The sequence below is a fragment of the Trifolium pratense genome, linkage group LG3, assembly GCF_020283565.1.
Source record: "Trifolium pratense cultivar HEN17-A07 linkage group LG3, ARS_RC_1.1, whole genome shotgun sequence".
Taxonomy (NCBI): Eukaryota; Viridiplantae; Streptophyta; class Magnoliopsida; order Fabales; family Fabaceae; genus Trifolium; species Trifolium pratense.
The window spans coordinates 23,702,657-23,756,804 of NC_060061.1; the positions used below are offsets into that span (position 1 = coordinate 23,702,657).

The following is a 54,148-nucleotide window of genomic DNA, read 5'->3' on the forward strand; positions in this document are numbered from 1 at the left end:
CATCCTAACAAACTATCACGTCCGCAAGCACCAACCCCAATCTAAAAAATAGTGAATAAAATGACCGTGTCAACACAGACCAAATCACGTACTCACAGTCCCTTACGATAAATCAAATCAAGCATTCAATACTCTTTTGATCAAAACAGTCCTACGACAAATCGAGAATGTGACGGGGATATTAATAAGCATCACCTAGATCATTAACTCCCTACAACAAAACGCGGCAACAAGCAAAACCTTTAATCCTGAGACAAATATAGTCCTCCAATCTTGAGACAAAACCAAATTTTGAAACAAGAGCAATGTAACCCGATTTTGAGAAAGGCCAATGCACTCGTCCGCCAACACGGAACGGTTCCACGAATCAACAACAGATTAAAGAATGACGCTCAATCAATCAACCTCCCGGTGAAGGGTTCAAGTATATCTATTTCATCACTTTAAACATTTCACTTTTACGTTTATACTTACTCAGACGTCGGAGTTTCTTATAGACATTATCATCTCAAATAACCGTATGGATGTGGCGTTTTTATCACTGGACACCTTTTTTTTAATCGGATAAGATAAAAAAACTCTTTTTCTCTTTAAAAAAAAAGCCAAAGTTAATAATTAATTGTTAATGTTAATATTTTCTCCTTCATCAGAACTTAGACCCGGGATCTTTTATTTATACTTGAACTTTTTAAACTTTTAGCTCAAACCAATTGAGCAATCCCTTGCATCCCTAAAGAATGAAATTCTTAATAGAGAGAAAATGAAATGCTAGCTAAATATTTCTAAAAATAATGAAGACTTTTTTTTCATTTAATTTTCTTTTTTAAATACTCAATTGTTTTAACTTTTATGGTCCGTTTGGTACAACGGAAAGAAAGTGGGAGGAAAGAAAACTACGCAAATCAATGCATGAACTTGGACTAAAATTTTATTTAAGTTCATGCATTAGTTTGCATAATTTTCTTTCCTTTCATTTTTTTTTTCGTAGTACCAAACAGAGCCAAGGAACAACGTACATATTTAAACTGGTGAAGGACCACATTTTTAGTTGTCTTTTTCATGCTTTTACATATTACATTGCTGTACAGGTATGCAAGCAATATGCCGTAATAATCGCAAACAAAAGCTTGTTGCTTTGAATATGCTCGATTAGATCTAGAAGCATATTCTCTTAAGAAACCTCTTTGTCACATTTTCTATATTCATTCAATTTGAAATTATCATAATATATGTCCGCATGTTTGGGATTTTGTTGACGTAATAATATATATATATATATGATGCTTACTTAATTTGATCAATTTAAACAGACATATAATTTGTGTGTTGTTGATGTTATTATCTATAAATAGAAGAATACATTCATATATTACGTATCATGGTATGGTATTTTAATTTCTTCCAAGGAATTGCAATTGCAACTTGCAAATATAAAAGTCAAGCTACTACAAGTTGGCAAGTTAGCAAGCAAACAAATTTGTCGCAACTTGAGCAGCGCATGAAAGAAGATGCTAATCGCGTCAACCTACACGCTGTTTTAGAAAGAGAAGTATAATAGGGCTGCTACTAATAAAGTGTGTAATGACAACACTTTACAGTTTACACTATAAAATTAGTTTAAATATAATTACGTACTACGATTTTAAAAGTAATAATAAACTCTCTACCAAGAACCGAGACATGTTTCTTGTCCAATTTTATAAGAACTAATTTGATTAAATGACACTATTTATTTATTTTGTTTTGATCATATTTTTTTAATAATATATAGATATAAATATTAGCATATAAGATTTTGTTTGATTCATTTTGATGAGTATTTTCAAAATATCAAGTTAGCTGATATTAACGATTAAAATTGTGCATTGGCATACGTGCATTAGTCAAATTAGCTTTTTAGGACGGAGGAAGTAGTTTACTATAATACTGAATTTCGGCCGTTCATCTCCAATACGGCAGTTTCGAATTGAATACTGTATACAATTTTGGTTTTTTAAAATTAAAGAAAATTATAGAATAAGCTCCTCTCTTCTTGAGCTGCCGCCAAACACTTTTTTCTCTTTAACCTTTTCTTCTTTCTTTCGCGGCCATCGATCTCCACAATCTCCACGACATTATTAGAGTTGAAGTAGTTTTTAAACGGTGTTGCGCACAGTTTCAGTTAGTGTTGCTTGGTTGTTGGCGGGCTGAGTCTTGCTGTCGGGCTCGTGTTACGCCATCAGATGGTTTGTTCTGCTATTGCAAAATGCTCTGTTTAGTTGTTATGCCATCAATAGATTTTGAGTTTGTCATCAGTGTTGTTTAACATTTGTATCATCTTTGATTTGGATTATTTTTTATTATCCTCGTCATTCTCTAGTTGACACTAGATTGACTGGCTCGAAGGAGTCATTACATGTTGTTGCTGCAGGGAATTGTTGGTTCTTGGACTCTTTTCGTGTTGACGGTAGTCGGTAGGTTCATTAAGTTATTATACCTCTGATTAATATTAGGTTTAAATTTTAAGTTCCAACTTGGCAACTTCATCAATATTATGACTATGAATCAATTTTTATTTGAAGTTAAATGAATATGTTTTATACAATTGAAGTCCTAGAAATGTGTCACAATTTTGTTGAATTGTATTACAAGTTTTTTAGAATTTTTTAAAAAAATGTAACTTTTTTAATCAAAAAATTATTTTTAATTTTATGAACAACCCGTGAAACCAACCCAACCCGTTAATAAACGAGTTGGTTCGGGTTTAATAGTAAAAATGTGGGTTTGATGATGAACGAAACCCACTGAATATTGAATGGGTTGGGTAACAAGTTAGGTCAAATCCGGCCCAACTCAACCCGTATACATACATGTTGTATTAGTAATAATCTTATATATCGTTTATTGTTTAACTGAATTAATTATCAGGATGAAAAAATTTGTTTCAATGGTGCTTAATACTTTAACTTTATTGGTAATTTATCTCTGAGTCTGATAAAGTACAAAAGCAAGTATTTTGTATATATCGTATCCACAAGGACTAGTGTGATATTAATTGTCGTTCAACAATAACCATGATTTTAAGTAAGGGTTTTGACATGATTTGTTTAATTTTGAACATAAAAAGTGTGATGGAATGTTGATTAAAGTTCAGAGAGAAGACATTGCTGGGATTAGACTTCACAAATTCATTCATATATATTATCTCAACCAATAATATATATATATATATATATATATATATATATATATATATATATATATATATATATATATATATATATATATATATATATATATATATATATATATATATATATATATATATCAATTATCAACCATTATTATCACGTATCGCTCGTCGAACGTATATGTGTCCAGATTACGTCGAGATATCTATTAGGACAAAACTTATATAAAATTCCTTATATGCAGTTTTTGCTGTTCTCAAATTAAAACACGACACCTGGACAAGTTTGTCCACTTCATTCAATAAACTAAACGGCGTGAAATATTCCCCTCAATTCGCTTGAACAGTTAAATCGCTCACAGACCTTTCTTTTGACGAGCACCACACCATCACCGCAGCCAAGATTTTCTAACCCATCAGAAGCATTATAAAAGACCCACCATGACTAGAATCTCCATAGTTATATCCACACATATAAATCCAATTTGTCGATTACACATAGAAGTAAAACAACCCATTACAGGTCCAACATAGATTTCATGAAAAGAAGCCATAAATCAAACTAAAAATTTCATCCCATAAAAATTCCCAATTAACACGTTTCCTTTGCACTGCAAATAAACACAAGAACACTCAAAACCTGAATTACAAACTATGAATCCAATTGATATGAATCACACAAGAATCAAAATGATTGAGAAAATTTTAAATAAATAAAATAAATCTAAATAAAGCTAATGATTGCGTGTGAGAAAATGAGTTAGAGATTGAAAATTAAAGAGGTAGTTCATAACATGTAATCATGGTTGAGAAAGCAGAAAGATGAGAAGGGAAGAAGACAGTGATTAAGAAGAAAGGAACAATGGGGTTACGAAGATGTTAATGCATTTAGACGACCGTTAAAAAATAAAGAAGAAGCATTTAGAAAAATCCAGGTGTCATATTTTGATTTGAAAACAGCAAAAAATGTAGGTAAGGAACAATATATAAGTTTTGTCCTATCTATTATACCTATTAACCTTCGATGTCTCGAATCGTCAATCGATGTAATGACATTAAGCTTTGATACTTTAAGTGAATGTTAAACCTAAATCTATGTCTAGAATTTAGAGTTTAACAAGTGATTATCCTAGATCTTTGATTAAAATAATATATGTCTATATTCATTCAAATCTTGAAATAAACATGTAAAGCAAGGATAACACTAATATTGATTGATAATCTAAAACATATATAGCATAGTCAAGATGAATACATAATCATAAATAAGCTACATCTAATCCCAACAAAAAGAGATTTAGTTACCCATTGTCATAGGGATCTTACAAAGATGAAGAGAAAAGAGATGAGCGAACATCAACACTTGATGTCTCAAGTTGTGTGAATCCAACTTCCAAATCTCCTAGCAAACCATAATCTGAAGTTTCTCTATGTTTTTGATATGTAAGAAGTCAAGTTTGTTAGAGAACAAGATCCCTAGTATTGTGTTATTGACATTCAATACCATATCATAAGAATAACAGTCATTCAATTGTAATTGATTTGCTCATTATTTCCTTTCCATACTTGTATAGTAGTTACCAAATACTAGGATCAATATTGATCACAAATTGTATATTTATACAAATATTGCTAATGTGAAATATAACCTTGATCATATAGTTTTCTTACTTTTCTAACTTGGCATCAGAGCGCTTAAGCCCTGAAGGCTCTCGATCCAAAAACCACCAATGGCAAACGTTGCAAACCAAAAAAATGACCTCCCATCCTCACTATATGTCAAGTTGGACAGAGACAACTTTCCTCTATGGAAATCTCTAGCCCTACCAATCGTTAGAGGCTGTAAACTCGATGGCTACATGCTTGGAACCAAGGTGTGCCCTGCTGAATATCTCACCGCTTCAGACTCAAGCAAAACTATCAATCCAGCCTTTGGAGAATGGGTGTCACATGATCAAAGGCTCCTTGGGTGGTTGTTAAACTGCATGACCACAAACATTGCAACACAGTTGTTACACTGTGAAACCTCCAAACAACTTTGGGATGAGGCTCAAAGCTTGCCAGATGCACACACAAAATCTCAAATCATTTACCTGAAGTCAGAATTCCATGGCACTAGAAAAGGAAGCATGAAAATGGAAGAATATCTGACCAAAATGAAGAAACTTTCTGACAAACTCAAGCTGGCAGGTAACCCTATCTCAATGTCGGATCTGAAAATTCAAACCTTAAATGGTCTAGATGCTGACTATAATCTTATAGTAGTCAAATTATCATATCAAGACTCTCTGACTTGGGTGGATCTACAAGCACAACTACTAGCCTTTGAAAGTAGGCTTGAGCAACTCAACAACATCACAAATCTCACTATGAATGCCTCAGCCAATGTGGTCAACAAGGCAGAATACAAAGGAAACAAGTTCAACACAAATTCCTGGAGAGGATCTAACTTTAGAGGCTCAAGAAGAGGCAAAGGCAGAGGTAGAAATTACAAGCCAACTTGTCAAGTCTGCAACAAAGTTGGTCACATAGCCTTGGGTTACGATCACAGGTTTGACAAATTTTATTCAAGATCTAATTTCTATGCTGATGGTAACAAACACAATGCATTTCTTGCATCTCCTCACTTCACACAAGATTATGATTGGTACTTTGACAGTGGTGCAAGCAATTATGTAGCACATCACACCAACAAATTTCAAGGCCTAACTGAGCACAATGGTAAGAATTGCTTAATGGTTGGTAATGGTGCAAAATTAGAAATTATTGGTACAGGCTCATCTAAATTGGATTCACTAAAACTGCATGATGTGTTATATGTACCAGACATTACCAAAAATCTTCTAAGTATATCAAAATTGACTGCTGACAACAATATATTTGTTGAGTTTGATGCTGATTGTTGTTTTGTGAAGGACAATCCGACAGGGAAGGTCCTTCTAAGAGGGAAACTTAAATATGGATTATACCAGCTCTTAGAGTCGAGTCCTCAGTCCAAGGACCTTTGTGCCTACATTTCCATCAAAGAGAGTTGGCATAGAAAACTTGGACACCCCAACAATAAAGTCGTAGACAGAGTCTTGAAGAGCTGCAACATCAAGACCTTCTAGTGATCAAATTAACCATCTTTTGTGAAGCATACCAATATGGCAAAATGCACCTTTTATCTTTTAAATCATCTTCCTCTCATGCTCAAGAATTATTAGAATTAGTACACATTGATGTATGGGGCCCTACTCCAAGAAATTCCAATTATGGATTCAAATATTATGTTCACTTTATTGATGATTGCAGTAGATTTACCTGGATTTTTCCTTTGAAACACAAATCTGAAACTGTTCATGCATTCACCCAATTCAAAACCATGGCTGAAAATCAACTTAATAAAAAGATTAAAATAATTCAGTGTGATGGTGGTGGTGAATTTAAACCAGTTCAAAAATGTGCACTAGAAGCAGGCATACAATTTAGGATGTCTTGTCCTTACACCTCACAACAAAATGGGAGAGCAGAGAGGAAACATAGACACGTCGCTGAACTGGGTCTAACCTTGTTAGCTCAAGCTAACATGCCTTTATCCTTTTGGTGGGAAGCATTCTCAACAGCTGTGTATTTGGTCAATCGGTTACCCTCAACAATCAATCAAAAGGAGTGTCCATATACACTACTATATAAGAAAGAACCTGATTACAATGCATTGAAACCCTTTGGTTGTGCTTGATATCCCTGTCTCAGATCCTATAATAAACACAAGTTGTAGTTTCACACAACAAAATGTGTTTTTCTTGGTTATAGCAACTCTTACAAAGGGTACAAATGTCTCAACTCTTACGGGAAAACTTTCATTTCAAGACACGTGCTCTTCAATGAAAACCATTTTCCATTTCATGATGGCTTTCTCAACACCAGGAAACCTCTGCAAGAAGTAACTGAAATACCATCTAGTTCCTTTCCTCTTTTTCCTGCAGGTTCTCCAAACACTAATATAACATCAACAAATGAGGCCATAATCAACTCTAATCATGAAGTGCCTCCACTGCCTACAGTGCAGATTGAAAGAAGCAACAGTCCTTCTAGCGCTGCAGAAGAAAATTCAACTGAAAATGAGGCACCACTTGATCAAATGTTTCCTGAAAACATCACCATAACTGAAAGAAATGGAGGCACTGACTCAGTAGAAACAAGAGCAGAAGTTGGAAGTGTTCCTGATGCAACTAAGACAAAGCAGTCATCAAATATAGATTAGAAGCAAAGCTAGCATTCATAAACCTAAGTTACCCTTCATTGGTGTAACTGAAACTACTTTGGAAGAAATGGAACCAAGAAACACTAGGGAAGCCCTAGCAAGACCACAGTGGAAGACAACCATGAACACTGAATTTGAAACTCTCATATCCAACCACACATGGACATTAATGCCCTTTACAGGTCAAGAGAACATCATTGACTCAAAGTGGGTCTTCAAAACTAAATACAAGGCAGATGGGTCAATTGAAAGGAAAAAGGCACAATTGGTGGCAAAGAGGTTTCAACAAACAGCTAGGTTGGACTATGAAGAAACTTTCAGTCCAGTGGTCAAAGCAAGCACGATGAGAATCATTTTGTCAATAGTTGTGCATCTCAATTGGGACATTAGATAATTAGACATCAATAATGCTTTTCTCAACGGTCACCTTAAAGAAACTATATTCATGCACCAACCAGAAGGTTTCTTAGATCCGGCCAAGCCTCATCATATATGCAAATTGTCCAAGGCAATTTATGGCCTGAAGCAAGCACCAAGGGCTTGGTTTGATAGGCTTAGAACTGCATTACTAAATTAGGGTTTTCAGAACACTAAGAGTGATTCATCACTCTTCTTTCTTAGAGATGCTGACCACACTACATTCTTGCTCATTTACATAGACGACATAATCATCACAGGTATCAATAACAAGTTATTGGAAGCTTTCATCAAGCAACTCAATATAGTGTTCTCTCTTAAAGACCTGGGACAACTTCACTACTTTTTGGGAATTAAGGTCCAAAGAGATGCCAATGGTTTATACATGAAACAATCCAAGTACATAAGAGACTTGTTGAGAAAGTTAAAGAAGGAAAATGTGACGGCATGTCCAACTCCAATGGTTACTGGCAGACAGTTCACCATTGAGGGGGAGCCTATGACAGACCCTACAATGTTCAGACAAGCAATGAGAGCTCTACAATATTTGATCAACACAAGACCAGACATTGCCTTCTCAGTTAACAAATTAAGTCAATACATGTGTTCCTCGATGCTAGAACATTAGCAAGGCATCAAAAGAATTTTTAGATATCTTCAAGGAACCATTGATCATTGCCTGCACATTAAGCCATCAACTGATCTAGACATCATAGGGTACTCAGATGCTACCTGGGTCACAAGTATCGATGACAGAAAATCCGTGGCTGGGCAATGTGTGTTCCTTGGAGAAACTTTAGTGTCGTGGTCCTCAAGAAAGTAGAAAGTGGTATTCAGGTATAGCACTGAATCATAATATCGAGCATTAGCAGACTTAGCAGCTGAAATAACCTGGGTAAGCTCCCTACTGCAGGAATTAAAACTGCCTCAACTAAGGAAACCAGTCTTGTGGTGTGACAATTTAAGCGCTAAAGCTCTAGCCTCAAACCCTGTGATGCATGCTCGATCAAAGCATATTGAAATTGATGTGCATTATATCAGAGATAAAGTGCTACAAAATGAAATCACCATAGCATATGTTCCATCTGCTGATAAAATTGCTGATTATTTAACCAAGGCTCTCACTCACTAAAGGTTCAATCGATTACGTGACAAACTTGGAGTGATCACCTCACCCACAAGTTTGAGGGGGAGTGTTAGAGAACAAGATCCCTAGTATTGTGCTATTGACATTCAATACCATATCATAAGAATAACAGTCATTCAATTGTAATTGATTTGCTCGTTATTTCCTTTCCATACTTGTATAGCAGTTACCAAATACTAAGATCAGTATTGATCACCAATTGTATATTTATATAGATATTGCTAATGTGAAATATAACCTTGATCATATAGTTTTCTTACTTTTCTAACTAAGTTGCCCTGTTTTTCTACATCTGATGGCTTTTTATAGTGGAACTGCATTTTTAAGTTGGCCCATCTGGCTACCTTACTTCACAGTTGGGTTTGTTGACACGTGTCCCACTAGTCCTCTGAGTCACCTCTGAGCTCTTCTCGCTTTCTCTAACTTAAGCCATAAACTCTCTGCCAATTCAATAGAGTCTGTAGCTTTCTCTGGTTTAAGCTAGAAACTCTCTGCCACTTCTTGCTTGTTTCTAGCTTTCTCTGGCTTTCTCTAGCCCAGCGAGCATCTTCAAGTTCAAACATTAATTCTTCATCAAAAAATTCAACTTTAATTACAAAAACTTTTTAAAATGATTGGGATTTATGATATACTAACCAAATTTGGATCAAAACATATATGTACAATTCTTTGGGACTTATATACATAAATCTTGCAAAACAAGTTAATAATTGTGTTAATTCAAAATGTAATTCAACTACTTTTTGACACTTATAAGAGTCCGTCCATGTGAGCATGTAATCTTTGGTGCCTTGTCAGTATCAAAGAAATTATTTACAACTTTCAATGTTAAATTTTTATACATAAGAAATATACTCAATTGTCTTTCGTTCAAAATGTTTTTAGAACATTTCATTTCAATAAATATAAATAATTTGATCCGAATAAAAATCAAATTCAACAAAATTCCCTTAAACATAACATTGTTACAAAGACGTCAAAAACATCGTGCTATAACGAGTCAAATTATTACTATTATTTTTCTTTTCATCAAAACACCAATCAATTTAAAATATCCAAGCTTCTTATAAAATAGTAATCTCTTCCACATTTGTTGCACTTGTGTAGTTCCTTTCAATCTCCCAAAAGCCAATTAAAGTAGAAGTAGATGGATGGCAGCGGCTTCCGTGGACCGTACATTTTTTTAATACCTAAAAATAAATAAATCATCCACACATGATAAACGATATTGGCCAATAATATCATGGAGATAAACATACTGACCAATCAATATCATGGATCTTGGATGCGGCAAATGACAATATCATATTTTTTTTTGACAACTAGTACATTAAATTCTTAAAACTATCAACATGTGCCTATTTTGCAATATTATTATGAGAGTAAAAAAAATAATAATAGTGTTTTTGGAGTATTTTTTAAAGATTAAATAGTAAAATTTTAAGAAAATACTAGCTGGACACCCGTGCGTCCGCACGGGAGTCGCGGCGTTGCCGCTCCTCACTTGCTAACATGAAATAATAATTTACTGGAAAGTAATTCAAAAGATAAAAAAATAAATAAGAAAGGATATAATTTTTGGTAAAAAAAAATAGAAAAGGAACAATGGTAAAACCATCACAAAAAAACCTCAGATATCCGTATTAGTATAATATGAATTTTGTTCAATAAAAATATATAAATATAGATAATGGAGAAATCATGAAAAAATAGGCTACCTTATTAATATATTAGTAAAAACATCGTCTTGTAAAAATAACCAAAAACTTATGTCTGTGTATTCAATATATGAGTATAAATATAGTCCCATAAAAATTATTAGAAAATAGGCAACCTTATTAATATGTTAGTGAAAATATAGGTCTCACAAAAATCATCAAAATAATTAGGTCACCGTATTAAATATTAAATATGAGTATAACCCGTAAAATTGTAAAAAAAAAATAGACAACATAAAAAATAAGTTTCCATGTTAATATATGAGTATAAATATAGGTTTCGCATATATTATAATAGAACATGCAAGCTTATTAATATGAGTAAAAAACATAGGTCCCACAAACATTACACAAAACATTAGGTCATTGTATTAACATATGAGTATAAATATAGATCTCACAAAAAATTGTAAAAAATTGGAAACTTTATTAATAAGAGTAAAAGCATATAGCCCTGCAGAAATCAGACAAAAGATTATATCCTTGTGTTAATATTTGAGTATAAATATATGTCATGTAGAAATTATGAAAGAATTGACAACCTTATTAATATATTAATAAAAAACATAGGTCTCGTAAAAATCAACAAAATAATTAGGTCCCTGTATTAATATATGATCTATTATAACCCATAAAATTATAAAAAATTAATTTTTTTTATTAAATTATGATTAAAAATATAAATCTTGTAGAAATTAAAAACAAAAAAGATTCTGGTATTAATATATGAGTATAAATATACGTGCTACATAAATTATTAAAGAACGAGAAACCTTATTAATAAGAAGAAAAATATAGGTCCCTCAGAATTCACACAAAAGATGATGTCATCGTATTAATATATGAGTATAACTCGTAAAATTAATAAAAATATATACAACTTTATTAATATATGAGTAAAAATATAAGGCCCGTAGATATAACCAAAAAAATTATGTTCCCATATTAATATGAATATAACCTATAAATTATTAAAAAAAATAGACAACATAATATATTAGTAAAACACAAGTTCCGTGAGACTAAATATAAATTCTGCATAATGTATTGGTCAATCTATTTCAAAAGAATGACCAATGTATTGATGACAAGTGAATTTTTTGTTCCGGTAAAATAAAAGGTAATTTATTTCTCAAAAAATTAATTTGTCCTTATATCAACAACAAAATATCTTCCAAAACAAAACTTCTAAAAAAATGTCATTTATTTTTTAACTTTGTATTTAATTTTTTTTTTTTAAACTAAAAGTATCATCCGCACAACCCTGCAGAGACCAATCCCCTCGAGATGACTAAGAATTCTTATTATTTTAGTCTCAACATTTTTTCGGGAGTTTTTCAATTATATTAGTAAAACACAAGTTCCGTGAGACTAAATATAAATTCTGCATAATGTATTGGTCAATCTATTTCAAAAGAATGACCAATATTCTCATATTAAATTAATTAAATATAGGACAAAACTTATAAACAGTTCCATAGGTATTGTTGATACTGTTCACCAATTAAAATGCGACACCTGAATTAATTTATTCGTCATTAATAATTTATTAAACTCCGTCAGTTCACCATTATCTAAAAATCTAAAAGTGAAACTGGGTTTTTAATTTTCACAGTTGTTATCAACATTGATTGTATCATTGAAAGTGAAATCAACAATAACAACAGTATAAACATGCCAATAACCCCCAACCATGGAGAGGCTTTGATGAAAGGCCAACAAAGTTAAAAAATCGTTTGAGTCCTCCCATTGTTAAGCCATAAGTTGGGAAGGTGAAAAAGGAACGGATGAATTGAAGGAAAGAGTAGTGGTGATCTCCATCGCTTTACTCTTCTCTTCCACTTGCTCGACGAAATTCTAATTGACAACGTGAATTTTATTAAAATTGAAATTAGTGATATGGAATAAATTAATCCATGTGTCATGTTTCAATTGGTCACGGTAAAAACCATTTCTATGGTTGTACAAAAAAAAAAAACAGTTTCTATGGAACTGTTTATAAGTTTTGTTCTTAAATATATTTAGTTGAATTAAAAATTAACTTAATTAAATATTGGCTTGAAGTCCATAAATGAATTTGATATTAAAAAAAAAATTCAAAAATATATGTGTAGACAAATATAAAATAAACGGACAAATATAACATTAATATGTTATTCTTTTTAAGTAATTAGTATTGCCGGCTTATTGATGAAAACTTTTCATATAAAACTTTTCAAAAAATAAAAAAACGGAAACATAAAATAAAAGGACAACTATTTTTGTTTTAAGTAAGATTAAAAAAAATATGTGTAGACAAATATAGCATTAATATTTTATTTTTTTACGTAATTAAAAAAATGGATTTGTAGATAAAAAGAAAAAAAAAATATGGGAGAAGAGGTAATTTAGATTAAAAAATAAATAAAAATAAAGTGATGTAATTTAATTTGGGTTACATACAAAAAATTGGATTTGTAGGTAAAAAGAAAAAAAAGTGTAATCTACCTATATTAACAAAAACGTGGCAAGATGGTCGATGCCCATTTAATAAATATGTATAGGATATATCGATGCCCAGTTAATAATTGATTTTTATTTACTAAAAAATTGAATTTGTATAAAGTGAGGTATTTGAATTTGGGTTACATACAAAAAATTGAATTTTTAGATAAAAAGAAAAAAAGCGTGAAAGAAGTAACAAATAAAGTGGAGTTTGTGGTTATAATTGGCCATTTAACTCATATTGATTATATGTTGGTTCCAAAAATATAACAAATTAATTTATATGGCTTAGTGGTAAATGTAATAAGAAGTGTAACTAAAAGGTTAAGGGTTCGAATCCTACTGAGAAATTTTTTTAGCATTTTTCTACTAACTTTTTTTTATAAAGACAAAAATTAGCCCTGAATTGATTATGTGTCAAAAAATGAATAAGGGGCAAATTGGGAATTTCATTAGTATCTTCTTTTCTTATATAGTAGATGTAAAATTAATACATTAAAAATGTTTAACTTTTTAAATAAATATTTTTTTAAAATTTGAATCCATAAAGAGTACCAAAGACCCGAAAAAAAATATAGAGAGGGAAACTATTAGTATTAACAATAATTGTCGATTTTTTTATAACGGGGCATAGGTACATATTTCTATGGTATTTTGAGATAATTAATATTTGTCGAAGAACACGTGGGTATATAAGGTATTTTTTTTTCTCATTTTAATTGAATTTTTCTCTATATAAATGCTAGATATTGAAACTTTTGACCCCTTGCTTAAAGAACTCAATCCATTTACCACTTGAATCAATTTACTATTGATATATTAATGATTATTTTACAAGAGTCATACGTGAGATTTGAATCAAGTTTCCGATGTTTTTTTATAGCAAAAAACCAATAATAACTTTAAAATATTCAAGTTTCTTGATGTTCTTATTAGTGATATATGTTAGACATTTTTGCGATTAATTTTGATATATAGTGTCGGTGTAAAAATATTTAATTATTGAGAAATCATAATAACTCTTATGTATAACTTTAAAATAGTTTAGTAATAAAAACCAACTTTTGGTTGAGCATGTAGATGGCCTGGGTTCAACTCTCAGTTTCTCCCACCCTTTATTTTCTTATAAAAAAAAACTTCAAAAATAGTTATAGCTACAATAAAATATTCTTTATAATCAAATAATTGGATTCAGTGAATGTGTAAAAAAACATGCGCACTAATGTGTATAAACTTTTTTTTTTGACTAAACTGATGTGTATAAATTAAATCTTAACATATTTTTATAAAATGTAAGCTGAACTACATTTTAATGACAGTCATTTAATCTCTCAAATTTATAAAATGACAACTCTTTTGGTTATGAAAATAACAATTGTGCATATAAAATAATAAAATAATCAGAGTTCGATATTATATAAAAAGTTTCACATGAAAAAATAATTTATGTTTTCAACTACGCCAAACCCACTCCAACTAGAGAAACGAGTTAACACCAACAAAACAATCAATTACGAACTTTATGCTTTGAACCTGTCATAGAGGCACATTTAAGAAGGTCATAAACAAGGGGTAGAAATCCCCAACATATCCTCAATAAACGACTAAATTGACTCGGACAAATTTATCAGAAAAAATATATTTGGCTTCACAATAAGAGCGATGAACCACGACCTCCCACTCTAACTCAATTAGCCTCTTAATCTTCGTGACGAGTGATCACTACTAGAAATTTGCTTTTTTTTCCTGCGGAAAAAAATCCGTAGGTATCCCAAGGATTTACCTGCGATTTTGGTCACTAAGAAGAAGTACCTGCGGATTTTGGATTTTCAGGAAAATCCGCAGGTATTTCCAAGGATTTTCCTGTTGTTTTCGTTACTAAGAAAACTTTCCTGCAGATCTGCAGCTTTCAGAAAAATCCGCAGGTATTCTTTAGGATTTTCAAGCGGATTTTGGTTTTTTTTTCCCTTAAAAATTTAAAATTTAAATTCTAATATCTAAAAATCTAATAAATATAAAATATTAAAAAAAAAAAAAACTCACGTACGAACAAAAACTCAGATCCTTACCAAGAAAAACAAAAACTCAGATCACACTATATCACTTTCGTCGATTCTACCTCTTATGCTACCATTACCAGAGATAGTAAAAGCCTTCACCACCACTATGGAGGACCGAGATTACATAACTTTAACGCGGGAAAGGCAGACTGCCTTTGGGCCAAGCCTGTCCTTTGGATCAATCAAGAGAACGAAATTATGCCACATGTACTTGTATTTATTTTGCTGTAAAACAGAGAAAAAAACTAAACATTTAGCATGAACTGTTCATCATCTTCAAGCTATTGTCCACCAAGCCACCAGCAACCTACTGTCCACCAAACCACCACCTGCCGTTGACCTGTGACAGAGTAGTTGTCGGCGGAAGATCTCCTTCACCAACCCAATCACCTCTACCACATCTAACCACTATTCACCCACACCAAAATTTCACTAATTTCACCATGGAAGATGTAAAAATACTAATTTCCTACTATATTCACCAGAACAATCACTGGTTGCATAGTTCAAATCTCAAAAGGTGTGGAAGGAAGTGCGTTAACCGACCGAGACTTCTGCATATTCAGAAGACAGCGGCGGCGTATCTAAGCAGAGATCAGCGTTGAGGAAGCATAAATTGTTGTCGATGGGGAGAAACATAGTTGATGGCGGCGCAATGGCAATGGAAGGAGGGAGGCACGACGGCGGTGGAAAGAGGAGCGAAAGAGACTTTTGTTTGTTTCGTCCAGATTTGTTTTAAAATATATTAAATATAAAATAAAAACATGTGGCGTGCTTGGGCGCACCCGATTGATTGAACGGACACAATTAACTCAAAGTTACTCTAACTTTCCCGGGTTAAAGTCACACAATCCCGGTCCCCACTATGGAATCAATATGCAACTTTCCCTGACTCCGCCACAAACAAATTACCTTGACCAATAAATTTGGAAAAATCTCTCAACCATATTCCCCAAACGAATTCTAGTTCTCGAAATTCTTCTATGGGCACAATCACAAATTAATTTTATTTAGGCGCACACACACATAAATCTAACAAATTAAAAGAAAATTAATATAGTCACATCAATCAATATCATTTTATGTGAATGTGCCTAACAATGAGATGTTAGGTTTGTGCCTAAGTTAGACTTTCTCCTCTTTTATAAATACTAAATCATTGCTCAGTTTCATATGCACATTATCTAAATCATAAAATTTCATTCTTACGATATTTATGAACTTGATATGTTTGTTAATAGTTATAATATCTTGTCTAACATGAAATAGTGTTTCAAATATTGCATGATGCACAAGTCATGAATAAGAATAGAGTTTTACAAAATTCACTTTAAATTAAAAGTTTATATCATGCATCTAGATCATTCATAATTTTTTTAAAAAAAAATTAAAATCATTTCATATATTATTGACTTTAATAATTTAATACGTTTCAATTTACTTTTAATCAAAACAAAACTTATTTTGGTAAGACTGTAAGTCATGTAATGCATTTAGCCTTTGAAAAAGAAATCCTAACATAAGTCCCGTACGTTGAATGAAGTTTTATATGACTTATAGGCGCAACATCGTATCTTATCATCATAAATTAAAAAACCAATCATCATAAGATATTTGCCGCAGGATCCATTTCCCATGTATAAAAAGCAAAATTCAAGTTTCCTTCCTCATGCATACTTATCAAAAAATAAATAGAGAAAGTGTCTTCCTCAAACCATATAAGTTGTCAATAATATGACTGTGTGCTTATCGCTATATGGACCCACAATGTACAAAGTTTATCACGTGCCTGATCTGATATCAAGTAGGACAGTCACAATGTATGGCTGTCTTTTACGGCCCAAATATGGATAAATGACAGTTGTTTTTTGTTTTCTCAACCTGACACTTATAAATCGTTTCATATTATCTTAGCTTAGCATAATAATAGCATGGAGTCACAATTATTGTTTGCATTTGCTGGCAGTGGGGATATATACTGACTTAGACTTAGTTTTCGACCAAAAAAAAAAAAAAAGACTTAGCCTTTCCAAAAGAAAAAAAATTATGTTTAACGTTATTTTCAGACTGTTTAGGGGTAACTATGAAGCATGAATATTTATTAGAGATGAAGATCCAGATTGTATACGATCAAACGAAACTATTACATAGTTGAGTGAAATTTTGAAAGTTAGAATTAGATACAGTCTAAATACACTAGAGTAATATATAAAATTTTATATATTAACGCTGGTAAAGAATGAGTCTTTGATCTTTCTTTATTAGTGCTAGTATATAGCCGCAAGTTTCATTTTTAGAAAATGAAGGTGAAATGTTTTATAAGTGAAATAACTCAATACCTAAAATTTTTGGTAAATATAAAATGTTTAACTCACTTTTTTGTAGTTGCTCTTTATCCAATAAATAAATTGATTCCTCACCTCCTCTCACAACCCAACAATATAATTTTGGCCGAGAAGTACTACATTGCTTAGAAGTTTTTGGGCTTAATGACATTGAACATGTTGGGATTCTTGGGAAGTCTCATAGTCACACCACATCTTTGACAAAAACCTTAAAGTATTAGGTTCGTAGATCACTTCGCGTATAAATTCAACATTCTACTTATTCATATATAGTCGATAAAAAACTTAACCACTCACATTTGAAATCAAAATTGACCCAATGACAACCATTATTCTTTGATTCGGTGACCATTAATTTATCAGGATTCATCACTTGAGTGCCTTAATCAAACCTATATATAGAACTTTATTTGGTTTATCTGAAAACACCAATTATCAAGACTTAAGCTCATGAAAGAGTTCATTCCAAAATATTTGTCAAAAAAGATGGGAGAGTCCCATGTGTAACTACAATATTGAATACTTTTATCTATTCAATATATGGATATCTTGATATATATATATAGGATGAATACGAATTTACGAATAAAAAGATAATTGTAGGTAGATTTTTTTCTAAATTAATATGTAATAGTCAATAAGTCAAAAGCTAGCATTTCTAAAAGTGTATAATCTTTTAGAGATGTGGACTTGAAGTCGGATCCGAACCGAGTAATTATTACAATTTTTTTACAATAAATAATTAATGCAAATGAAAATTTAGTCCACATAAGCTCACATAATGGTGAATGATTGAGAGTTGAGACCTTTATACATGTTTTTCTTAAGGTTTCATGTTTAAATTCTAGACTAGTGTAACGATGGACCATCTTTAAGTGGTATACTGTAGACTAGTGTTTAAAAGTATTATAAATTCTAACGATTTTCGATAATATTTTTGAAGATAAAAAATTATTAACTTATACTTTCAAACAACAATGTATATTCACGCTGAAATTTTAAATATTTTTAAAAATTAGTCAACGATGGACCAATTGTATGAGTAGTCCATCCATATTAAAAAATTTCCTAAATCCTATTGGTGTTATTTCTTGTATTTAACTAGAAACCTTAAATAACTGTAAAAAAAAAAAAACTACCATAGCTGGTGGTCTAGTCCACTGTTGTGTCTGGGCCTTGTATGATTTTACTTTGATTTGTATCTCTCTGACTCTCTTGTATTTTTATAGTCTACCTCGGTACGTCTTGTGCTGGGGAGACGGTTTGTGTTAATATATATATCATTTTAGCTTCTTCAAAAAAAAAATTGTAAAAAAAAAATACTAGAAACTTTAAATAGAAACTTATTAATAAATAATGAAATCAATATGTTTTATATTAGTCGGTCTTTAAACAAAACACAAAATCTTAATCTTAAATAAAAAAATAATTGAAAACTTACAAATCTACTTAAGCATACAATTAACTTCAAGAAATTATCAAGTGGTAGTAGAGATGGAGTTTGTTGCCGCGACAAGCAGACCTACTAAACAATTAGTCAAATATCAACTTGTGAGAGACATACATACTACTACAAATTGGTACGGTCCGTCCACGATCCCATCTTACTCATGGGCCCACTCAAAAATACCGACAAAAATGACGACTCTTTTTTTCTCAAGGAGAATATTAACGTCTGCGCATGTGCCTTAAGGACACATGTTAAGGAAGCAAAAATAGAAATTTTTAAATCCTAATTTTTATATTTTAACTTTTGAAGCATTAAACTTTTTTGTATCATTAAATGTTGAGTTTTTTTATTGTGATATCTTAACATTATTCCCCTAAGGACACATGTTAACAATCCTTTTTTTATTTACTCCTTTTTCATTATTTTTGTACAAATAAAAAGAAATCTTTATTAAACTCATATATTCTCTTTATATATAGTAAGTATAGATTACTTCAAAATATAAAATATTGTCTATATAATTATAAATTTTAAAATAAATTTATTATATTTAATAATTTAAATAGTGTAGTATTAGTTATTTTGTTCAATTTTTTCTTTTTTAAAAAATCCTTAAAACCAGTCAAGAAAAATAAAAAGAATTCTTTAAAAAAAAAAGTGTACAATAAAATAAAATAAAATAAAAGTGTACAACACTATTTTTCTCCGCACGCGTTTCTTTCCTCTAATTATCTTATTTTATTATTATATTATTTTTATTTTTTTTGGTCGAGTCTTATTTTATTATCTTAACTTTTAAAAAAATCTCCACAGTACAGAAGAAGCAACACTGTTTTATTTTTCAATTGTCAAGTGGTTGAAGAAAACAAAAGATTATAAATATTAAACAGGTGCGTCTATCAAAATACACACCACATTAAAAATTCTGTTAACTAAAAATCAATGGGAATAATCTCCGATACCCCTTCAGTTTCCACCGCCACAAAATGGCTCGGTTTTATTGCCGCTATTTGGATTCAATCCATCTCCGGCAACAACTACACATTCTCAAACTACTCCGACGCTCTCAAATCTCTCATGCACCTCACCCAATTACAGCTCAACAATCTCTCCGTCGCTAAAGACGTCGGTAAAGCTTTCGGCATCCTCGCCGGTCTTGCCTCCGACCGTTTACCCACTTGGGCCATTCTCCTCATTGGTTCCTTTGAAGGTCTTGTCGGTTATGGTGTTCAATGGCTTGTAGTTGGTCAAATCATTCAACCCCTTCCTTACTGGCAGGTACTTTCCCAAACAAAACCCAACATTGCTCATTGATATTCGATGAATCTTAATTTCTTTATATTTAAGACCGGTGGAATATATTCAGATAGATATATCAGTTATTCAATGAACTTTAACCATGTTTTTTTTGCCAAAATTACTTCTGATTATGAATTTGTTTGTGGTGTTATAGATGTGTGTGTTTTTGTGTATGGGAGGGAACAGTACAACATGGATGAACACAGCGGTTTTAGTGACATGCATAAGAAACTTCCGGCGAAACAGAGGACCAGTTTCAGGGATTCTTAAAGGCTATGTTGGTTTAAGCACTGCAATTTTCACGAATCTTTGTTCTGCTTTAGTAGCAGATGACCCTGCTTTTTTTCTTCTAACACTTGCTGTTGCACCTTTCATCGTTTGTCTCACCGGAGTATTTTTCCTCCGTGAAGTTCCCGTTGCTAAAATTGCCACCGCCGCAGAAGATAACGAAGAAGGGAAGTATTTCGGTATCTGTAACGCCGTTGCCGTTGTTCTCGCCGTTTATCTTTTAGCTTATGGTTTTGTACCTAATGCTAATACATTAGTATCACGTGTTTTCGTTGCGGTTTTGTTAGTTCTATTGGCGTCACCGTTAGGGATTCCGGTATATGCATATTTCAAGGGAAGAAATTCGGGTCGGGTCGGAGGTGATGTTGAGGGTCAGCGGGTACGTGAACCTTTGATTCAAAATGGTGAAAAGGAAAGTGAGACGGTGGTGGATGCGGTGGTGGCGGAGACGGAAGTGGTTGTTGTTAAGGGACAACCGGTGATTGGAGAAGAACATACGATAATTGAAGTGATGAAGAGTTTGGATTTTTGGATCTTGTTTGTTTCGTTTCTATGTGGAGTTGGAACGGGTTTAGCAGTGATGAATAATATGGGTCAAATCGGGTTGGCTCTCGGGTATACGGATGTATCCTTATTTGTTTCGTTAACTAGTATTTGGGGATTTTTTGGAAGGATCGTATCTGGTTCCGTTTCAGAGCATTTCATCAAGTAAGTACTAGTATCCTTTATTCTTTTTTTGGCTTAACCTTTTAATTCTTGTTTTAGTATTTAATAATAATGATTAGCCTTTTATGTAAAGCGGTTAATAAATATATCCAACTAACTACTACGATAATTGAAAATGATTGAATTAATTATATATTTATGTTTCTTTACCATATTGAGTATAAAGATTGGTGACATTGTAACAACTCAATTTACTTATTGGATTGGTTAAGTGAAGTTTCGTGGAATTGACAACATATTTGTAGATCTCAATCTTATAACTTTCTGAGTAAGTTGGAATAGAATTGGGTGCATTGAATTAGGAATATACTAGTAGTTGAGTTGCGGTTGACTTTATTGGTTTGCCAATTATGGTCAAATTTGGTGTAAAGTAAAATATGTACTTTTAAGTTAGTTGGCTTGTTGCAACTTGCAATGCTAATTCCTAAATATACGTCCTCATGTTTTGTGTGATCCATTGTAGTAAGACAAAATAATGATTAGTTTTAAATTATGATGACTACTCTTGTTTGTTCATCAATTAGGAATTGTCTATGATGTTTTTTTACTTACAATTTTCTTGTTAACAGGAAATCTGCAACACCTAGACCTCTTTGGAATGCAATATCTCAAATTCTAATGGCTGTGGGCTACATACTTCTAGCCCTGGCTATGCCCGGTTCACTATACATCGGTTCTGTTATCGTTGGCATCTGTTATGGAGTGCGTCTTGCCGTCACAGTCCCAACAGCCTCCGAGTTATTTGGACTCAAATACTATGGTCTCATATACAATATTCTCATCCTCAATCTTCCACTTGGATCTTTCCTCTTTTCTGGGCTACTTGCCGGCATACTCTACGATATGGAAGCAACCACAACAGAAGGAGGCGGTAACACATGCGTTGGAGGTCATTGTTATAGGCTAGTGTTTATAGTCATGGCTGGAGCATGTGTTGTTGGATTCTTCTTAGACATTTTATTGGCAATTAGAACCAAGAGTCTCTACAACAAGATTTGCATGAGTAAGAAATCAAAGAAATCCTCAGTGACATCAAGTAGCTAGCCAATGATCCTCAATGGAGCTGTTCACGTATAGGACAATTCTGGGATTGATGACATTTTTGGTCAGTGATATCCCAAATTGCATCCCACTTTAGCACTCAAATAGTTCATTCAATTTTTGAAAATAAAGCCGGGTTGTTAGTTTATAATTCCATTATGAAATGTAAGCATTTACCGGTAAATTGCAAGGATTAGTATTAGTATGATATATAATTTTTTTCAATAGGCTATTCAATATTTGTGGTTCTTTTTTATTCTGTGGATTGATCTGGAAATGTAACTGTCAGTTGTAAGTTATTTTGTCAAATTCTTTAATGAGTGTTGTTTTGTTTGGTAAGTGACTATTGTCCCAAAATTTAATGATGTAAGCATTGAATTTATTTATTTTTATTTACAATGGATGATGGATCTGATGATCGAACTCAGAACCTCTAGCATACTACCTAAATTTCTTATCATAACCTCTAACATACTACATAAATCTCTCATCATTAAACAAAACCTAATGGCTTGTTTGTACTAGTATTTTTAGTACGGACTAATAAGTTTGATAAAAAGATGCAGCAGGAAAATTTAATGAATGAAAGAAAGAAATAAAGATATTAGAAAGCGATTTGTGGAGAAAAGTATGTGGGAACAGACTTGTCTTGTAGGATAAGAGAGCCAACAATTGGATATTTTCTCTCCCAACCCTCCTCAATTCTTTTCTACCCCCCAAAAATCCAAGTTTGCCCGTTGCGGTTTGAAACATTTTTGCCAAAAAACTTTGGTTCGTATTCACCGAATCCAAATATTAAACCATTTCGGTAACTGCAAACCGAACTTTAGCGTTTTCGGTACACAAAAAACAAACGTCAGCTTGTTCGGTATCTGCGAACCGAAATGTCATAGATTTCGGTACGTTGGTCGCCGGAATTAGGTCATTTTCGGTAGAATTTTACCAAAATAATTGTTTCGGTACCTGCGAACCGAAATGTCCCAGATTTCGGTAAGTTGTTACCGAAATTTATCAGCATGTCAGCTTATTTTGGTTCGTATAAACCGCAGTACCCCAGGGGCAAAAACGGAAATTCAGAGGGTAGAAAAGAATTGAGGGGGGTTGGGAGAGAAAACATCCAACAATTGTATTGTAGGATAAGAGAGCCAACAAGAATTTAATGATGTTAAACGAGCCACGTAACAGATAAATGTGTTGGTCTGCTAAAGTTTTCTTGATGTATTTATTTCACTATCCGTTAGTTTGAATTGGTGTCCATACTCAAAAAGCAAGGTCCTTGAATTGAAGGGTGGAGTCCCACTCTACAGTCAGCAATTTAACATTGTGCAGATCATGCTGCGGGGAAGTGGGAATCAATGATATTTAGGGAGTGGATTATCTCCGTTGAGATTTTTACTGGATTTGTGCATTTTGACTTTTGAAGTATTAAATTTTTTATATCATTAAATGTTGAATTTTATTTTGGTATATTTTAATATGTATTCTAAATGGCACATGTTAACAAGACCCTTTAAGAGAAGTATTAATCTCAATGGTTGAGATTCCATTGGACTGTTACGTCACTAAATAGGATCTTCTCCCTGATATTTATCATGTGGTCCTTAGGAAGAGAAGGTATGGAAGATGGAAAATAGTAAGATAGACATCACATATCCCATCTACAAACATCATCAAGGATGGACAAAAAGAAACGGCTAAGGATCGACAATATTTTCAAACCTTTTTTTGTTGGAAACCGGATATCCTCTACACGCAACTGTAGAGACTAATCTCTCGAGTCTTGTGGGACTTAAATGGATGGCAAATTCTCCCTAAGAGTTTTAACACTGCTGCATGCCCAAGCCAGGGATCGAACCTAGGATTTTGGTTAAGCTAGATTTTCAACCTTTAGATTTAACATAAAATACGTACTTAATTGTCATGATGACATATTGGGAACCCGTTACATACAAGTTAACTACTTTGGCAAAATGGGTATAACAAATTAAGTGAATCTAAGAGGACAATATGTTTGTATAAACAAATTAATTAAGAGTTTATAAGTTGTTTTTATAAACTATTTTGGAGAATTTATAACTCTCGCAAACAGTCATACAAGTGCTTATGTAAATAGATAAATTTAAATAAGTCAATACAAACATGCCATTCTCGAGATTGCTTTGCTAAAAGTACTTCTGCAAACCAACAACAAAAATGGTTAAATTACTTACCAGCTATTATCGGCTGTTAACTTCTATATCTGAACACTTTACACATCTCCCTCGCGCACACCATGTTGAACACATAATTTATAACAAGGAACACACTTTTAGTTTGCAGAATTAAAAACCATGAGACCAAGTCCACACAAAAACCTTATTTATACGAAGATAAAAGCAAGTAATGTAAAAAGTTTTTTCAGATAAATAAACCTCAATAGTGTTTAACTACAATCAACATAACAACAAATCTAATTGTGCATATGAATGTTCACAATACCAAGAATAACATAAATTATCCATATTAAAGTGCAACTGCACAACTGACCATCTAATTGTCGCAGCTTTTCTCCTTTGTATATTTTCCTTCAATGTTTTGATGACGTGCGAGAAGCACTCTAAGGCCTCATTAGTCTGATATTTCTAGGTGAAAAGGAAGATAAAGAGAAAAAATTGCATTTATTTGTTACCATTGAATCAGTTTTTTGCCTTCAGAGAGTTATTCTCCTTGATCCTAGCTCGATTATCCAGCTTAACATAGCGTTTTAGATCTCCAAAAACAAGCGTTTCGATATTCTTCCTACGTAATTCACTCAACGCAGGGCGTTTATCAATCAACTGAGACAACCAGTCAGGGTATTCTGCATTAGGCAGGATTTTTGGATCTGTTCCATCCTTGAGAATGTTGGCACCTACAACTGTACTTGCCTTGACTTCTTTGCTAAGAGTGGATCCTTTGGGCGAATCAGAAAGTCCGCCTCCTTTAGATCCTTTCTTTGCTTTAGCAGTCGCAAAAGTTCGCTGGCATGCAACAACTGCCTCTTTGGTGGTTAGAATGTATCTAACAGTCCTAGCACGGTTCATTAACATGACTTCTGCATAGAAAAACTCAGTATTAAGTCTTGTTTGAATAAACAACTTAATTAAGTGTTTATAACATAAGTATTTTGATAGTTATGGCAGGGTGTATAGGAGAAAACGTGGGAATAAGGCTGCAGAGAATAATTCACTCATAACTAACTTGGGTGGAAAGGGCATGACTAGTGACATGTGGCTTAGAAGAGAGAATGTGGATCTGAGGATTAAAGGCAGAAGTAATGTTCAGTATCTGTCAGGCATTGATTTCAGTAGTCATCACTACCAGGAGAGAGGAGAGATTTAGCCTCTCGAAGTGCTTAGCTATTTTCGGTCATTTTCTTTCCCATTTTTACCTATTGTACTTATCAGTTTGATCGCATTTGAACTCTAGCATGATTTTACAGTAATAAAACCTTCCAGTTTCCATCTGTTTCTACTGATTTATTGCTTTTCTAGTCATTCTACTAAATTGGATCCTGTCATATTTTATCATATAAGTACTTATATATATGTTTTTTCTATAACAAGATATAATAATTCAAAATATTTTCAGATAAGCAATAACTTGTTTGCATAAGCTATCCTGGAGAGCTTATGGAAATAAGCTCAAAACAGTTTATGGGCATGTCATAAACTGTTTCCATAAACTCTCTCAAACAATCTCACAAGTGCTTATGCCCTAAGTACAAGTACATAACTAAACAAATTAACCAATACGGCAAATGTATTTCTTCCAATATGTGTGGTGAACGGCGATTCTATAACAAATTTGAATGCAACACCATGACTGCTCGTGCTACCTATGATTAATCATAGTGGAACTTTGAAATTAAATAAGAGCTCACATCAGTAGTCCTAAATTTCTAGGATGTTATGGATCTTCAAACGGGTTTGCAGTTGCACCAACTAATATGACATAAAGAATCATACCCGAGGAACATCAGCAGCAATAACTTTGAAGCTTGGTCTATGTATAGATTTTAACTTGTAAATCTGAGATACTTCAATTTTTTCTTACAAACACCAAATCATTACATTAAAGAGGGTCATTGTTTATAATATACAATGCTACATTTTTAAAGTCAAATGAACGCACTAGTGGACCATCTTTACTCTAAAAATGGGATAAACTCAACACATGGTTCAGAAATCAGAAATAATTCATATTAAGCATAGAATATCAGAAATCTTGAGACAAGTTTCAATAATGTTGCGGAGGTTATGAATAGCAAAAATATCCACACAATAACAAAATGCTTCAACTTCCATGAATACCACAAAATGACACCCCATGAATCTTAAGTGTTATACATCCTAAGAAAATATGCAGTAAGGCGTCTAAGAAGAAAAAGAAATTATAGAGTGCAGTTATTTTTCTTCCCTTCTTTTGTGAAATTTAGCATAAAAATATTCAATAAAAGGTTGCCAAGGAGCATTGTAGAGCCTATTTACTTAGTGAAAACATTTTCTATTTTCATTTTCTAAAAAAAAAAGACTCTTGAAGTGAACAATTGTCTTAATTTCTGAAAAACAATATAAATGACGAAGAACTATTTTCATTATTTTCAGAAATGCATTATCCCTAACTAGCATTTTATCTTCTCCCCCATCACAATGAAACGTTTCACAAATCTCCCATCTTCTTATTAACAAGTTAATAAAACCAACACATATTCTAGGAATGAAAATAGAAAAGGTTTTGACAAAGTAAACAACCAACCCCTAAGTAAGTAAATTTGTTAACATGCAATGAGAAAAGGGTCCAAACAAATTAAAAAATCAAGACATAATTGATTGTTTGAGATGATGGTTTTAAATTGCTGATGCAGTAGCCTCTGCCACCGCATTGCACCGCAATTGCGGTGTGAATATCATTCAGATGTGTACCACTGCATCAGAAGCCGCATCAGACGATATCAACCATGTCCGTTCAAATTTTCTCACAAAAAAATAAACTTTATGAACCTCAAATCCTAATTTGCGTCAAATCTAATGAAAAAACTTACTTTTAACAATCTCTCAATAGTGTATTTCAAGCACCTTTGAACCGGTACTTGCGGAATAAACTGAGACTCTACAATGGAGGGTAAAAATTGTAGTGGCACAGTGGTGTCAATTTACATAGTTTATGAAAATCTAAAATGATTTCACCCTGCAACAACCGCATTTTGCGGCAACCGACCACAATGGCAACGACAACAATCACTATTGCATCCACAACCGCGATTTAAAACCATGTGAGATATGTTATAGTGACCAGTAAACAAATTATTATGAACTTGATAAAAAATAATTATAAAACTAACATCAAAATGAAAACTCAACATCTACTTATAATAATACAATACAACAAATGTATCACTATCATCTCACAGAAGAAAGACACAAACATCAGACAAATACTCAAAAAATTAGAACCAACAAAAAATAACATCAAAATTTGAAGGCGTAAGCTTTAGAAAGTGGGAAAATGAAGGAGTTTGTGGAAACTGTAAAGACAATTAGATGTGCTCATTTGTGGAGAGAAAGAGAACAAACCTAACCTTTTGTTTGAAAATTGAGAGAAAAGCCGAGAAAGCGAGAGAAGAGAAGAGAAGAATCCTGATGAGATGAAATGAACTGTGGAAGTAGGAAAAGAAAAGAAGCGAGAGATGGAGATAGAGATCCCTCACGAACTGTCGTAATGGGCTGAATCTAATTGAGCCCAATTCTTAAATGGGCTTTTCAAAATTCACCTTTAATTAAAAAAAATAAAAATATTCCGTTGCCGGGACTTGAACCCGGGTCTCTCGGGTGAGAGCCGAGTATCCTGACCAAGTAGACTACAACGGATTGGTTGTTATAATTTAGACTAAATATAAATTAATCATTAATAGTTATTTTTTTTGGCTTTCCAACGTGGGGAGTGCAATCATGATTTAGAATTTTAGGTGGACAAAGAAATCTCGAAGGGACTTTGGCATCAATTCTATTCCAATATCTTATTATTAAACAACAGCAAAGGAAGGACCTACATACCTTACACATATTCCTTTCGGTGGCACATAATTTCACTGTGAAAGTTAAAATATACTACTACAACTTATGAATGAATTCTCTCTCTAATGTGTGTAATTTTCTTATGGAAAAGTAAGAGTGTTATAATTTCCCATAAAAAAAAGTAGTGTTATCTCTTAATTTGATCTTATTGAATTTTGTCATATAAATGATGGTTGAACAATAAAATAAGATATCAATAAACCAAAAATAAAATAAAAAATACTTTGTTCTATTGTTTTCATGAAGTTTGTTTGAACAATAAAGACTTAATTAGTAAAATGGTCCCTTAAAGATATTTTTGGTTTCAGATTGGTCCCTTAAAGAAAAAAATGTCCAAATAGGTCCCTTAAAGAAAAAAAAGTCCGAATAGGTCCCTTAAAGACATCTCCGTTAATCAGTTTGGTCCTATTTAGACCTCTTTTTAGGGACCAAACTGATTAACGGAGATGTCTTTAAGGGACCTATTCGGACTTTTTTTTCTTTAAGGGACCTATTTGGACCTTTTTTTCTTTAAGGGACCAATCTAAAACCAAAAATATCTTTAAGGGACCATTTAACTAAGTATTTTTGAACGCACATGGTGTTGGTATAGTGGTGTTGGCTTGAATTATTGGAGTATATTTCTTTCAAGGTCTCAAGTTCAATGTTCCTTGGTGCCAATTTCGATAACTAAGTTTATACAGAGCAAAAAACTGTGTTTTTAAATGAGCCCCTCCCAAATGGGTGGTAGGATTGGTCCTCTTGAATTAGTCGGTCATACGACCGGATACCAAATTTTTTTTAAGAAAGAAAAAAAAAAAGTATTTTTGTAACTTACTACCAAATTGGTCACATTACTCTTAGGGTCTGTTTGGTTCAAAATAGGGGGAGGGGAGGTGAGGTATTTTTATAGAGGGGAGGGGAGGGAAGGGGAGTGAATTTTTTTAATTACATATGTGTTTGGTTCAAAAGAGGGGAGAGGAGGGGAGGTGAGGTATTTTAATTAAATATATGTTTGGTTCACAAGAGGAGGGGAGGTGAGGGGATTCTGCTTACCTCCCCTCCCCTCCTATCCCCTTCTAAAAATTGAACCAAACACAAAAATTAAAATATTACCTCCCCTCCCCTCCCCTCCAAAATCCCTTAAGCCTCTCTCTTGTCTCTTCCTCCCTTGCCAGTTGCCAATAAACCAAATCCAAATCTACTACTACAGCACACGTAATTGAAATTATAGTATCAATTTGAGTGTTATTATCATGGCATCCATGTGAAACCAACAAAGGTAGCCCGAAATTGAAGAAATATGTTGGCTTTTTTATATCCGGGAGAGATAAAATACTCCCAAGATTAATACTAGTAAAACAAAACACAAACAACTTTAACCAATGGAAGACGCAATAATTTTTCCAGCGAATCTTAAGTTGGGTGTGGTTTACAATAAGGAAGAATCTGCCAGCTTTAGTTTAGTGGGCACAACAAGAAGCCAAAATTCATAAACCCAAAAAACCCGAAAATCTAAATACCCAATTTACATTTAACAAACCAAAATACCATGAAATTAGTGCTACAATACAACTAGCTAAAAAGTACTAAAGCAAGAAGAGAATAAGCAAAAAGCCAGAAAAGTAGACAAACGAAGATGAAGCTGTTGTAGATGAGTCTCCCATGGCTAATCCAGCTAAATATGACCCATCTGCTAGCATGGTCTCTCCTCCGGATCCTGACCCTGAATTCACAGGAACTGAATACCCAATTGGTGTGTCGGTACCCGTGTATTCCACTGACCCCCCTTCGGACCCAGTTCCAATCACAGGATTCCCTGTTCCTGGTAACGCTGTTGAGGTCCCTGGTAACGTTGTTGAGGTCATTGGAGTTGTTGGATATTGTGATGATTTTTTACTGCAAAACCAAAAAAATCACAATTTTTGACAAAATCAATAACAATAAAGTAAGTTGTACGGAGTACTGTGTTACTATTATTACTTACGCTCCTCTTGAGCAAGTGGATTTTTCTGAGCGAGAGTGTATGATTCAATATCTAATGAGTGAATATATACTCAAAACAATCAAATAATTAAATAAATGTATGTTTAGATTTGCAATGAGATTAGAATCACCGCCAGTACTATGGTTACTGCCGATAAAGATCGCTTCATGCATACTACCTGAATCCTTAACTATAAGTATCTTAGAACTTCACAAAATTAACCTCATTGTCACTAGGACACTTAACATTACCATAGAGATACTATTAATACTACCAAAGCATCAACCATCATTATGACTCACTCAACAATAAACCTACTATTAATATCATAAACATTAAAAGTTCATCCTTGGCTACTATTGCTAAATGGAACAACCAAACCAACCAACAAATCTAAAAGTGAAAATTCTTACACTCAAATAAAGTAAAGCGTGTCCATGATGATGACATTACATGACTTTTCAACGCAAAGTTAAACAAACATATCACTAAAGTTAATAAAAATCATAATTTATACGAACAAATATTCACAAATGTCAGATATTATTCTTTAAAAGGTGAAATATTTAATATATTATCAACATCAATACATTACTTTTCAATAAACAATTTTTAGTAGTTGATTTTTTTTTTTTGACTATTGTGGTATAATGGACCCTAATTAACATATATTTAACATAAAAAATAGACTAGTGTTTGATTAATTTTTACCTTGGAGAAGATGGACAAAAAGTAACGGTATAATCCGCAGCAGTACATGTAAAAGTACTCGTAGCATCATCGTATGCGTAGCTATACGATCTAGGACAAGCATTCTTAAACATCTGTGAGTAAATAGAAGGTTTACAAGTATCCGGTGAACCATACGCGCCACTACAACAATACTCAGGACTACCAAAAGCCTCACACGCGCTTTTACACGCGCTTCCATCAGAAGCTCTCAACTCCGCCGGACATTGCTGGTTCAAATCCGAAGTACATCCAGTTGATTCACACATACCCGACCCACCCGAACCTTCAACAATCATCGGTAAATTGTAACCGTCGACGAGACTCACGTCGTAGAAATCTTGTCCTATAGTTCCAAGAGTGAACTCTGCGAGTGTTGCTGGAGGAGCAGCTCCGGCACCGTTGCATTCTATCATGTTAGAGCCACAGTCTCCGGTGAGACATGAACCGGTACCGGATCCGTCGAAGTTGCAACCGGTTCGAGCCCAGAACCGACCGGACCAACCGGCTGGAGCTTGGAATGAGCGGGTTGTTTGTTGGGGAAGTTCGAAACCGGTGCTTCCGAGTGATGGGCTGCCGGCATTTGCTAGAATGCCTGGCCATACTGTGTAATCACATTTGTTTACAAATGTGAAGGTGGAACCAGTTACACCTGAACAAAAACAAGTGAGAAAAAAAGTTAGTTTTTTTTTTTTTAAGCTTAAAATGATGAAACATAGGAAAATGTGGTGTTTTTACCTTTGGAAGTGAGGAAAAGAAGAGTAATGAGAGTGATATAACTGGAGGCTAGTAGATCCATATGTTTAATGTAAGGTTGGTTTTTTTTTTTTTGGTTATTTTGTGTGTTTTCTTTGCTTGGTTTTTTTGAGAGTTGAATGGAGAGAATGTGAGATGTGAATGATTGAGTTGGTGGTGGGAGAGAGGTGAGAAATTTTGTTGTAATGGCGGTGGTTTGTGAGTGAGGATTTGAGGAAGGGAGTGCAGTGAGTGTTGTTGGGTTGGATAATAAGTGTAGAAACAAGAGGACAAAAGAGAGAGTGTTTTCAGGGTAAAAAGTAAGACCATGAAATGAGGGAACTGTGGTGTGGGGCTATTGTATTGGATGCCCATAACCTGGGTGTGTGGACAAATTAATAAATTAATACTAATGTCTCGTTTGGATTAATTTATTTTTGAATAGTTTAATTAGTAAAATGATCTCTTAAAGGTATTTTTAGTTTTTACATTGGTCTCTTAAAGAAAAAATGTCTAAATAGGTCCCTTAAAATAAAAATATCTGAATAGGTCCCTTAAAGACATATCCGTTAATCAGTTAGTTCTATTCGAACCTTTTTTTATGGACCAAACTGATTAACAGAGATGTCTTTAAGTGACCTATTCGGACCTTTTTTTTCTTGAAGGGACCAATCTAAAACCAAAAATGTCTTTAAGGGACCATTTTACTAATTAAGCCTTTTTGAATTTATGCATACATTTTATACGATATAAATTAAGTTTTATATTATTTTATAAGTTCACACTAGTAAAAATTGTATTTTTATAAACTATTTTATCAAAATTACCTTAACAAACTTATAATAATATATAAAAATTACGTAAGCTCAAAAATAAATTAATTCAAACATAACCTAACAATGAAGCCAATGCACTAAACACACACTTACCTTAGTGTTTTTTTCCACGGAAAATGTTGGGGGAGAACATAGGCTAAACGAAATTAAAATAAAATTAATATGGGTAAAATAATTATATATATATATATATATATATTTGATAATTTTTTTTTTGAACTAAGCAAATTTAATTCATATCATTAACTAATAAATGTTCAATACATAAGGGAATAATCTCAAATCTATGGAAACTAGCTCAAATATTGGCTGCCCTAGCAAGAGTATGAGCTTATAGAATAGAATATTCTCGTCATTAAGAATAATTATATGTGTAATTATTTGTATTTATTCTCATTTATATTTGTCATTATTCATAGGCTTGACTAGACTATGATCATTGTATATATATATACACTCTTGAGAATATCAATGAACACAAGCATTCCATTATCTTACATGGTATCACCCTAACCGATCCCTCTTTCTACACATACAAACAAAAAAAAAACAAAAAAACAAAAAAAAAAAACAAAACAAACAACAACAGAGAAACGCGTAACAGAGAAAGCTTAACCACTGTTTCTTCTTCTTCTTCCTCGAGCAAACACTCTGTTCCTCGCACCGCCGCCGCACCTCCTTCCACTTCGTGCCGCCGGCATTTCCGATCTACAGCTTTCTGACTTGCCTCTGTGTTGTTTACTCATCTCCGGTCGTGATTCTCTTTGCTCCGATCGTTTTCTGTTGTGGCTCATCTCCGATCGTGATTTACTTTGGTTGTTCTGTGTTTTTCTTTGCGCAACTACAGCCACGTCTACAGTGTTCGTGTTGTTCTTCACTGTTGAGGTTCAATTTAAGAGTTTGTTCTCTGTCCGTGACATCCTTCATCAAACATCATGTCTGATTCGGAACACAGCAACACCTCTGCCACTGGTGGTTCCAAGGCTACCACGCTCACAAGTTCAAAATCTGAGTTTCATCCGGCCCTTGCTGTTTCAAACATTAGGAACCACATTCCTATTGTTCTTGAGATGGAGAAAGACTTATATGACACGTGGGCTGAACTATTTCGCATTCATACTCGCTCTCATCGCGTTCTACATCATATTATTCCCTCAAATGACAAAAAACCACCGACTGATACCTCTAGTGATGAGTATGAACAGTGGACCACTCTTGACTCTACCGTCCTTCAGTGGATTTATTCCACTATTTCTACTGATTTGCTGACCACTATTCTGGAACCCAACTCCACCGCAATGGAAGCATGGAATCGTTTGGCAAATATTTTTCAGGACAATAAAACCGCTCGTGTTGTTGCCCGTTGAGCAAGAGTTCTCCAACATTCGTATGGAGGATTTTCCCAATGTATCTGCTTACTGTCAGCGTCTTAAAATGCTCTCTGACCAATTGAAGAATGTTGGCTCTCCTGTAAACGATCATCGTCGGGTTCTTCAGTTGATATCTGGTCTTCCAGAAGCCTACCGCATTTTTGCCACCTTCATTCGCCAGAGTAATCCTCTTCCTGATTTCTATGAGGCTCGCTCTATGCTCATTTTGGAAGAAGCCGGTATGGCTAAAATGGCAAGCACTAGCTCTCATTCTGCTATGCACACCACTCAGCAGCGACCTTCTGAAGACATATCTCAGCGTGGAAATCGTCGTCCCGGCAACCGCTCTCGCTCCCGTGGCAACCAGGGTCGCGGAGGGGGACGTGGTAACCGTAATGGACCTCAGTCTGGAGCTCCCAGCACCCCTCCATCATGGTCCTCTCCTCCTTGGCAGCAACAACAACAATATGCAGCCTGGCAACCATGGAGTTGGACCCCACCACCATGGGCTATGCCTCTGTGTTCGTATCCCACCTCTTAGTGGACACGCCCTACCGGTCCTCCGAAGCAACCAGGCATCCTAGGACAGCGTCCTCAAGCATATGCAGCTGCTACATCATCTCAAATACCGACAGACATTGAGGCCGCTATGCACACCATGTCTCTCCACACTCATGACAATCAGTGGTACATGGATACAGGCGCAACATCTCACACGACAGCATCACGAGGTAATCTCTCATCTTACTTTCCTTTAAGTAATTCAAATCAGAAAGTTATTGTTGGTAGTGGCCATGGAATTCCAATTCAAGGCACCGGACACACACACATTGCCACCTCTCACAAACCACTTAACTTAAATCATGTCCTGCATGCCCCGAAAATTATTAAAAATTTAATTTCTGTGAGACGACTCACCATTGACAACAACGTCTCTGTTTCCTTTGACCCTTTTGGTTTTACTGTATCTGATTTTCAGACGGGGATCCCTCTCATGAGATGTGACAGCCGTGGCGACCTATATCCAGTCACTACTCTCTCTAGTTTTGTCGGTCTTACGTCCAGTCTCTGGCACGATCGTCTTGGTCATCCTGGCGCGTCTGTTTTAAATTCCCTACGCAATAATAAGTTCATATGTTGTGAACCTTTTAATTCTTCTGTTATTTGTGATTCTTGTGTTTTAGGCAAACAAGTTAAATTGCCATTTTTTAATTCTCAAACTACAACTTTAATGCCTTTTGATATTTTACATAGTGATTTGTGGACATCTCCAATTTTAAGTTCTGCTGGTCATAAATATTATGTCTTATTTTTGGATGATTTTACAAATTTCTTATGGACCTTTCCTATTAGCAGAAAATCTCAAGTATTTGAAATGTTCACGTCACTTACAAAACTTATTCAAACACAATTTCTGCAAAGTGTAAAATATTTTCAATGTGACAATGACGGTGAATATAATAACGAGCTATTTCGAAAATATTGCACCAATAATGGTCTTGTCTTCCGTTTCTCTTGTCCTCACACATCCTCACAAAATGGAAAAGCGGGACGCAAAATAAGAACCATTAATAATATGATACGCACTATGTTAGCTCATTCTTCTGTCCCCGCATCATTCTGGCATCATGCTCTTCACATGGCAACTTATCTTTTAAACATTCTTCCCTGTAAAATACTTCAAAATCAGTCACCAACACAAGTCTTATATCACCGGGATCCGACCTACACACATCTACGAGTTTTTGGTTGTCTATGTTACCCGTTATTCCCGTCCTCTAACATTCATAAGTTACAATCTCGTTCTACTCCGTGTGTCTTCTTGGGCTATCCGCCGAATCATAGAGGCTACAAGTGTTTTGATTTGTCAAATAGAAAGTTAATAATTTTGAGGCATGTTATCTTTGATGAAAACCAATTTCCCTTCACCAAGATATACTCCCCTTCCCCTCACTCTTATAACTTCCTAAATGATGACCTACACCCCTACCTTGTACATCAGTGGCAAAATCAAATATTACCACCTGTTGCACACAACCAATCAACTCCAACAAACATAACTAACCAACCACCTTCACCATTAAACCAACATTCACTATCTCATAACTCCCTGACCAACTCGCCTACTACAACCTCATCTCCCTCACCACCACCAATTCAACCACATCCACCTCCGCCTACACGAACCATCACCACCCGTAGCATGAAAGGCATTGTCAAACCCCACAAATTTTTTTCCTTATCAGTCTCTCAACCTGACCACACCATCTCTCCCATACCTAAAAACCCCAAACTAGCCTTATCCGACCCGAATTGGAAATCTGCAATGCAATCTGAATTTGATGCTCTTATTAGAAATAAGACTTAGGATTTAGTTCCTCGTCCGTATGATGCTAACCTTATTCGATGCATGTGGATTTTTAGGCATAAGAAAAATTCTGATGGCTCATTTGAGCGTTATAAGGCTCGTCTTGTAGGTGATGGCAGGTCACAGGTTGCAAGAGTGGATTGTGATGAAACTTTCAGTCCCGTGGTGAAACCAACTACCATTTGAATCGTACTCATCATTGCTCTATCAAAGTCTTGGCCCATTCATCAACTGGATGTGCAAAATGCTTTTTTACATGGTGATCTCCATGAGACTGTCTACATGCATCAGCCATTAGGTTTTCGCGACCATCAACATCCAAATTATGTCTGTCGATTGAAGAAGTCACTTTATGGTCTCAAGCAAGCGCCTAGAGCATGGTACCAACGCTTTGCTGATTATGTTGCCACCATTGGGTTCCACCATAGCACATTAGACCACTCCCTCTTCATATATCGACGGAGTTCCGACATGGCCTACATTCTTTTATATGTCGATGACATAATCCGTATCACCTCCACTCAGACCCTTCGCAAATCTATTATGTCTCTTTTAGCATCCGAGTTTGCGATGAAGGATTTGGGTCCACTGAGTTATTTTTTGGGTATTGCTGTCTCTCGTCATCCTAGTGCCATCTTTCTCAGTCAAAGTAATTATGCTTCAGAGATCATCGAACGAACGTGCTGGCATGGCGTCCTGCAAACCGTCAGCCACTCCTGTTGACACCAAACAGAAACTTAGCACCTCCTCTGGCACACCTTATGAGGATCCCTCTTTATATCGGAGTCTTGCAGGGGCTTTACAATATCTCACCTTCACTCGACCTGACATATCTTATGCAGTTCAACAAGTTTGTCTTCACATGCATGCACCTCGCACCGAACACATGCTGGCTCTCAAGCGCATTTTGCGCTATGTTCAGGGTACACTACATTTTGGATTACATTTATCACCATCCCCTATTACACAGCTCATCTCCTACACTGACGCTGATTGGGGCGGGTGTCCCGACACTAGACGCTCCACATCTGGTTACTGTGTGTTTCTCGGCGACAATCTTATCTCTTGGTCTTCCAAAAGGCAACCGACTCTCTCGCGTTCTAGTGCTGAAGCAGAATATAAAGGTGTTGCTAATGTTGTCTCTGAGTCGTGTTGGATACGTAATCTTCTTCTGGAGCTCCATTTTCCTATTCCTCAGGCCACTTTGGTGTATTGTGACAATGTTAGTGCCATTTATCTCTCTGGTAATCCTGTGCAACATCAGCGCACAAAACATATTGAGATGGACATTCATTTTGTTCGGGAAAAAGTAGCTCGTGGTCAGGCACGCGTTCTTCATGTTCCTTCCCGACATCAGATTGCAGACATCTTCACCAAAGGGCTTCCCCGCATTCTCTTTGATGATTTTCGGACCAGTCTAAGCGTCCATGAACCTCCCGCTTCGACTGCGGGGGTGTGATAGAATAGAATATTCTCGTCATTAAGAATAATTATATGTGTAATTATTTGTATTTATTCTCATTTATATTTGTCATTATTCATAGGCTTGACTAGACTATGATCATTGTATATATATACACTCTTGAGAATATCAATGAACACAAGCATTCCATTATCTTACATGAGCAACCAAATTCGTTTGTCTCCTAACAAACTTAACCTCAAAGTTTACATAAGAAAATGACATAAGAAGAATAATTCGCTTGATAAATATTATTTATTTTTTTTCTTTTGTCAAAAAAAAAAAAATTATATTTTTAAACTTTAAATATACAAGTTTTGAGACAATTTTTTTATTAATATGCATAATTAGTACCTCAATAATACTGTTTAGCATTTTCTTAACTATTTCATACTTTCTCTGTAATACTTTATAAGCAAGATTGCACTTTTTAGATTAATGTATGGAAATGGATTATCTGCAGTCACGGGACCATCCGGTATTATCACAGTCTTCCAAAATAATGGAAAAAGAAAAATGTTAAAAAGAGAGATAAATATTGATGGTTGAGATTAATACTTGAGAGTATCCAGTGGAAAACCCACCAGAGAGAATCCACTCTCTATTTAATTTATTTTGTCTATAGTAAAAACCAATAATATAGAAGTGTAATTTCACTTATAAGTGTCGGATTGATTCGGTTTGCGGTTTTATTTTTGGATGAGTTCAGCTAAGAATGCTTTTCTTTTTAACTGACAGGCCCGACCCCAAAGGGGTTGCAAGGTGAGCGCCAACATCGGTCCTCCGAATTTCGGAGGCCTCAACTCAAAATTTTGAGGTAGTATAATAATAGTCATATATTGTTAGTATTTATAAAATAACAAATGTAGTTGACAAATTAATTTTAAACCCTATAATAATAGTTATATATTAGTAATGTTAATTTTAAGATCCTATAATAGTTACAAGATTCTCACCTCCTAACCGAATTTTCTTCGTAAGCATGATCTATGGAATCGAATTCAAGACCACATGTTTAAGGGGACGAAAACTCTTACTACTTAAACCAATTCATAGTTGAATGTTTCTTATGTTACTTATAAATTATTTTTTTTAAAAAAAAATTAACATTTTTTTATATACGGTCCAGTTTTAATTTTTAAAACGAGTCTCCAAATAGTTGGGACCGTCCCTACTAGCTGATGACCGATAATTTATAGTTTATGGCTGATAGTTGTTGACTTATGGCTTATACTTCTTCCGTTCCAAAATAAATGATCTAGTTAATCACCGTTACGTTTTTCAATATACAACTTTAATCGTTAATATTTTAAATTATATTTTATTAAAAATTATAAAAATTATATATTTTGAAAATACTCACCAAGACAAATCAAACAACATCTCATATGTTAATATTTGTATTTATATATATAATCAAAGTAGATCATATGAATAGTACACAAAGTAAAAAATAAATCGTCTATTTTAAAACGGAAGAAGTAACTAATAAGATAAGGAAAATGCTAAACAGTGCCCCCAGGGCACTGGTTAAGCATTTAAAAATAGAAATTCTGTCTTGAAATGCGTGCATTCAATACATCAAAAGTATAAAAAGTTGTCTTTTCAATATTTATTTTATTTTTTATTTTCTTTTTTGATATGCTTAACAAGTGTCCCAAAACACTGTTTAGCATGACCCATAAGATAATTGAAGTGTTTAATAAAATTAACCATAACATAATTGAAGTGTAAGTGTTTGATTAAATTAACCATTAAGTCTCTCTTGCCACATTTAGCCAATATCACTACTGTGATGTGACAGAGCATTGGATTCCATTATGTCCATTATTTTTATGCCGCATATAGTTACACCATCGTAACCTGAATTTTTTTGACTTTCAAGCCTATGAAACTGAAAATGTACTGTAAATAAATCCGTAAACAAATTTAGTTGCTGGTGGATTTCTCAATCCCTCCTTTGACTCTTGGTCCAACCCAAAAGTAGTTCTTTTTTAAGTGTTGACAGGAGAATCACATTCACATTTAATTATCTACTAACACTTGTGTCACGTTATGTTTGTGAATTTTTCAAATTTTATTAAGTTGAATATGGATGATGAGTTCACACCCTAAGAGTCTGTTTGGTTTGAGGAGAGAAAGTATGAGGAAAGAAAATTACGTAAACCAATGAATAAATTTGGACTAAAGTTACTTTAAATTCATTCATTGATTTGCGTAATTTTTTTTTCTCTTTCGGACCCTAAATTACTAGAGGATTATTTTGATAATTTCAGAAGACGTGTGAGAAATGATAAGGGAGCGAAAAAAAAATTGAATTATAAAAAAGATTTGTGCTGGTGATTAGTTCTTCACGGTCGAGATATAAAAAGAGCCCCCACTTTGCTCTCAATTTTAACTTATGCAAAGTAAACTTTTTTAAAGAATGTTTATGTCCAAAGGATGATACAAAATAGTGCATTCAAGCATCTTATCTTATCAAAGAAAAGAGTGGAAACTTGAAAATTAAACCTCAATTGATGAGCACATTATACTTGGGTGCTGCATGATTCAAAGACTTCCCAATATAAAATTAATAATGTTGGGTTTAGATTTCAAAACAAAATGTTTTGGACTAAAGTTGAGTTACCATTGCCAATGGATTGGGTTTAACAAAGTTCGAATTTCAACAAAGAGAAATATTCATATTTAATATACCTTGCAGCATGATTTCATTATTACTTTCACCCAGGATCATTTTATTACTTTCACCCAGGATCCTTGTAGCATGATTTCAAATCATATAATGGAATAATCTAAGTCTTTCAAATATCTCTTCATATGTGTTGGAACTGCTTAAACTTATACCTTTTTGTAAGTGAGCCAATTGATTGATCTACAATATATAAAAAATAATAAACTCTTAAAAAGAATTCTAAAAGATTCTTCAATAGACTCAAGATTTGGCTGTGGATTTTGGATTCAATAGAAATCAAAGCAAGACTATGTATGTGTTTGGTTCTGCGGTGGGAAGAATTGATTCTGACAGAATTGAGTTTGATAGAATTGATTTTGGTTAAAAGTGAGTTGAGCTGAATTGATTTATGTTTGGATAGATTAACTAAAAGTGATTCTCAATATTTTATGTTGTTTGGATAATTTGAATCAAAATTACTTTTTAAATGTGTAAATTACCAAAAGGGTCTTTAACCAATATAAATGTATAAGATATAGGTTTTAATTGTATTTAAAAATAGTCGTAAAAAAAATTGTATTTAAAAATTTAATAAATAAACTTGATACATAATGTTTTAATAAATTTGTATGAAGATAAAAAATTAAAAAAAAAACATTTGTGTGAAAAACACATAAAATATAGAGCAACTTCTCATAAAAAATTAAATAAAATATAGAGCAACTTAATAAAGTCTTGTAAAAAACAAAACTTGATTAGGGTAACTTGTTTAAAGACCCTGCTTAAAAAAACTAGTTTAAAGAGACCCGTGCATTCGCACGAGTCACTGACTTTTATACTATATTTAAGTTTGTCATTATATTATAGTAAAAAATTTATTTAAAATAAAATATTTAAAAATTTGTTATATTGTTAAAATGTAAGTGAAACTATTGTGCTATTTTTTGTAAAACTTATTAAATGAATAAATTTGATTATAATTGTCAATGATAAATTATCCAATTTTTTATGTATCCGTCACAAATAATAATCCCGTGTATATTTTTTAATAAAAAATTTGATTAACAAATAAATACTATTAACTAAAATTGATTTTGAATGTGTAATTACCAAAATGGGAGAATAAACATTGTTTCCAGCAAGTTTTTTAAAATCTGTCAAAAAAAGCAAGTTTTTTAAAAATAAAATAACAGTTACAATTAAAAAAAACATGGAGAAAAGGGTAATAGCAAAACAAAAACACCCAAACGGGCTTAAAAAATACACAAATGGGCCGGGTCAATAGCCCCATTGTTTTCTTCTTCTTCAACCTAAACAAAGTAGCCGCCGTACCAGAAGAAAAACAAAACCAGAAAACTAGCAACAACATAACCTTAGAGGGTAATAGAGGAAGATGAAGAAAAATAAACATGCCACGCACTGATAAATTCTAAAATCGATTCAATTCAACGCAGAAGCTAGGAATAGTGGCTTCAGAAAAACTCGCGTTTGCCTTCAAAATCACGGCTACAGAATTGCGTTTCAATTTTATCCAAACAATCCGAAAAATGACAAAATCGCGTTTCGAGGCGTTAGAATCACGTTTCGAGCTTTCCACCGCCAAACCAAACAGACGCTATAACTATTTAGTGATTGGATCATCTCTTTCACTCTCCTCTTCATCTCTCTCAATCCTCTCTATCTCTCTTAATCTCACTCTCTCTCATTATTATTTTAAAATTTTTTATTGAAGAGAGAGATTAAAATTAAGAGAAAGATAGAGAAGATTGAGAGAGATTGAAAGGAGAGTGAAGGAAAGAATCCAAATCCAACTATTTAAGAGTTAAGTCTTGTGACTTCTCCTCAAAGTGAGACAATCCCTCCCTTGGAAAAATCGTGATGGGAAATTTCTGAGTGAATTTGTGGAAATTATGAGATATATTTGTTGGGGTTGATTGCAATGTAAGTCCCACATTGCTAATGAAGGAAAAAAAGGTCAAGGAAATTATATTTGAGAAGTCCCACATTGCTTAGAAAAGTGAAGAGTGGAGGAGCTCAATCCTATATAAAGAGACCTCAAGTTCCTTGTTTCAACACACCAAGTAGTAGCACTTGTAAACACTTTAAGTTTATACTAGTTGACTACCCGTGCGTTGCACGGGTTCGACGAAACGTCATATATATATGTCAATCATGGACGTTGTCAATCATGGGTGTTGATATTAAAATACTTATTAACAAAGTTATATTACCCAATTATGAGCAAAGCCTGTGCGTTGCATGGGTTCGACGGAATGCCATATATATGTCAATCATAGATGTCGATATTAAAATACTTATTAACAAAGTTATACTACCCAAATATATGAGCAAAGCCCGTGCGTTGCACGGGTTCGACGGAACGCCACATATATATGTTAATCATGGACGTTGTCAATCATGAATGTTGATATTAAAATACTTATTAACAAAGTTATACTACCCAATTATTGAGCAAAGTGATATATTAATCAAATTTAACACGCGAATGAGTCTCATCATATTCAAATATAAACAATGGAATGGTGATAAATAAATGAGATGGAAAGTAATACGGGAATGATATAAGTTAATCGTAAAACATAAGTTGGAATGATATAAGTTAATCATAAGTTTGCGTAAATCAAATTCAATTTGTGTGGTGAGATGGGTCATTGATTTCCAATAATTATCATTTTTCTTTTGTTTTACAAATCTAATCACCTCTTAGAAGAAAATAGTATTTAGAGAAGAAGACGAAAATCTTAAATTCTGTAACTAAAAATGTGGAAAGATTTAGATAGAAATAATTTAGTTATCAACCCTCCCTAAAAAATAGCATTCATAATTAATCCCTTAAAAATAACATTCATAGGGGTACATTTTTTTTCTTCTCTAGGGATATTGTCATATTGATTACAAATAATTGGTCATTGAGTAATTGGTATAGCATTCATAAGGGTACACATTTTTATTTTTATTTTTTAGGATTAAGAGTTGGCACGACCAACTTGAAATTTGTTTAAAATCAATTGATTTATATGGAAATTAATTATAAAACCTTGATCTGATAAGGGGAGAAGCACCCTGGGCTGTTTGTTAAAGCTCAAAGGTCAGGATGGCGCGGGTGCACGCTTCTGCCATAGCCGCGCGTACACTGGATCTAGTCCCTGTAAATACCCAAAAAACCCAAATTTGCTCATTTTCCATTCATTTTCTCTCTCTTCTTCTCTCTCTAATCCGAAAACTCTCTCCTCTCTCTTCTTTCACCTTCACCAATTTTGTTGTTGTTAAGTTTCACTAAATCATGCTTAGAAAAACATATATTATTACAACATGTTCATCACATTTCTTGATAGTGCTCTCAAGTTTAAACAAAATAAACAACATTTATAAGTATTTTAATCTCATTTTCTTCAAAATCAATCTCTTAAACAAAAAGTGCTTGAATCATCTACTTTTCCTTATAGTTGCATGATTTTTGCTCTAACTTGATGTACCTTAAATAGATGGGTTGCTTGAGCAAGCCCTTAAACAAAGTGATTGAATCCTCTACTCTTTCTTTTTTTTTTTTTTGTAAAATTTTTGTGTAAAAATTTGTGTTGTTTCGGTGGTGATGATGGTGGTTTTGAGAAGAAGTTGAAGATTTAATGTGATGTAGGTTGTGAAAGAGATAGAAAATTGATGTGTGTGGTGTGTGTGGGTGAGAGTGAGAGTGGTGGATGAAAGGTTAAGCTAGTGTGTGTATTTGATGGATTGAAATGAGTTTATATAGAGTGTTTGAAAGTGAAGAGGATAGATGAATGCTAAGTGAAGCTTTTAAAGCCAATGAAATTCTTACACATGCAATGCAATGAGGATATGAGAAACATAGCAAATGGTATTATGCAAAGTCATGGATGGATAGTATAGAAGAAAAATAACAAATGGTATTATGCAAAACTATGGATGGATAGTAGAGAATGAAGTAGAAGCACTACTTGTCACTTGATTAAGGTGTCATTTGGCTTAAAGAAGATATATGTGGTCAATGCATGCATGATGGAGGTTCCAAAAGCTTCTTGAGTAATTACCAAGACACATTTGTCACATGAGTATTGAACTTATTGCATCACACATGACATAAGACATTAAGTGCAAAGATCATGGCACACTTGTCATATCACTATTGGACTACACATGATAGGCCCACACATGCTTATAGGTGTCAAGAGATAGTTGGCCATGATGGATAAGATTTTTTAAGGAGTTAGGGTTTCCAATGACATCATGTATGATGTCATCTAATTAGGGTTGCAACTTCTATCTTTTATAGTAAGTAAAGATTTGTGTTGTTTTTCTTTTCTCTTATGCTCTTGTTTAAGAGTATTTGAGATGTAGTTCAAATATTTACTTTGGAGAGTGTGGGTGTACTAGGGTCATGGGGTGGCTGAGAGTGAAGTCTATGTGTTGTAACAATTTTCACATAGTGTTTATTCTCTGGTTGTCGTTTTTGACAACGACCGTGGTTTTTTCTCCAGTTTGGAGTTTCCACGTTATATTCTTGTGTTGTGATTGCGTTCTTTTATTTTCTCTATGCCGGTTTTTTTCCAACAAGTGGTATCAGAGCTCTTGGTTTGATTCAGGAGTAGGGAGTCCGCTGTGAAGTTTAGGCTAGAGAAAACTAATGGAAGAATCACGTTTGGCTTGTGGGAAATCAAGTCAAGGATATGGTGATGCAATTTGGGTTACACAAGGTCAGCCTGGAGAGACGGTGGTAATAATACTCAACATCAGTCTGGAGAGGCGGTGATAAGAATACTCGGGTTACGTCTGAAACAACAACTTATTATGATGCGGAGGTGCTAGTGGAAGTTGAGAATCAGTGTAGTGTTGAGTCATTGACTTTGGAAGCTCCTATCACATGTGTTTGAAGAAGAAATACTTTTGAATCCCTAGAGCTAGTTGAAGGTGGAGTTTTTCATCTCGGTGACGGAAAGCTTGTAAGGTTCAAGGTATGGGTGAGTTTCTTTTAACATAATGCGAGGTATTTTCTTGAACTTTGATGCATAGATAGTAGGTAGATACTTGTTAGATAGTTCTACTATTATTGGTTATGCATCTGTTACTAGTGGTGATTCTCATGTTTTGGTTAAGTTGTGGATCTTCGGGTGGGTACTTGTTAGTGACATGAGTTTAGTTGGACTAGTGAAACAAGGTTTACTAGGTGATGTAACTAAACTGGAATTGTTGGAGCCTAACAATGGTCTGAGGTGGTTTCATAGATGTTTGAAGTTGTTCAAGTGACACATTGGCATCAGTTTACATGGATGCAAGGTGTGTGATGATAGCGTGCGGGCATTGGTTGGCATTGATGCAAGGTACGCGGTTATCTCGATGGCTGATGAACTTCCGGAGAAAGCCAACATAGAAGTTGCACCATAAATTTTCAGCGAGGTTTCGAGATGAAATTCTTGGGATGGCTTGGTTCCAAGTGAAGAAAAATCTTGGGATGGTTTAGTTTCAAGTGAAGAAAATTCTTAGGATGGTTTAGTTCCAAGTGAAGTGTACTCTTTATGGTGGAGTATGATAATTTAATTTGTTGGTATAGACAATGAGAATTATGATTGTCGGTGAAGACAATGATTGTCGGTATAGACAATGAGAATTATGATTATCGGTGAAGACAATTATTGTCGGTATAGACAATGGAAGCAGAAGATTCTGATTGTCGGTATAGACAATGGAAGCAGAAGATTCTGATTGTTGGGGTTGATTGCAATGTAAGTCCCACATTGCTAATGAAGGAAAAAAAGGTAAAGGAAATTATATTTGAGAAGTCCCACATTGCTTAGAAAAGTGAAGAGTGGAGGAGCTCAATGCTATATAAAGAGACCTCAAGTTCCTTGTTTCAACACACCAAGTAGTAGCACTTGTAAACACTTTAAGTTTATATTTGTGTTGTTTTTCTTTTCTCTTATGCTCTTGTTTAAGAGTATTTGAGATGTAGTTCAAATATTTACTTTGGAGAGTGTGGGTGTACTAGGGTCATGGGGTGTTTGAGAGTGAAGTCTATGTGTTGTAACAATTTTCACATAGTGTTTATTCTCTGGTTGTCGTTTTTGACAACGACCGTGGTTTTTTCTCCGGTTTGGAGTTTCCACATTATATTCTTGTGTTGTGATTGCGTTCTTTTATTTTCTCTATACCGGTTTTTTCCAACAATATTTTATATGGAGAGGTCTCCTTATAAACTTTTATTTATCACTTTATATGTTGAGTTAAATTGTAATTCAAAAACTTATATTTTTTTAATTAAGACATTCTTAAAATCGGGAACAAATTCTATTTTTTTTTTGCAAAATTAAATTTATTAAAGAGTGAAATTATGCAATAAGATGTGCAAAACTCACTACTCCAAAACAAAGTATACACGAGAGTCACCATTACTAATGCTTTAGGCCTCCAATACATCCATGATCTATTACAACATGCTAAAGGAAACACTAAACTACACTGCCAAGAAACCAGCTCCTGAAATTAAAGAAAAAAGAATGTACCACACAAATGGACATCCAGTGCAACTAAAACTAGTGCAAACCGCTACAAGATAATAATGAATAATATTCAACACTGTCGATAGGATTGAAGGCCTGCCTCTGCTGAAAGACCAAGCTAAAGATCCATAAAAAATTCAGTACAGTAGAAGGCAATGATAATTGCAAAACGCTCCAAAAATAATGTGTCTTGGGATCTCGCGTCACGCCACTAATATGAACTTGGGCTTTAGAAACGAAACCGCTTCAGTCCCAAGACAACCGGACAATGACCTTATGAGATACTACCAAATCAGAATAATTATAACGAGCGATTGCACTTAACACATCCTCTTTCTCTAATCATGATACTTAGATCATAATTGAATCCATTAGATCGGTCTCTAAGGATTCTCCATGATAGGATCTTGATATGGATCTTTCAGACGCTCCTGGCACTCAGATTCAACAATTCAATCCTCCTCCTGCTGTCACGGGTTGAAACTGTTAGAGCGGAGAAGAGAGAGAGAGAGAGAGAGAGAGAGAGAATAGTTTCATCAATGAGTATTGATTTTATTGATCATATGAATACAATTTATAGAGATACAAATTGTAGTGTATTGCTTGGTCAACAAGCTAACTAGAGTAACTAACTCAGGTTAGTTACTAACTAACCAACAAACCAAAAGTAGTTACAACAACCTGTTATAACTAACAAACTAACAACTATCTTACAAAGCAAGTAACTAACAGAAACAGATGGACAGATGCTCCAGCATCTGGTACAACATCTTATGCAACTGATTGAATTGTTCTTCAACACTCCCCTTCAATTCAATCTCTCTACTTTCACAATACCCAACATGTTCCTTAGCTCTTTAAACCTGTCAGCCCTTAGTGGCTTGGTTAAGATATCTGCTACTTGAACATTGGTTCTACAGTGAACCACAATTAGTTTCTCCTTGCTGACTTAATCTGCTATTGCCATCACAGGTCTTTCTGTTTTCAATCTTGCAACTGGTGCCAAGCTTTCCAATTGAAAATCTGGCACATTGTGGACAAATGTTCCAATACCTGTTGCAACACCTGATTGCCACAACATTTCATTGGATTCAATGGATTGGACTTCATGTGACTTTATTGTACTAGTGTAGTTCAAGGGTTCTGTGACAACATGTAGTGCCAAATGCACTAAGTCACCATCATTTGTGATAAAGTTGTCTGAAACAGTCTCAAAGTGTTGAAGGCTTCTGGTTGATACTCTACCTCTTTCTGACCTTCTATCTTGAAATTCATCATGTGCTACTGTTGGTTCAATTTTTGCAGTAGCTTGTGGACTGTCACTTGTCTCTTGATCTTCAAAAGTGAATGGTAAGGCACGTTCCGAGCTTATGCCTGCAGCTTCCCAATTCCATTGTTATTTTTCATTGATTGTCACATTTCTGCTTGTTATAACCTTCTTAGTGACTGAATTGTATAGCTTGTAAACACCTGCAGTGTGGTAACCAATCAGAATTAGAGCTTCACTTTTGACATCCAGCTTTTTTTCTTTCTGATCTGGTATGTGTCTGTAGCATAGGGAGCCAAAAATTCTTAAATGCTTCACAGATGGAGTTGAACCACTCCATATAGCCTCTGGCACTTTGTTTAAGCATTTGGTTGGACATCTGTTCAACACATAACAGGCAGTTGTTACTGCTTCTCCCCAAAATGACTTAGGTAGCTTCTTCTCATTCAACATGCACCTTGTCATTTTCATAATGGTTGCGGTCCTCCTTTCACATACTCCATTATGTTGAGGTGTAATTTCATGTGAAATACCCTCCTTTTTGCAAAAACTTCTGAAGTGATGAGATGTATACTCACCTCCCCCATCACTTCTTAATACCTTTATCTTCCTCTCTGCTTATTTTTCAACTACTGCTTTGAACTTTTGAAAAACTACCAGCACTTCATCTTTACTTTTCCTGGGATACACCCACATCATTCTACTGAATTCATCAACAAAATACACAAAGTATCTATTTCCTCCTAATGATTCAGTAAAAGGACCACATACATCAATGTGTACTACATCAAGCTTGTCCCTAGCTCTTACTGATATATGATCAACACAAGATTTTCTCGATTGCTTGTCAACCAAGCAATTTCTGCACATATCCTTTGGCACTCTAATTTCTGGTAATCCATGGACCATATCTTTATTTTTCAAATTACCGAGGCTTTTGAAATTTAGATGTCCATACCTTAGATGCCATAACCATGTTGCGTCATGGATAGCTTCGCTAGCAAGGCAGTGTGAATCTGAAACTGTAAATTGGACTTGAAATGTCCTACTCTGAGACAATGGAGCATTCAAAATCAGCTTGTGTTGAGCATTGAAAACCTTCATTTCATTGTTCCCTAAATGCATTGTGAATCCTTTTTCAACTAATTGACCCATACTGAGTAAATTGCTTTGCATATTAGGAACATACATCACTCCTGTGATTAGTGCTTGATTACCAGCATTTCCTTTGATCAATACATCACCTACTCCTTCTGATGTAATTGTCATGTTATCTGCAAATCTGATGATGGATTTTCTTGAGCTATCATAGTTGATTAACCAATCTTTATGGCCTGTCATATGATTAGAACAGCCAGTGTCAAGATACCATATCTTGGAGTTATCAACATCGGAGCTTGTTGTCACCATCAGCAAAACATCATCTGAATCTGACTCATCATACCTTGCATGATGTGCCTCACTATCTTGCTTCTTCTTTCCCTTGCTTCTGCACTCAGAAGCATAGTGACCCCACTTTTCACATTTGTAGCATTGAATCTTGCTTTTGTCACTCTTCTTTCCACCATTCTTGCCCTTGATGAAACTGTCTTTCTTTGAAGATTCAGGTTGATCTTGATCACCATTGTGATCATTACTGAACTCAGCCTTTCCCTTATGTTTATTCCATTTATTCTTTCCCTTACCATTCTTGTTCCATTGTCCTCAATTCTTTGCATACAAAGCTTGTTCTTGACTGGCTTTGTTTTCTTTCCTTTCCTTTCCTTTCTTTCTTGCAGCCTCTGTTCATGTGCTTCAAGTGAACTCTGCAGTTCATTGACAGTTATTGTGGAGAGATCTTTGGATTCTTCAATTGCCACCACTATGTGATCATATTGAGGGTTCAATGTTCTGAGAACTTTCTCAATTACTAGTTGATCTGAAATTGTTTCACCATAGTTTTTCATTGAATTAACCAAAGTCTGCAATCTTGTAAAATACTCACCAATGGATTCTTTATCCAACATGCCCAACAATTCATATTTCCTTCGAAGAGATTGAAGTTTCACTTTTTTGACTTTATCTCCTCCACCATGAGCATTACTGAGTATATCCCAAGCAGCTTTTGCTCCAGCAATCTTCTCAAAATTTGATGAATCCACACATTGATGGATCAAGAACAAGGCCTTACTGTCTTTCTTCTTGACTTCTCTGAAAGCAGTTTGCTGATCCTGTGTTGCATTGGCTGCAAGGGGCTCATAACCAGTGGTGATGAGATCTTCAACATCTTGATAGCTGAAGATTACATTCATCTTCACACACCATTGGTCCCAATTCTTGCCGTCAAGAATTGGAAGATTTGCAGGAAAAGAATTGTTATTGTTATTCATTTTGATGAATCAATGAACAAGAACAAGAAAGAATGGTTATTTTCGGAGCGAAAAGGGAATTGGATCGAAAACCTAAAAGGCTAACTGATACCACTTGTTAGAGTGGAGAAGAGAGTGAGAGAGAGGGAATAGTTTCATCAATGAGTATTGATTTTATTGATCATATGAATACAATTTATAGAGATACAAATTGCAGTGTATTGTTTGGTCAACAAGCTAACTAGAGTAACTAACTCAGGTTAGTTACTAACTAACCAACAAACCAAAAGTAGTTACAACAACCTGTTATAACTAACAAACTAACAACTATCTTACAAAGCAAGTAACTAATAGAAACAGAGGGACAAATGCTCCAACATCTGGTACATCATCTTATGCAACTGATTGAATTGTTCTTCAACAGAAACAGATACACGACATGGACCATCTGATCCGACGCACTGGGTTCTCACTCCTTGCCACAACAACATGCTGATCTCCCACATATCACAACAGACCTCCAACCACAAAAGCCTCAAGATTGCACCTATTAAAATCACCCAGACCGACCACTTACAGATATGCTGAACGCACGAACAAAACCGAACAAACAGCAGACAAAAAAACTCCTAATGTAGCCGCGATACCTCACACAACACGATCAATTTTAATAGCGAACAATACCTTCTGCTCCTATGTATGCTAAAGGATTCGACCACCATTGACTCCAATCATAACTGAATTTGGGCGATTTACTTCTCAGTTCTCAGCCAGTTCCACCATAACGACTTAATTGATGTCCGCAGTTGCTTTTACATCCACTTCTTTATTTTTGAAAATCCTTTCTTTTCTCGCCTTCCAAATGCTAGCGAAAGTTTTTGATGTAGTTATTGATTATTGGTTGCAGTTCATCTATATATTTATGTAACACATGCACATATTCTCAATACAAGAATTCAGAGACCACTACGGCTAAGACATCACTTACATTCCTTTAGGTTCGAAATATCATATGGAGGCCATGTTGGCATGATTCTAAATTAGAGATATTCTTTTGTCGCACTACGAGTTTCTCGTGCACCTTATTTTTATTCACTAGCTACTTAACTAACGAATGTTATAAAATGAGAAATTTAAAGAAAAAAGCTACTTAAGTAATAAAGAAAACTACTTAAGTAATGGTAATTGAAATCCATAATTTTGGTACAGAAAAAAAAAAACTACAATAAGAAACCAAGTGATAAAGTCAAGAAACAATTCTGGGCAAGAGGCATATATTTCATACTCTCAAAGAATTCTAAATGCACATAATCAAACAAACAAGAGTATGAGCTAACAAGTACCTTTACCATTTGCATATACCTATTTTTATTCTCTAATATGTGCTCTTAAAGCACCTTTAGCATTTGCATCTTTTAGTTCGTTTTTTCCCCTTCTAACAAATCACTTATCCCTGCAGTCACTTATTTCCCAGAACAACAACAATGGTACTCGGGCACACTAACGGAGCAACTTGGGCACTTGGCTATCACTAGGACATAAATCGAGTTTATAAGCAGAAAAAAGAAAAAAACTTAAATGACATACCTGACACAAACACATAACATAATGGACTACATATGCAATCTTGCTCAGTTTTACAAGTCCTTGTTGATTTAGGACTTATATTCACTAACACTAGAAATCTAACAAAATTTGCAGATGAGATTTATGTATCTATAATTGAGTATCGTCTCTTTATTCGACTCGACAATAGAAGAAGTGCTAGCTATCGATTATAACACTACCAAAGTGCCCTTTTTTACTTGGGAATAACCTGAGTAGGCTGGATTAATACCTGCAGCTGTTACCAGTGTTTCCTTATGTTTCTCTTGTATGTAAATACTCATACTTTTTATTTCTCGAAGTTATCTTGTGAATATTGCCAACATTTGCTATATAAGAACACCAAACAAAACCAATAAAATGCTACAAAAATAAGTACAGGCTCAATCAAAGCTTTTTCCTATAAATTTAATATGGTACCAAATATACATTTGAATTTTGAGCATGTTGAATCCAAAAATTGTGCACGAAGCATCACTCCATAAAACTCATGTTTGTGCTGTATATTGAGGTTCCATCATAACTAGGAAAATCTAGACTACAAAAATACTTACAAAATTATAATGCCTCCATTGATAAAAAGATAAAAAGCAGAATTGAAGAACCGCCAGAGTTCAACTAGTGATAGTTGAAGTATATTAAAAAGATACAACATAGAAACAATATTTACAGTGTGCTTCCTATATGCTATCTTTCAAGTCCTGCATGATGAGTAGAATCAGCACAGCAGCCATTTAATATTACATTTTCAAATGATAAAGCTCAGGTCAAGTTGCTTAGGTCATGCTGGTCATTCACCATTAAAAATAGGTAGAAGCACTTTTTCCTGTACTGTAGTCAACAATTCCACACATTCATGCAATCAGCACATCATTGATAGCCATTCGATCGAGATCAAACAGTCTAGATTTCAAGTCCATGTTTTAGATTTTAAAAGGAATCAAAATCAGCATTGAAATCTGAACCCTTTAATCCCGATCTAACGACCATCAATGTGCTGGCTGCGTGAATGCGTGGAATATGATCAACAATTGCATGAACAACTTGACCTAAGTTTCATCCATTGTCAAATAGCAAGAATACACATGGTACAGAAAGCATACATGATTACAGTAAGAACAGGCTAGTGTTTGTGTTACTTTCTGCCTAAAGTATACATACAAAGTTAGCCATAAATAGTGTTAATTATGTGGGCAAGACAGGAAAAATGCCACAGCGATAGATGCAACATAAGCTATAATCTGCGATTGGATCAGACCTGTTGACGATGAACCGCCTGAATGCTTTTTTGAGAAGTACATCATAGTTGTGTTTACAAGAGGAAGCGGTGCCCCATCTTTCCTTGCTCCCAACAGTTTTTGGCTGCTCAAAGGCCACATAAGATACATGCATATGTTAATGTCATATTAACTACTCAAAAGGAGCACACAAAGTCTTCACCTAATAAAGATAAAGATGTCAATATCCCTAAAAATTGGCTTGTGCGATTTGTGTGAGGAATGTCGGCCATTACAAGAAAAAACACCAAGGAAAATCGAAACACCAAAATGAAAAGCAAGTTTGGAAACGAAGTTCAAAAAGCTCACATAAATAAGAGAAGTTTTAACTTTAAAGAGGTATGCATATATTTAAGCATATATATAAATACGTGTGTAGAATATGGAAAAGATATTTAAAGTTTATTCATATTATTTATGGTTGGGAGATTATGACTATTCATATTACTATTATACAAACTAAGCACCAGGAGTGCGCTACATATGCCATAGC

General features: G+C 34.2%; 4 protein-coding genes, 1 non-coding gene and 1 pseudogene across 11 annotated transcripts in view; 2 read left to right on the forward strand and 4 right to left on the reverse strand.

Annotated features, from left to right (window-relative positions):
• Positions 1-19,794: 19,794 nt before the first annotated feature.
• Positions 19,795-22,729, forward strand: LOC123916523 (protein NUCLEAR FUSION DEFECTIVE 4-like). The gene is made up of 3 exons (XM_045967993.1): positions 19,795-20,314; positions 20,490-21,331; positions 21,919-22,729. Exons 1-3 carry the CDS (start codon positions 19,979-19,981, stop codon positions 22,391-22,393), a joined length of 1,653 nt encoding a protein of 550 aa, XP_045823949.1. The 5' UTR covers positions 19,795-19,978; the 3' UTR covers positions 22,394-22,729.
• A 2,006-nt stretch (positions 22,730-24,735) lies between these two features.
• LOC123916524 lies at positions 24,736-28,257 on the reverse strand. Of its 3 annotated transcripts, none has more exons than XM_045967996.1 (2): positions 27,990-28,257; positions 24,736-25,463 (listed from the first exon to the last, which is right to left on the reverse strand). In XM_045967996.1, exon 2 carries the CDS (start codon positions 25,456-25,458, stop codon positions 25,066-25,068), a length of 393 nt encoding a protein of 130 aa, XP_045823952.1. In that variant the 5' UTR covers positions 25,459-25,463; positions 27,990-28,257; the 3' UTR covers positions 24,736-25,065. The 3 variants fall into 3 exon arrangements, with proteins under 3 accessions (XP_045823952.1, XP_045823950.1, XP_045823951.1); XM_045967994.1 differs by having other exon boundaries at positions 27,985-28,062; XM_045967995.1 differs by lacking the exon at positions 27,990-28,257 and adding an exon at positions 26,377-27,912.
• Positions 28,206-28,278, reverse strand: TRNAE-CUC. The gene has a single exon. It is a non-coding gene; the product is annotated as a tRNA-Glu (tRNA).
• Positions 28,279-29,841: 1,563 nt separating this feature from the next.
• Positions 29,842-32,289, reverse strand: LOC123916526 (thaumatin-like protein 1). The gene is made up of 3 exons (XM_045967997.1): positions 31,919-32,289; positions 31,163-31,832; positions 29,842-30,363 (listed from the first exon to the last, which is right to left on the reverse strand). Exons 1-3 carry the CDS (start codon positions 31,977-31,979, stop codon positions 30,054-30,056), a joined length of 1,041 nt encoding a protein of 346 aa, XP_045823953.1. The 5' UTR covers positions 31,980-32,289; the 3' UTR covers positions 29,842-30,053.
• Positions 32,290-33,400: 1,111 nt separating this feature from the next.
• Positions 33,401-35,401, forward strand: LOC123916527 (annotated as a pseudogene).
• Positions 35,402-52,761: 17,360 nt separating this feature from the next.
• LOC123916528 (thaumatin-like protein 1b) overlaps positions 52,762-54,148 on the reverse strand; it is a 7,837-nt gene continuing 6,450 nt past the window's right edge. The window contains exons 3-5 of one of the 5 annotated variants that reach the window (XM_045968002.1): positions 53,637-53,740; positions 53,482-53,524; positions 52,762-53,079 (exon numbers count right to left, since the gene is read on the reverse strand). In XM_045968002.1, coding sequence (XP_045823958.1) covers positions 53,514-53,524; positions 53,637-53,740 — 115 coding nt within the window. In that variant the 3' untranslated portion in view covers positions 52,762-53,079; positions 53,482-53,513. Of the gene's footprint in view, positions 53,741-54,148 lie in introns of all 5 variants that reach the window. The other 4 variants (XR_006812197.1, XM_045968000.1, XM_045968001.1 and 1 more) reach the window with 4 other exon arrangements.

Excerpts from the sequence above, each read along its gene's own strand:
- LOC123916523 (XM_045967993.1), top strand. The coding sequence starts at position 19,979 with ATGGGAATAATCTCCGATACCCCTTCAGTTTCCACCGCCACAAAATGG. Across the intron at positions 20,315-20,489 it reads AACCCCTTCCTTACTGGCAG|ATGTGTGTGTTTTTGTGTAT; the intron begins GTACTTTCCCAA and ends GTGGTGTTATAG. Across the intron at positions 21,332-21,918 it reads GTTTCAGAGCATTTCATCAA|GAAATCTGCAACACCTAGAC; the intron begins GTAAGTACTAGT and ends TCTTGTTAACAG.
- LOC123916524 (XM_045967996.1), bottom strand. The coding sequence starts at position 25,458 with ATGTTAATGAACCGTGCTAGGACTGTTAGATACATTCTAACCACCAAA.
- LOC123916526 (XM_045967997.1), bottom strand. The coding sequence starts at position 31,979 with ATGGATCTACTAGCCTCCAGTTATATCACTCTCATTACTCTTCTTTTC. Across the intron at positions 31,833-31,918 it reads TCTTTTCCTCACTTCCAAAG|GTGTAACTGGTTCCACCTTC; the intron begins GTAAAAACACCA and ends GTTTTTGTTCAG. Across the intron at positions 30,364-31,162 it reads TTTTGTCCATCTTCTCCAAG|TAAAAAATCATCACAATATC; the intron begins GTAAAAATTAAT and ends TTGGTTTTGCAG.